Genomic DNA, 71,823 nt, shown 5'->3' on the forward strand with positions numbered 1-71,823 from the left:
ATTTTTTACTGTATTTTTCTATTACAACTTAGTCCCCTTATATCCTCCTCTCTTTAGCAGTCACCACATTGTTGTCCATGTTCATGAGTCCTTTTTCCTTTTTGCTCAGTTCCTCCACCTCCTAACCTCTCCGCTCACCTTAGCTGTCATCCTGCTCTACATCTATGAGTCTGTTTCTATTTTCCTTGTTAGTTCATTTTGTTCATTAGATTCCAAATATGAATGAAATCATAGGGTATTTGTCTTTCTCTGACTGGCTTTTTTCACTTAGCAAAATGTTCTCCAGGATCCTTTTTGCACTGTGGGTGGGAATGCAGATTGGTGCAGCCACTATGGAAAACAGTATGGCAATACCTCAAAACACTAAAAAATGGATCTGCCTTTTAACCCAGAGATCCAACTTTTGGCAATATGTCCGAAGGAACACAAAACACTCATGTGAAAGAGCATAGGAAAAATGACTTATGGTAATTGCTGGGGGAGAGCTGGATAAGGGGACTAAATGGTAATGGAGAAAAAATACAATGAAAACCAATTAGTAAAAATAAATGACAAAAATTAAAGAAAAACATAAGCACCCTTATCTTCATTGCAGTGTTATTTACAATCTCCAAGATTTGGAAGAAGGCCCAGTATCCAAGTGTAGATGGGTGGAACATTTATAAAATGGAATGCTAGTCAGCCATAAAAGGAAGAAAATGTTACTCCTAACATTGTCCTCTTTAAAAAGTCTCACAAAGAATCTCTTAACTTGAAATTTCTGTTTCTGTAGTATTGGCCAGGAGAGTGTGACAGCAACGCCTCCCTACAGGTGAGGCTGGCAATACAAGGTTTTAGATTGGCATATTGGCACCCTCACCACAATTAGATTTCTGTTAGTAAAGGAAGGAGGGGAGAAACAATAGCCTCTGCTTCTAATGGGAGAAAATTTGAGAATCACAATTCAAGTGAAATGTGAGGATTCTAAACAATAATATGTTACATAGAATAATTAATTATCTACTTCCTTACTTCCTAGGGTTATTGTGAGTATTAAATGAAGAACTACTCAAGAAATCTTAGTCATTTCTGTTGGTTATCATGAATACACTTAATTTAAATGAAGTCATGTCTGTAAAATGCTGTATAGAGCAAACGCTCATGAAATATTAGTTATGATTCTCTGCTGTTATGGAAATGTTTCATTTTCTGTGATTCTTCACATCTACTTCATAATGATATAATGACAATTCTATGCAGAGGTTTATATTTTCTGCATACCTAATTATCACAGGTTTAACCTTAAGGAAGGTGGCAGTGCCTTCTAATCGTGTAGCATAAAACATCATTTATGGAGAATGTTTTTGCGAAGCTGTAGCAGATGATAGCATTTATCTGCCTTACCGGAATGTTCTATTTTATAACAGGTTGATTCATGAAGGTTTGTTGGAGTTAAGATTGCTGTAGTGAACATCAATGTGTGTGAGACTATTTGAGAATATTTGGTTAATATTAACTGTTTTACATTGTGAACAACATAAAAAGAACAATGCATATAAAAGAATCATAATTTCAAAAGCTGCTGTAACTCAGAATTATAGAATCATTGCATTTTAGAGCTGGAGGGATTTAGAGCTAGAGGAGAAACTGAGGTTCAGAGTGTGTAGAATGAATAAGTAGTTTTCAGAAGCTCACAGATAGGTAATAGCATCTATTACATCTTGTTTCATGAAATCTCTTTGCAAGAGATAGTGCTCTGCTTGATTTTTCTAACATAATAGTCATGACAACAGTTTATTTGTAATCTCCACGGTAACAAAAATATGTAGTCTTCATTAGGTGAACTGATAAAAATAGTGATGTTATATCACTGCAGAGAACATAAGGGATGATTTTGTGTTTGTTGTCTCACTTCTGACTTTATGAGATTCTACTCCTTATTGTTCAGTTAAACCAACAGTAGAGTGTTTAATTCCTTTTGTTTCTTGGACTTATTATCTAGAGATAAGAATCCAAGACAGCCCTGGCTGGTGTAGCTTAGTGGATTGAGCGCGGGCCTGCGAACCAGACAATCGCAGTTTAATTCCCAATCAGGGCACATGCTTAGGTTGCAGGCCAGTTTCCAGCAGGGGCCAGTTCCCTGCAGGGGATGCACGAGAAGCAACCATACATTGATGTTTCTTTCCCCTCTCCTTCCCTTCCCCTCTAAAAAAGATAAATAAATAAAATATTTAAAAAAAAAGAATCCAAGACAAAGGTAAGACTAGAGAATAATTTCATGGTGAGGTCATCTTAGAATCAATGGCAATTCGCTAATGGGACCTTCCACATAATTTCACCATCCCAAACTGGTTTTGCTATATCTTTCCATGTGAATAAAAGTAGTATTTACCTCATTGTGTTCTTAAATGAGGTTTAAATGAGGTAATATGTTTAAATACATTACAGAACACATACATAGTGTGTGCATGCACTATTATTACTGTAAAGAGTAAAATTACGAGTATAATAACTAGTATTTGCCTGACACATGCAAGAAATCTTGTTGAGTTGAAAGGCAACAAATTTTTCACATAAGTCCTCATGTTCTGTAGTAGTGGCCAGTTTGTTATTATTATCTAATGTTTTAAAAAAATACTCTTGGGTTCAAGCCCAGCTGTTTTTGAATCTGTTTTTATGTGGGGATTCTCAATGTGTGAGTATTAGTAGAACACACTCTAATGGCATTCACAAGACCACAACATACAAAGGACCACCTTAGCCTGCAGATCACTGACAAAACAGCTGGAACTAACATCTGCGACTTACAAATCTTTCAAAGTCATGACAAAGCCAGTGTGGTTTCATAACCACAGTTTGAATTTCAACTCCTGTATAGGAAGATGCTGGAGAAACCTGATGACACTGGGCACATATGATGAAAGCCTTGTGCTTTCACTCTGCCTGGGAAGCACTGGTGAAGAGACAACAAAAGGAAATAAAGCGTGCCCTTGACAATTCTCCAAATAAATATGAATTTCTTCCTCCCAGGTTGATGTAATTTGGCAAATTTGTGCCTTTTAATGGTTCTCACCATTTTCAATTACAGGTGGGAGTGTGTCTGAAATGGGACAGTCTGACTTATAGTTATAAAGGTAACAGGATGACTCAGAGGACACAAAACAGGACTCTTTTTCTAAAATGCACTTTGACTCTTGTCCCTTTGGCCACCTATAACTGCTAATGAGTTCTTCTGCCAATTATATGTCACATGTCCTGTGACAGGCTTTTTTATATAATTTTCATTAAATGCTTTGAGATCCTGGGGCAGAAGAAAATTATGTAAATATAACTTTTTATTACTGTTCTGTTTTTATTACTTTTCTCCTCTGGTTTTTATTGCCTCATATAATACAGGTAAATATAGGGATCTCATGTTGAGATGGGGGGTTTTGTTCTAATGTCTCTGCTCACACGCTTTGCATTCAATCCGTGTTAATTTAATTATCCATGATTTCTTAGGCAAAGAGAAGAAAGTAGACTCCATGCTGTCTGCAACTACTTCAGTCATTCCTTTACTGCCCGTGACACCATGTGAGACCTGCAGATGCTAAACAATCTCTCCCTGCACCAGCTCAAACAAAAAAATGTTAACCATATGCAACTCCAACCTGTTTATCCTTAAGCAATGCAAAGCCATGCAGCGCTACAGACGGGCAGTGGGGGAGAGCACCGAGCTGGCACTTCACACAGCGCTGCTGTGTGAAAAAGCAGTGACAAGGTATCACAGAATCGTACACTTGAAACATATATCATTTTATGAACCAATGTCACTCGATACTTTAATTTTTAAAAAGGCAGAGCACGAAATCACAGAACGGAGGGTAGGGACAGTTGAGTTGGCTCCTTTCTTCCAATTTTTCTTACTAATAAAGATGAGGGTTCCTTTGAAATTTAATTCATATGAGTCGAATTGATGAACCGATACTTAAATATGAGTTCCCGGATTTCAGATTTGGAGTCTGAGGTACTTTTGGGTACTGAGGATACTGTATGCCTAAATACCCTGAGACGTGACCTATTAGCTACTGGTAAGAAGTGAGACATTCATCAGGAGAAAATAAGAAGTTTTAATTCATTTTAGCTTATATTTAATTTGAATGATAATTTTGTGTAAGGCATTGTTATATTCTGGTGTAGATAAATTATCTCTTCATCTTGACAGCTGAGGTTTCTGAGTGTTTTCTGAAGAAACCCCAGGATATTAATTATTAAATACAGAAAATTTAAAGGGCATAGAAATTTAGATTAAAAATAGAAAAAAGATTCAAATGATATTAGAATATAAAATTATGTTTCTTTTCCCTTTAAAATTGGCCTTTTTTAACTTAATATTTCTCCCCTTTTGAATTGCAAAATAATATGGTCATACTGAAGAGTATTTTGGGAAAAGAAAACAATGTTCCACCAGTCAAACATTATTTCCATTTATTTTTGAGACTATAGGAGTCTTGCATATTCTCCTTAAGACTTTGTTTCTCTGTGAACTTGTCCTTACCAATCTGGTAAGACAAACCTAGGAAAGTCTTTCTAAACATCTGGAACAAAGAATCACATAGATATTAAAGGCAATGAATAAGATATAATTTTGAATCTTAGTGAAAGAAATTGTATATTTTGTAATTAAATCCAGTGTGCTTTTGTGGTCTATTTTCAGCCATCTTTCCTGCTCTTATCCTTGTAGATTATGGCACGTGAGTGCCAAACTGAATCTTAATTGAACACACCTATACCTCTGTCCAAAAAGCAACTCAGTAAGTGCTGTTTATACATCTTTAGAGGCCTGAACCCTGAACATGACAGATAGATGGAAGTGAAAATACAAAGAGAAGGAAAGAAAGTACACAAGTACAGTTCTTGTTTACTTATGGAATATCGTGGTTAAAAGTTCAATTATGGAGTCAGGCTACTTGGTTTACAACACCACTATCTCTACTCACTAGTTCTGTGACATAACTTCTCTGAGAATCATGTTAATAATCTATAAAATTAGGATAATATTAAGATGTAATTCATTGGACTGGTGTGAGGACTAAATGAGCCAATGGATGTAAAAATGTCCAGGACAGAGTCAAGCAGGCTTATTATTGTTGTTGTTATATTTAGTGTTTCACATTAAGTCAGCACATTCCAAATAGTGTGCAGAGTACTTGATTATCACTAAAATTAAGCTAGCAGCCAACAGCATATAACAAAGATTTTACACTATTGCTAAATGAGGTTTATCCCAGGAATGCAAGGTTGGCTGAAAATGAATCAGTGTAGCACACTATATCATTAGAATAAAGAACAAAAATGACACAATTACATCAAGAAGTGTGTGTGTGGGGGGGGTGTGCAAAGACATTTGACAAAATCCAACACCCTTTCACGATAAACATTCAACCAACTAGCAACTATCAGGAACTTCACCAACCTGATAAAAGGAATTTAGAAAAAACCTCACAGCTGATATCATAGTTCTGATGAATGATAGGATGTTTTCCCCCTAAAAATCAAGAATAAGATAAGAATACCACCTGCTCTCAGCATTTCATTCAACATTGTACTTAATATCCCAGACAAGACAATAGAGCAAGAATAAAAATTAAAAGACATAAAAATTTTTCAAATCCTCACCTGAGGGTATGTTTTTATTGATTTTAGAGAGAGCAGAAGTGAGAGAGAGAGAGAGAGACAGAGAGAGAGAGAGAGAGGGAGATGAGATAGAAACATCAATTGGTTGCCTTCCATATACACCCTGACTGAGGATGAAGCCCACAACCTAGGAATGTGCCCTGACCTGGATCTGAAACTTTTGGTACATGGGATGATGCTCCAACCAAGTGAGCTACCCAGCCAGGGCAAAAGGCATACAGATTTTAGAGGAAGAAGTAAATTTATCTCTGCTCATAAATGACAAGAGCATATTGAGGAAATCCTGAGGAATCCACACCAAAAGTATTAGATCTAGTAAATGGATTCAGCAAAGTTGCAGAACAAAAAAAGACTACTACACAACATTAATTTTATTTTCATATAAGCAACAAACCACCTAAAAATAAAAATAATAAAACACTTCCACTTACAATGGTATTTTAAAGAATAATACTTGAGGATAAATTTAATAAAAGATATATGAGACTTGTAGCCTCAAAACGGAAAAATATTGTTTAATAAAATGAAATCAGTCTTGAATAAATAAAAAGACATCCCACATTCATGGATTAAAAAAAATTTTGTTAAGATAGCAATACTTCCTGGCTGGTGTAGCTCAGCGGATTGAGCGCGGGCCTGCGAACCACATGATCATGGTTCGATTCCCAGTCAGAGCACATGCCTGGGTTGCAGGCCAGTTCCCAGCAGGAAACTCACGAGAGGCAACCATACATTGATATTTCTCTCCTTCTCTCCTTCCCTTCCCCTCAAAAGATACATAAATAAAATATTTAAAAAAGATAGCAATACTTCCTAAATTGATCTATGTACTCAAAATAATCCCAATAAAAATAAACCTGCCTTTTGTGGTAGAATTTGCCAAGTGCATCTTAACATACATGAAAACATGAGGTACCCAAAATAACCAAAACAATTTTGAAAATAAGACCAAAGTTAGAGAGCTCATACTTCCTCATTTCAAAACTTACTATAAAGCAACAGAAGCCAAGATAGTGTGGTACTGGCATAATATTAAACATATAGATCAATGGAATAGGACTATGAGCCCAGAAATAAGCCCAATGTAAAAAGATTTTATAGACATTTCTTCAAAGAAGATATACAAATGGCCAAGAAACACATGAAGAGATGCTCAGCATTATTACCCATTAGTGCAATGCAAATAAAAAAAAATAAGATGCCACTTCACATCCACTAGGAGAGCTTAAATAAAGGCAATAAAAGTGTTAATGAGGATGTGGAGAAATTGGAGCCCTCATACACTGCTGGCATTATAAAAAATGCAGCCATTTTGGAAAGTTTGGCATTTTCTCAATAGTTTAATCCTTATGAACTGCCATTTTACTCCTCAGAATATGCCCCAGAGAAATGAAAATTTATGTCTATAAAAATCCTTGGAGACAAATATTTACAAAAGCATTATAGATAATAGCCAAAAAGTTGAAGTAATCCAAATTATCCTTGAAACTACTGAAGAGATAAAGAAAATGTGATATAACTATACAATAGAATGTTATTGACAACAGAAATAAAATATTGATCCATGCTACAACATGGATGAGCCTTGAAAGCATTATGCTAAGTGAAAAAAGCCAGACTCAAATGATCAAATATTATATGATTCCCTTTACATGAAATGTCTAGAATAAGCAAATACATAGTGACAAAAAGTGGATTAGTATTTGTCTGAGACTGGGAGTAAGGAAAAAAGAGAAAGGAGGATGACAGCTAAGGGGTATGGGGTTTCTTTTTGAGATGTTAAAAATGCCCTGAAAGTAGATAGTGATAACAACTGCACCCTCTAATACACTAAAATCCCTGTTTTGCAAACTTTAACGTGGTGTATTTTGTGTGAATTATATATCAATAAAGCTGTTATAAAACCCCCCAAAATGGTTTTAAGTTTTCCTTTATTTTTTGCTTTTGCCCTGATATTTTATTTTATTTTTCTAAGAGTTTTTGTTCAGTCTGCGGAGTCCTGGGGAAATCTCCAGTGACTACTCCTTAAGAGTAGTGTAACATCCTCCAGTGAATTTATTCCCGAGAGCCAACAGTTTCATTTGGCTTCTGAAATTTATCAAGGCATCTTGTCAAGTGTTATAGCTCATCCTGCTTAATCACAGATCTAAGGACATGCTGCAGTGTACCATATTAGTGTTTTTCTAAAGATTTTATTTATTTATTTTTAGAGAGACGGGAAGGGAAGGAGAAAGAAAGGGAGAAAAACTTCAGTGTGTGGTTGCCTCTTGTGTGCCCCCTACTAGGAAGCTGGCCCACAACCTAGGCATGTGCCCTGACTGAGAATCGAACCAGTGACCCTTTGGTTTGCAGGCCCATATTCAATCCACTGAGCTACACCAGCGAGGGCCTCCATATTAGTGTGTTTGTGTTTTAAACAGTCTACGATGAGTCAGAGAAAAAAATACAGAAGGAGATTTTTCTTTTGTTGGCAAGATCTTATCATGGATACTTGGTGCCCTGAATCTCAGTAAACCTAGGGTACACTGACCATAGCAGGAAATAGGGTCCCCAGGGGACCTGGTATTACACAGTATCATATAATCTGGTGGCAGCTAGCCCATACAGAGTCTTTCAGCCAGAAAACTTGAAGCAGTTCCCTATCAGAATGTTTGTTTAACTTATTTTAATATATATTTTAAACTAATGAGATTAATATTTATGAAGATAAAAAATTAACCAGAAGGTCCCATATCAGAAAAGGCTGTGTGACCCTATTATTGCCTTTCCCCCAGGTCACTTCTAAAAGTTTAACAAAGGGATAAAATAGCTCAGAGGAGCAAAGCTAGAAAGAAAGAAGAGAGCAGCTGATGAGAGATTTCAGCATATTTGGAAAATGGTATTTGATGGTCGTGATCATGGAGGAAGCTAAAACCTAAAGGTCTTGCAAGTGGTGAATAGTAAGAAGAAAATGAATTGGTTTGTATCTCAGAATCTCAAAAGGACTTGGAGTTCTCAGGCTTAGTGCGGGGCATAATTGAGGAAAATACCGAAAATCAAGAGTGGTTGAAATATATTAACAGTGTCCTATCCCAGGAGTACCCCCTTACCTGGCAGTCAGCTTCCTTTTCTTTGCCTTTGACCAGGTGGAGGTCTACGAGCTATTTTCTGAATAAACTGGATGGGAGAGCCTGGACTCAAGGACATTGCTTGCCAATCAACAATTTTGTTTAATGACATAATGTCCGGTTACACTTTACTATATGAATCTTAAGGATAAACAGAAGCCAAGATAAGTATTACACCCCATTCTTTATCAAAGTCTAAAAGGTAGAGAAATGTAGAAAATCAAACGAAATATAAAATTGAAAGAAATAGAGAGGGTGCTGGACGCAGAAGAAAATAATAAAAATCAGTCACTACCATCACCGCCACCAACCACAATGATCACACACACACAGACAGCTCAGCAATGAATAACCACAGACACAATGAGGAGGATAATGGAGTACAGGAAAATAATAAAATGAGAAAAATACGATCCTAATGGTCTAACCTCCTATCAAGAGGACTTCCAGAAGAAGATGGCAAAATAAAGTAGAACGGAGTAACTGATTAATGGGAATCCAATTTGTCCCCCTGAAGTGCATGAGATTTAAGGTGCAGAGCACAGCACAACAAATGGAAGTGAAATGGCCACACCTGGAAAAAAACTGGGAATAGTAGGGCGCCCGGAAAACAAAGACCTCAAAATCTTTGTATAAACCTAATTTTCAATCCAGAATTCTCTACCTAATCAAGCCATCAATCAAGAGCTTGAGTGTGGGATAAAGCCATTTCTAGTGCATCTCCTGTTTATCTTATTCAAATTAATTATTAGTTTGAAGCAAACAACTAGAGAATATGCTTTGGCAGAACCAAGAAATAAATGAAGAAAAGGAAGACACAGGGCCAAGGAACAAAGAATGTACTTTTAATTAAGACTGAGAAGAGAAGTCAGGCTGTCTATTATCACATGACTGAAGAGCATTCAGTCTTAGAATAAATAAAAACTCAGGGCTCTGGTAAGAAAATTCCAGAAAAAAAGATGGGGCAGGATGAAAAAAAAAGATTGCTAAAGTTTCAGCTATGTTTGAGCATTTGAAAAAATTAATCTAACCAGTTGTATATGTATAGTGGCTCCGAAGGAGCAGTTGAAAAAACTTACAAATTTAGTTCTAAAAATCTATTCAGGTAAAAGACAAAGGCAAAGATGCATTTCAGAAAAGGGAGATTGTATAAGCAAAAATATAATCATAATAATCATTTCACTCTGTTGTACATAGTAATGTAAACACTGATTTTTGATATAACTAATTTTTGTTTTAATTATATTGGAGAGAAGTGGTAGGAGTCAGACTGTCAAAAGCGATAGACAAAGATTATAGCAACCCAAGCAAATTATAAAGAGGTAAATGACAAGAGAAGTAGGAAAAAGAGACAATACATTTAAGGAGAACAGGGAAGGGGGAGAGCTTTTCCCCCCTGCTTTTTTATTATTAAAACTAATAATAAAATTTGCTGCTATTATTAGATTAACATTTATTACAATATCAACAAATTTTTGGACAATGCAAAAATGAAAGCTCATAAAAGTCTAAAAAAGATCAGGAAGAAAGATTTAATTTGCCAAGCTATATAGAATTATGGTAAAGAAAAAAAATGAACACGTGAGGTTGATTTTGTTTCGAGCTGATTATGTTCTTTTAATTTGATTGGCGGTAAACAGTCTTATTTTCCTGGCTGTACTTAACAGACTCAGGCGACACAAGAGACTGAGAAAAAAGGATATCAACAGAAGAAGAGCCATGATGAAAAGGCTTTTTTTTTTTCTAGCCTTACCTCTAAGAGGGTATTTTAAGCCAAGATCGTCTCAAAAGCTTTGAGGGGCCTCCCTGAAAGGCTATTCCTATTCCCCTCTAAAACTCATCTCCTTTGCTAATTCTTGAAAACACTGTGCACACTGTTGCCTCAGGGCCTTTGCATCTTGAGTCTCATTCTGCCTGCAACATTCTTTCTTTCTGTATCCACAGCGCTGCCACCTCACCTTCTTCAGGTCATGCCCTTAGTGCTGTTTTCCAAGACTGCTCTATTTAAAGTCACAACTCCCCTCTCCCCATCCTCTCATCCTGCTTTATTTCCTTAAAATCACTTATTTCACTACTTTTGCTTGTTAATTGTGTCTTCTTCAACCAGAATGTATGTTCCAGATAGACAGGTGTTCTTTTCTGTTTCATTTAGTGCTCTGTCCCTAGAGCAGTGCCTGTCACAACAAACAGGCACACCTCAGATATTTGGTGCAGGAATGATGGTACATTTCCCCTTTTCTTATCAAAGAGGACACAGCAAACACCCGCCCAAAGAAACATCCACCCAAAGTTTCTGTTTGGTGTTAATTCAATGTAATATTAAGACATTATTTGTGTTTCATTGTCTGAAGAAATTGAAGGGAAAGATATGGAATGTTGCCTGAATCTGTCCTTATAAAAGCTACCACGAAATGGCTTCAAATACAAATAAAATTGACAAGTGATTAGTCTACATAATGTTTTCTCAGTTTACATCAATTTCTTTCAACTTTGAGGAACATGTTGCAAACTGGTTTAGACCCTTCAGTTTAGATTTAGCAAATGCATCTAACAGTAATCATTACACAATAATTACTCTTTGCTTATTCTTATCCTTAAAATATATTGCTGCCAATTTTTACTATATTCTGATTTATGTAAACCAATTTTTGTAGTTTAAGATATGCATAAAATACTGTATCTAACTATAGTACTAATCTATCTAACCTAAAAGGTCCCCATTTACATTTATTTAATGTTTGACTATTTTCTTGTTATGGTTCTCATCTCTGATGTATAACATCTTGTACTACTTAATGTGATGGTTTAATAAATATTACATAAAAATTGGAAGACCCCTTGGTGAGGAATTAAAAAATGTTAAATTGATGATGTTAATACAGTTTTTCAAATAATCTGTGGGCATACAATTTCAGCTTTGGTAGTTCAACAGCACAGCATGACAAAAATATATGTCATGAGATGGTAAGGACACTTGCTGTGTCCCACACGCGCAAGTTCAGAGATTGGGATGAGCCCTCTGGGTAGGGTCAATGACATCATTAGAACATAAACTCCTTCCACCATTCTCAGCATAAAATAATTTTATCATTAAAATGATAGATTCAAATCTAGCACAAGTATATTAACTACCATCTCCCGTCAACCAGCGTAAGCAACTTCTGCTCCTCCATGTCATTTACTCCTGATTAGAGTTCTACCTGGAGAGGCAGCTCTTCCATGTGCTAGTGGTGAGCACCCCTAGGCAGGGTTCCCAACGACACAGCTTATCATAGAGGAGGATTTAGTCTGCAATGTTCAAATAATGGACCTACTACTCATTAACCATATTATCTTGAATAATTAATGTCTTTGTGTCTCAAGTTCCCTCTTTGTAAAGGAAGATAAGAGTACCTTGTTCAAATACATTTAAAGTATTTAAAACTATTCCTAGTATATGATAAGGGCTCAATAAGTGTGAGCTCTCATTATTATCTCCCAGTTATGACAGATCTCCCAAGTTCAACATCAAATCGAAAATTGCCTATTAACTGGATATTAGAGACAGTAGCTAAGGCTCAAATCAAACTTCTTCAATTACCTGGAGCTTTTAGGAATTAGGCATTCCATTTGTTTAATTTATCTGGGTCATACAATGCACCTTGTCACTGAGTTAGTGATGAGGTTAATGTTACAGTATAAATATTAATAGGTATCTGGTAGACAAATGAATAGGGGTCGTATATATAAGTGATATCTAATAAAACCATCAGGCTGTCAAACACTGTTCAATCCTAGTTCTAAGCTATGGTGTTTGTAGACCCTCCGGATGAATTATCTTAAGATGTTTTATATTATTTGGAATTTTGCCCAATACCTCACTAAATCTCTTGCATGTATACAAATATGTATGTATATGTTTGAATACTTATGTGCAAGTGGAAACAAGGAGAGAAAGTGAGAGTAATTGTAAGACAAAGAGTATCGTCATTATAAACTTTCTCAGTTCAAGACCTAGAGAGAACTACAGCAGGCTAAAATCTTTGTACAAACCTGTGGAGCCATGGATGTTGTTCAGAGGCAATCCTGATCACAGTAGCATTCTCTTGCTCATTTGGTTCTTTTAAAAATCCTATACTTGCTATTCTTGTCCCTTAGATACAGAAGTGGAGCTGATGTTACAGCTGTGTGTTACTCCTGTGTGTTTTGAAAACCACAGGAAAGTAAGTCAAATCCTCTGCAGTTGACAATAGAGCTTTCTTAAGAAAAACCCGCCTGCTTGTCTCTCAGATGGAGCGACTTTTCAAGCACTTTCTCTTCACTATAAAACTGAAAGACGGTGTTACCATTACACACAATTATCAGGCTATCTGTTCCCCTTTTCTAAAAGAGAAAAGAACAGGCTATTCATCTTGGAAGTACCATTTTGGCTCTCATAAAAAGAAAAGTTTCTTTCTTTTTAAACATTTTGGTTAGATACTTGACATACACAACCTTAAAATCACTCACTCACTGCTGCTGGGAAATCCCCCGAAACCTAGAGCAGTGTGAAAATGGGAAGAAGTCAGTATTTTTTTTTAAAGCAGGTGGTGGATTGTTTTGGCCACCTTTGTTCTGTGATGAGTAGATAATACTCCTTCCTTCCACCCCGTCTCTTCAAAGGAGTATAAAAAACAGTTTTGGGTCAGTTCTTGCAGGACAGCAGCTACTCAGCTCCTCTTCATTCTTATAAGGTGGATATTAGCAACATTCACTAATGTTTTTGCTTTTCTTCTGGGCAAAGGGGTGGGGGACAGTCACACATGCTCTGTGGATGTGGATGTGCATGTGCACAGTATCATGCAACCTCTGAGTGCATGCATGCACACGTGTGTGTGTGTGTGTGTGTGTGTGTGTGTGTGTGTGAGGGAGAGAGACTGAATGCAGAATTTGCCATGGCCTTTGTTAATAAGCAAATAAGATGTGCCCATTTGGACATGCAATCAGAATTCTGAATTTCTGGTTAAAAGTCTCTCTGCCTGAACATGCCTGTTGGAAATCACTGCCGTTGCAGTTGCCAGAGGTCATTAAATGTACAGGGAAAGAGGCCAGGCAGAGATGCTCTTCCTTGTCTTAAATGAGCAAGGGTTAGCACAGAACACTGGCGGATGAGCAAGTCATATACAAGCCCAGCCACTCCAGTCCCCCTCTTGGGGACTGCGAAATTCTGTGCCACTATAAAGTGGCTTAAAAATGAGCCAACAAAGAAGTCCATTGACGTTAACGTAAATATGCTCGAATCACACAGAGGACAAGCATAAATCACCTTACGAATGTTGTCTGGTGCAATTTTCTCTTCTCCTTGCAGTTTCCCCACGCCCACCCCCTTTGTTCTTTGTGGATGTTTTTGTTATCAGCTGCATCTTTGAGAAGTCGCATTTTGGGGATTTTTTTCTAAAGGTGACTAGCGTGTGAGCTAGGTGTTGCTGCAGTATGAATCTTTTAAAAGAAGCCTAAGAAATATTTAAGGCCCTGGTCTAGGAGGAACGGCTCTCCCAGGCATAATTTTTGGGGCTGGTTGCAGCAGGGAGCGTATGCTGGGAGGAAAGTATTATTTTTCTAAATGGAAGGTGTCAGATGGTCACGCAATGTGACTGCATGTTCGAGATCACTGCCTCCCATCTGCAATTTGTGACGTGTGAAAGATTCTGCCCAAATGTGCTCACCGACTGGAAATCCTCGGCACTTTTCTCCCTTATCAGGAGAGACCAAGATAACCAATGGTTTACAGATCAGGGATCCTATCAAATTAATATCACTGTAGGATAAAATCTGTTTTAAATACAACTCCTAAACTCCAGCAAAGTTAACTAGTACAAACAAGTTCATTCATCTGCTGAGGAATGGCTGCCCAGGAAATAATAAAATGAAATCTGCTTATTACTCGTGCTTCAAAAACAGGCCAGATATAAAAAGATGATCTATATATTTTTCCATACTAATTAATCCTAAGCATCCCCAGGACTGAAGTAAGGCATTTTTTAATCAGGGTTGGTTCTTCCTTGTCTCATGCTCCCCATGGGTCTCTTTCCCATTAAATGCAGCTGAACTCAGAGAGGAGGGACAATTTAGCCTTTGACTAAACCGGGGTTCTGTGTTTTGAACTGAACTCCAACCTTTGAGTTCTGTTTATTCTTGGCTAGGCAAAATTCCCAGCTTCTCAGATAAAAGGGTCGTGAAAAGGCTCATAAGGTGCTTCAGACATCAAACAGCTTATACAAAACAATATCCTGGTGAATTAAGTACAAATGAATCAGAAACATAACGGGCTAAAATTCCCTTGCTATGCACAGGGGTGGACAGCTCACGGAGAATGCTTGGCTGTGCAAAACCCACCTTCTGGGTTTCATTCCCCCAAAACTGCGGGAAGAGAGCTTCTCCCTTTCCCCCAAGAGGTGGGTTTCTTTTGTTTGGCCTGCCTCTGACCTGATCGAGTACCAAAAAGTGCAGGTCTTCCTCACTTTTTCAATTTCTCATCCATATCAAATGGGGAAGGAGAAAGGGTTAGAAGGAAAGAAAACTCAGGTGAGTGTGAAAGCTGTAGTTATTCCCAAATCACTTTCTGTTGTATATTTTTGCATCACAAAGCTCTTCACAATCAGTAACAAAGTACAGAGGGATTACAAGTTCAAGAAGTGGATCGCTATCACTATTTTTTGAAGTAGCACTCCACCACCGCTGAGATGACACCGGGAATCCAGAAGAGCTGGCATCCTCTGTGCTAAGGCACCCATCAGTCTGGAGGAAAGAAGGCGTGGGCATCACACCTTCTCCCAAAGAAGCGCCCCAAGTAGCCCTTCAGGATCAAAGAAAAACAGGATTTGATTGCTCCCCACGCAAGTGCTGCCACAGAGGCCTGTCTGGCTTTCTTCCAGGGTGACCCCAGTGGCGAAGTTAGGAAAACAACAAACAAAACCCAGGGATGTGGAAAAGAATACCACAAAATATCTCTAATTTAGTTGAATGGAGAAAACATATGGCATTGTAATAAAACATGAAATATCAGAACAAAATTTGACAGAGAAAAACAGGCCTTTTATTCAACAATAGCCTTTTGCATTAATGCTTAGGATTTCTTGGTCAGTACAACCCTTTTCTCTTTCTTTAAATTAATCCAAATCCTGTCCATTCTTTGAAACTAAGAGAAAATCCATCTTTCTTTGCAAATTCTCCCTCATTGTTAGGGACCCCAACTGTATAATATGTTGTGTTCTTCCTCTGAACTCACTGTCCAAGTTTTGTCTCTGCAAATATTTTGGCAATTGATCATCATCTTGTATTGTCTTAAAATGATAGCCAATAATTTTTTCAAAGTTTTTTTACAGATTTTATTTATTTATTTTTAGAGAAAGGTGAAAGGAAGGAGGAGAGGGAGAGAAATGTGTGGCTGTGTCTCGTGCGCCCCCTACTGGCGTCCTAGCCTGCAACCCAGGCATGTGCCCTAGACTGGGAATCAAACCAGCGACCCTTTGATTTGCAAAGCCAGGCTCAATCCACTGAGCTACACCAGTCAGGGCAACAATTTTTTTAAGTGGGTTTCAGCATTTCATAAATTTTTGTCTTAATTTTCTACTTAAACTGAAGGTTTGTTAAGGAAAGAGCTTGGCCTTATTTTTTATTTTGCTATTGGAGTAGAGACAGAATGACGACTTTGTGCCAAGCACTTGCCTCCTTCCCNTAGCCTGCAACCCAGGCATGTGCCCTAGACTGGGAATCAAACCAGCGACCCTTTGATTTGCAAAGCCAGGCTCAATCCACTGAGCTACACCAGTCAGGGCAACAATTTTTTTAAGTGGGTTTCAGCATTTTATAAATTTTTGTCTTAATTTTCTACTTAAACTGAAGGTTTGTTAAGGAAAGAGCTTGGCCTTATTTTTTATTTTGCTATTGGAGTAGAGACAGAATGACAACTTTGTGCCAAGCACTTGCCTCTTTCCCTGCATTGCCTGTAGGTAGGAATCCCTGTGTCTTCTTCAGCGGCCATGAAATTGACTCTGAGACAGTGTCTCGTGACCAGGCCAGGTGGGTAAGGGGGGGGAGCCAAGATCTGAATCCTCACTGATGACAAAGCCCTTCATTAAGTGATGAGATGACAGATAGGAACTGAATAATTTATTTCTAATTTGACTATGAAAAAAATCCCAAAACATTCTCATGAATGCCTTCATTCTTTTGCTGCAGAGTGAGAGAATTTCTTTAACAGGTCCCCCCTCCAAGAAGCCCTGTCTTTGCTTTCCCCAGAAGGAGAGATGGCATAGGTCATTGCCACTCACGTTCTGATAGGAGTCTCGGGTTGTGGAAGTTTGGAATTTGCTTTCAGATGAGGGATGTGGCAGCCAGCGTTTGTAGCTGCTGTCAAAATACAAATGAGTCTGCCCCTGAGTTGAACCTCACTCATCAGCAATTGTACCAAACAGAATTTATTCTTGAGGTTTTTAACCCTGGCTGCAAGTTAAAATCACCCTGGGGGAATTTTAGAAAAACAGAATTGTTGGACCTGAGTCCCAGGGATTCTGATTCAGTCAGTCTGCAGTGGGATGCAGGCCTCTGTTTTTTGTTTGTTTTGTTGTTGGTTTTATTTATTTATTTTTCTGAGCTCCCTAGTTGCTTCAAGACCATGCTGGAGAGCTAGCAGATGTAGTAGGTGAATTAAGAGAATTGCAAGAAAATTTAGCGCCGACCAAAGAAACCCTGGTGACAGCCACCGACTTCTCTCACCCAGAGCGGCCGGCCTCCCACTCCACCCGGCGATCGTGTTAGTCCTGGTCTGGAGAGAGCACATGGGTGGAGTGAGAGCCTAGAAGTTTGTTTTCCCCCTTTAAATTGTGATGCTTTGGGGGGCCTGTTGTTGATGGGAATGTGACTTGTAGCTGGACCTATAACGAAACAGCAGAGCAACACAGGAGATGGGAATCTAGGCCATGGACTGAATCTGATATCAGATTTTCGGAGTCCACTGAAACATGGGGAACCGTTGAGTCTCCCCACGTATTGCCTCAGAGACCTCAGCCTGGCAGTGCCTACCATCTCTTACGCCTCCTGGGCCCAAGACACTCCAAGCGACATAGCTAAACATCTAGCAACTCAACATAGAGAACAATGAGATGATATTTCACACGTGCTGAAGTCACCTCTGTGAGCTTAATGCCCCGCTGCACGTGGCAGTCTTATCTATATCAGATAGTCCTGCATAAGGAAGAGGAAGGCCCAGCACCACCCCAGAGGGGGGGATTTTGACTTGACTCCTCCCCTTTCCTTTTGGTAGATTTTGATGGTTGCTCAACAGGGGAAAGTGTTGAGGTGAGGCGGGGAGGCAGGACAAGGACAGGCTTCTCAATCACTTACCCTGTCAATTGTTGCAGACTGTCCACCTGGGCATTTACTTTTCTGCTCCCTTTCTATGTCCTTGGACATGTCAGTTACTCTCTCAATGGAGTGTTGGTGACAGCATTTATTAGGGGTAACATACAACAGAATCAGTGGTTCCTTAACGGTCAAAGAAAGACTGAGGACTTAAATCCAAATCCCAGCGTGGAGACAAGAGAAGGAAAAGAAAGGGTAAAAATGGGGGTTAGTAGAAGAAAAATTGGTTTCACATTTTCTATGTCCCTCTGGTATCTCCAAAACGTTGTTAGACTTTAAAATACTGGTATTCCTCTGTCCCTAGGCCTTGTGTCTTTTCGTTTTACATACCCTTTCTGACAGATTTCATCTACTCTCATTGTTTCAATTCTTGTTTCCCTCCTTCATGATTTTCAAATATATACCTTTTAATTTACAATCCCTTTTCTGAACTGCAGACCGATATGTTAACCTGACAACTGACAGTCCCACTTGGATTTCTCATAGGCTTCTCAAAATTAGTATGTCAAAAATTGGCTTCATTATTCTCCTCCTTTCCCCCGACCCTGCCTCTCTGCACATTCTCTCTCAGAAAGTGGCACCACTCCTCTCAACTGGTCAAGTTAAAAACCAGGGCGCTGTGTTGGACTTCCCTCTCTCTTACTCCGTTTGTACAACCAGCCAATCCCCGAATCATAATTCCACTCCTTGACTATTTCTCAGATCTGCCTCCTTCTCCCAAGTCATTTTTGGCTGGACATTTTAAAGGACTTGTGGTACAAGATGAAAAATACCCACCTACAACATTGTTCACATCCTAATCCCAAGAACCTGTGAACACCTTACGTGGCAAAAGGGACTTTGCAGGTGTGATTACGTCAGGGATTCTGAGATACAGAGATTGTCCTGGATTACCCAGGCAGGCCCAATTGAATCACATGTCTTTATAAGAGGGAAGCAGGAGGCGCAGAGGGAGAAGGTGTGACCACAGAAGCAGAGGCAAGAGTGATGTGAGGCCTTGAACCAGGGACAGTGGGAGCCTCTAGAAGCTGCAGAAGGCAAAGAAATAGATTCTCCCCTGGAACCGCCAGAAGGACTGCAGCCCTGCTGACCTGTGTTAGATTTCTGAACTTTGGAAATATAAGTGAATAAATTAATGTTAAGTCTCTAAGTTTGTGGTAATTTGTTGCAGTAGTCACAACAACAACAAAACCTAATACAGGCATCAACTATTTTCCTTCTCTCTAGTTATACCCCCCCCCCCGAGACTACCCACCCCCACGCAGTGGCCTGAGGAAGTGTTCCAAAGCACAACTCTGATCATGGCCATTCTAAACGCTAGAATCCTGTGCTACAATAAATCTTTTTTTCTTAGTTTCAGCTCCTCCTCATCCAAGTTCTGGGGCATGTCCTGTTCCAAAATGCAAGTGCATAGGATGTTTTCCCTCGGTCATAACCATCTTCTTAAGGCAGGACACGTCTATTCCCTTTTGGGGTGAACCTATACCAATGACCAGACAGCTCCTGCACTAAAGCAACTGTAGCAAAGGAGCAGAGGAACTGGTGGCCTGACAGCTCTCGGGGAGAGGCTGTGACAGGTTTGGGGCTCCCACCTTGTGTGAGGTCGGCTCTGTAAAGACTGCTTTCTTCTCTTCTCCTCTTTTCATCCACGAAGTGGAAGAGAGGCATGAAGGAACCTGGGAGCCCCAGGGAACTGAGAGTTGATGTCCACACAGGGGTAAGTCCAGGCGGTTAGTCACTGGGAGGATGGTGACTGTAGAACTGAGGAGCAGGTGGGGAAGATAAATGGATGTCAGGGGCTAAGACGGACTCAGTACAGACCGCCATTAAGTAGTAGAGCCTAAAACAAAGCATTTGCCTGAACATTTCTCTGATATCCTGCATGCAACTGGTAGTGGTCAGATGTTGTAGTGATGGATTATTTTGGTCCCGTTCTTTTCCCTTTTAATGATGTTGAGAGAGTATTAAGGAGAATCTTGCCCCCTTGTGCATCCTACCACCCCCACCCCACACCCAAATTAACCTTGTAAAGTCAGCACACAGGCTTTTTTCAAAATCCGGCTCCTGCTTATTGTTCTCAGATATTCTCACCTCTCCTCCATTACTAGTTCTTGGAAGTCTATCAGCTGTTCAGTTCTGTCTATTCTACAGTGTCAGATTGCATATCATGTTTTCTAATGCCCAAGTTTGGCTTATATACTGTTTATCTGTCATACTGCAGTTTAATCATCTTTTTCTTTTCCATCATTCTCACTAGACTTTAAGCACTGTAGACTTTAAAGACTGTGACTTTCCCATTAAAGTATCAAGCAGAGAGAGCCCTATTACACAGGGGATGATCACTAAATATTTGTAGAATGAATGCATGAGTAAATGAATGGAGGTGGGCCAGGTATGGTGGGGAACTAGAGCAGGACTCCAGCCTTCAAAACAGTGAGATGATATACCTCACAGTTTATATTCACAGAATTCCTATAGTTCTTTGCTCATTTTTAGAAATAGTGGCAAAACATGTGTGTAGTCATTAGGAATCTTCTTCAGTTAAAATGAAATAGTCTTTACATATTTTTTCTGGTGCCCCAAACTTCAAGATTTTCAAGGATTTAAAATCCTTTTCATGTCAGTGCTATAATATTTACTGACTCTAGTGCTTCATACTGTTGAGTACTTAAATATATTAAACATTCCTGGTTTGATTGTATTTTATGTAGATTGAGAGCTCTGACAAATTATATAAAAATGAATAATAGCAAGGTTCTCCTTCCTAGGTATCATTTACAAGAGAAGTTAGAGGGGATAAAAAAATGTGGGTTTTATTTCTTGTTAGATGTAATACTATCAGGTGAGAAGGAACATCGTGGTTGGAAGGACTCGGTCCTAGAGGCACTGAGTTCTAGAACAGTTTCTACCACCCTCCAGCTGTGCAACTTTAGGATAACTAATAATTCATTTCTCTTAAATTCTGTTTTTTCACTAATAAGATGAGAGTCCTGACCCTCTTCCAATGCTAACAATTTATGATGAAGATAATAATAACTCAGTATATGTAAAGCTTGTCCTATATAGTAAAAAAAAGGTCAGAAAACTCCTGCATTATGTTGCTATGCCCAGTGATGCCCTCGGAATACATGGTCCTAGAGAGTAAAATATAAGAGCTCTATAGCAATACTGGGACTCTTAACACACTCATGATAAAATTTGGAGGTATAATCCAAATAAGTTCCTGTAAATAGGAAAGGAGCATCTAGTCAGACAAAAAAAGGAAGTAATTTTTTTAGAACTACTTCTTTTTTTAAAAACGATTTTATTTATCTTTAGAGGGGAAGGGAAGGAGAGAAGGAGAGAAATATCAATGTATGGTTGCCTCTCGTGAGTCCCCTGCTGGGAACTGGCCTGCAACCCAGGCATGTGCCCTGACTGGGAATCGAACTGAGATCATGTGGTTCGCAGGCCCGCACTCAATCCACTGACCTACACTAGTCAGGGCGAACTACTTCTTGCAAGAATAGAATACTCTGAACTCAGTTTGCTGTTGAGAATAGACTTTAAATCAGAACAATGGATTCACAATTGAATCAATGCACAACTTCTGACTTTATGTGAACATTTCAGGGGCCACAATACACTGGTCTCCTCCTAGGACCCCGACTCTCCTAAACATTATTTAGTAGCTGCACATTGGTAATTTTATAATAATCTTGAACCTAAATCTGCCATGATTCTCTTGCACCTAATATTTCGGCATTGTGCATTGTCGTTGATCACAAAGGAAAAGACTGTTACATCTGTACCTCAAGGTAGCCATTGAGGGAGCCGTCCAACCTTCAGGGCAGTTGGTGAGATGTCACAGTGAAGTCAGTTCAACATCCACCTAGGTTTGATGCCACTGAAGCTCTATAAGAGCCATCAGGAAGATAAGGGTGCTTGAAAACTGCTCAGTGAGAAAGAAAACGTCAATACACATCGAAAAGAGCATTTCAAGGTCTTCGGTGGAAATTATTTTATCAGTGGGAGTGTTTTCAACTCCATCCCACAACTCTCAATCAGCGGCAATCTCAAAATCCCTCCAACTCTTTATGAGGTGAGAAAAGCCATCAAGCAGATGAAAAACAACACGGCATCTGGAGCTGATGGAATCCCTGCTGAAATCCTCAAACCGGCTGAGGAAAAAGCACACTATGGCTCCTCGCACTCATCTTGAAGCTTGAGAACGAGGAAGAAATTCCAGATGACATCAGTGACGCTGCTGTTGTGACCACTTTAAGGCAAGGACACAAGGATAATGGAAAAAAGAGCACCCTCTCTCTTCCCTGGCAGCAAAGTTCTCGCTGAGGGTGTCTGTGCCACTTTTTGAATAGCAATTGATACAACAGAAGTGTTTATTATTCTAACTTCAGTTGTTTGGTAAGACACTCTCTTTTCTGTTTGTTTGCCACTGACGATGAACAGTGCAAGCCACTGCATCGTTATTCTATTGTTTTCATGTGTGTCTCATCACCCCTAGAAATCTTTTAAGTCAGTGATGCCCTTATTCATTTTTCTGTCTGCATAGAAACTGCACATAGTAGGGGCTTGATGTATTTAGAATAGATGAATGAATTACTTGGATGTTAATAAGAGTAAGATTAGTAGCATGCATATGACATACAACCTATAAATGAGGAGACTGAAGGGGGCCATACTGCCTCCGGCTCCTCTGGCCACCATAGCAGAATGGCTGAGAGAAGATGATGGAGTCCGGCTGCACACAGACATTCACGACCACTTGCCTTCATCACCCACATGAGCGAGGGAAGGTGGTAGAGAAGCCTGCAGAGACAGGGAGCTTGAGGTTGGTAAAGGACAGGAAAACCGGGCTCAGGAAGCTTGAACATCAACTTTTGCTTTGATTGCTGCTGACCTAGTTTCCAATCAGAACTGAGCTGCGAGCTTCTTCACAGTTGTAATGCACAGTGCTAACATTCCCATCCTGCAGAGACATGAGCTGAGATGCAGAGGTTAATTGACTGGCCATTCCCAAAATCAGAGCCAAGCTCTGGTTTGGCTATAAAGTTTGCATTTCTCTGTCCTTCACTGGGGCCAGAAAATAATGAAGGCCAAACCGAACTCTCCCACAAAAGCCATATGGGGGCTGGAGTGGGGACAATGTGGGTCTTCTCTCTGCTCCACAGACACAGAGATAATGCAATGCACTATGTTAATTAACACTTAAAGCTGATACAGACGAAAACAAACAAATGCGCACCCATTCTGGTTCCACTTCTAAGACCTCATCCTGAGACCGTAACACAGTTTGTTTTACAGCTTCCCCCAGTCACGTGAGAGCCAGCATAATGAAACCTCTCTAATCTCTATTTTTCTAAAGTCTGTGTAGATACAGATGGCTCTGTTTTGGTCTCTGGGTTTTATTCTTATTTTGCCACAATTTTAACCTTTTATGTATCTCTTTCCGTGAGATATTCTCACTGTTTCCTCACTGCCTAGAGGCTCTGAGAGGCCTTTCATTTTCATTTTCCAACCTTTGTATCATATTGTGCTTCAGAATATTGGCGATTTTTTAAATTATAGAAGATGCATTGCCATTGTTACTGGAGGATTCTGATACATAGGATGCCATTCTCCAATTCACGAGGAAGTTCGTATCAGCTCCATTTCTTAACAGGAGAACTTGAAGAATAGATGCCTTATTTTCAAAGTATCTATAACCAGTTGTGCCTGGAAGGCTGCAAACAGCAGGGGAAAGACTCTGAGGGATATCACCTCTAGTATGAGTTTTATGTTTGCGGGAAGAAAGAGAATAGGAAGGAAGGGAGTCACAAAATTAAGAGAGCTGGATCGGATACAGGTTCTGAAAGAGAAAAAAATCAGGACCATGCTGCCTCACACGCAGAGTCAAATTCAGAAAAAAAAACCCAACCCCACAACCCAGCAATGGGCAACATACAAACAGCCTGCAAAACAGGGGACTCAGTCCCAACAATTTGCCCTGTTCTGGGTTCCAGCTTCCAGTTGCAATAAGAAAACAGAAAAATAGAAAAATGGCCAGAGCATCACCAATATGTTTACAAAAGTAAGGTAAGCAGCTGAGCAGAGGGATTTGAAAGAAGATTCTGCATTGTTCTTGGAGTCACTCAAGCGTAGTAAGGGTGGAATTCCATCTGTTCAGTTCAGTTTGGTTCAGTGAACTGGGTCACTTTTAATGGTTCACTAATTTCTGACTATCTAAAAATTACAGTTAATGTGTTTTAAAAATCTTGAGCTGCATGACAAGAACACCTTATTACTTGTTCTTCCTTGCCCTTGGGTTGATCACTTCTGAGAATGGGTAGACTGGAGTGCCTTTCCTGAGTTGGGGAATTGGGTCATTGTCTTTCACGCCAGGTGCTACCGCTGGTTCTCCACTAAAAACCAGATACAGAATCCATTTTATATCCCTCACCTGGTCCCCTTGCTGCTTGGAGTTTGGAGGCTGGGGTGACTATTTTTCATGTATGTGCAATCAATCTGGGAACATTCTCTCTGAAGGAGAGGAAAGAGACAAGCATAGAGCTAGAAAGCAGAAAACTATTATAGAAAAATAATTACGCGAGGGAAAAATCATAATTCATGTTTCAGCAGTAAGTTTGAAAGTCTCAAAGCATGGGATGCTCCAGGGAAGTATTCCTGGCTTTGGACTTCTTGAGGAGGTGGTTTCTATACAATTTCATACGATGCAAGCATTTCCAGGCTTCTAAGGAACTGTGCTGCTTCTGTAGGTAAATCTAAGGAAATAAGAGAACTGTGTCTCTTGGATTTGTGGTAAGTGTTTTGGTTGTTCTCTGCATAACCAAATAAGCCTCTTAACACAAAATGAAGATACTTTTTATCATTATTATTATTATGATAATGATTAATAATGACCATAATAATGAATCATTATTACGGGGAGGAAAAGATTGAGTTTGAAGTAAAACCTTTATAGACAAGATGAAAAGTTAGGAATTAGAATGAGAAAAAGGGAATGAGTTTTGTTTTACCATTGGATTTAGATGGCTTTGTTTTATTCTCAATGTCATGTTTACATGTTAAGAGTGTACATTCCCCTCCCTGGCTACTGGTCTAGGTGGCCTCGGTTTCGAGGTCCTGCTAGATATGGCAGTAAGACAAATCATCAGTGATGGCGAAGAGCAGTGAGAGGTGAAAGCAACACCTGAAGTTCTGAAATAGGAAACGACACAAAACCAGACCAAGGACAGCTGCAGGCCTAAAATCACCCCTTCTTCCAAATGCAGCTTTGAAGAAAATACATATATTAGAAATAAATATATTGGGACCGTAGCTACTGAATAGTGGTAAAGATGATCAATGAAATCTTTAATACTGATGGTATGTTTATTTTCCACTCAAACATTGCTAGCCTAGAATTATTTATTCAACCTGCAATTTAATTTTCAGAGGGCTAGAGGAAATTATCCTCTGATTCTTCCTGGCACAGTTGTCTTTCTGAAGCCAGACCAGTTGAATTCCTTTTTCACCCTACAAATGACAAACACGTAGGGAGCTGCAGGCGAGGACACTTCCTCAGACTTGTACTGACACAGGGTGGAGGCACACAGCGATTTGAGGATGTAAGCTCAATCTTTCCAGAAAGGGACTGCCCCCACCTCTGGTCCTCCTTTGCACAGTTTTCACACCTGTCAGCTTGTGAGGGCCCACACGCCCCCAGCAATGGTCCATCAACTTCTGAGCAAGCACTATGCATGACTGTGGTTTCTTTTCCAGCCGGCTTCCTTCCATAACCCCCACTGTAGAGAACATGGCAGAAAGGCCTTTTTCCTTTGACCCCATCCCTTCTTAACTAGTCTCCCTCGCTCTGTCCCTGACTGGTCTACCCTGTGCTCCTCACTTCTATCATTGTGGGGTGTCTTTAATGTGATGGAATTCTTCCTCTGCTTACACATCTCTGTATCTCCTCATTGTCCATAGAATAAAGTATAATTTCCTTAACAGATGTGTATCTCTTCATTATAATATGATTCTACATTTCTTTCCAGACTTATAAGTATTTCTATGTGTTATTTTTTTTTGTTTATCTTTCAAAGCTCAGCTTAAGCATCTCCTGCTTTCAGAGATTTTCCTGATTATTCTTCCATCCTCTTCCATTCCACATTAGAGCAGTTGTCCTGGGAAGTTGTAAAGATGTGACCATCTTTCTTGTTTTCTCATCTAGGCTGTTTGCAATCAAAAACAAGAGCACACTCATTCTTAGCACAGTGTTAAATGCTTGTTGAAATGGGAACTTCTATAACTTTAAATGTGACTTTTCTCAATATTTTCTACTCCATCTAACCAATTTAATAGAGTCCCAACATATCATTCCAATTTCTTTTATTACTATTTATGTTCCTTTCTTTCATAATAAGTTTATTTGAACATAGATTTATTTATTGATTTTCTCTATCCTTAAAATATGGTTCTATAAAGCAAGGACTTCATCTTTTTGTTTATACTATATCTCCCATTCTAGGCTTTGTGCTGGTTCTATAAGTATTTGTCGAATAAAAGAATGAATGAATTAATTCTCCAGAAGAGGCTATTGAGGTTACAAATGCCTTACTTTCAATCCTATAGATGATAAGATGTATTTCTTACCCCCTTATTTACTTCTTGATTTTGATAATTCTTTCCTACAGGTTTCCAACTGTTTACAAATAAAAAAATCTGGCAGCAAGGAAAGAAAATAAAATGAGTAGGAAATTTATAAAGAACCCCTTTTACATGTTGACTATGGAATCCTTTTGCGAATGGCTGACTTCCCTCAGTTCACGCACCGGTGATTACCCCTTCTCCTTCCTCTCGCTTCTTCTTTTTCCTACTCACAATTCTGCCCAAAGCTGCTGGCTAAGCCGCTGCAAATACAAAGGGGAGTTAATATTGTAGGCCACTTAGAATTCAGTGCCTACTCTGCTGTAATATTTTAGAAAATCAAGACAGGGTTTTAACCCTGATGGTAAGTGGAAATCTTAATACGTTTGGACTTACACTTACCATGGTCAGGGCTTATTTTATGGGTTATTACCTAATACTGCTGTGAAAACTGAAACTCTAGAGCAAGAAGAGGGCCTGAGTTTTGCCTTCTACTTGAACCCTACATTATAATGCTCAACTTATGTTGAGAGAGGGAGTCAGTGTCCAGTGCTGAGGGAAGTGTTGTGTGTGTGTGTGTGTAACTCCATGTATGTGCAGGATGCCCCTGAGTCAGAACAGTTGTCTAATTCAAAACCTGAAGCAACCCCAAACCAGGAGCTATAAAGGCAAAATACATCCCATTTCAAGGTGATCCAAGACACGTTATTTAACCGTTGTGAGCTTGGTTTTCTCACTAAAATTAGCTGTACAGTCCCATGGGTTGTGACTACTGCATGGGTTGTTGGGAGGATTAAGTAATGAGTAAGGACTTTGGATTCATAACTGGCACATTACAAGTAAAGTGCAGTGGATATTATCACTGTTATTATCTGGCCTGTGGTTAGAGTAAACCTGGGTTGTCTTTTTCTCTTCTTCTCATGTTGTATCCTTAAATCTTGCCATTTGTGACAGCATGAATGGATAGAGTATTGTGCTAAGTGAAATAAATCAGATACAGAAGTGCCATATGATTTTACTTATATATGGAATCTAAAGAGCAAAATAAATGAATAAAACTGATGCAGATCCATAGATACAGAAAACAAACTGGTTAGGCAGGAGGGGAGTTGGAAGCTGGGTAAAAAAGGTAAAAGGATTAAGAAGTAAAAAATTGGTAGTTACAGAATAATCCTAAGGATGCAAAATACAGCATAGGAAATATAGTCAATAACATTGTAATCACTATTTCTGGTGGTAAGTGGGTACTTGGCATTTCAGGTGACCACTCTATAAAGTATATGATTGTCTAACCACTATCCTGTTCACCTGAAACTAAGATAAAATAACATTAAGTATAAACTATAACTGACAAATAAAATTTTAAAAAGTAAAAATAACAAACAAACGTTAGATACTGGAATTCCAAGCCACTCCCTAGCAACTGTGAGCACAGATTCTGGACCCAGGCTCCTTAATTCATTGGGTGGGTAACGTCAGCCACATTATTCAGCCTTTTTGTGCTTCAGTCTCCTCGTGTGCAAACTGAAGACCAAGATGGCACCTATTTACTTGGTATGTGGTAAGAATTCACTTATTTAAAGATCTTGGAATAGAATACATGTTAAACATGTAATACTTAATAGCCATCATTAATATTACTTTTGTTAACACCGAAATAACCCTTCAGGGGTGTGAGGGGGGTTGCATTGCATAAACTCATACAACTTCCTCAAAAAGTTCCCAAACTGTAAAGCGCAAGGCAGCCAGCTGCCCTTTGGTTCTCCGAAAGATTCCTCACCCCACTCCCAGGCAGAGTCTTCTTCCCTTTCAACCCTTCTTTTTCCAGGCTACTCACTTTTGCACGTGTAGAGTAGCCTGATCCTGGTTGCCTTCTCCTCCCTGTTAAGGAGCAGAGCAACTTCGGCAAGCAAAAAATAAACGATTCCTTCTAAGAGAGGGCCACAGTGGTAAATCCTTCACACGTCAGTAGTCTCTCCAGATCACGTGGTTACATTTAATGACTTATCTGAATAGAAATGACCTTATCTGAATACTACAAGGCTGTAGTTTGGCTCTTCTGCTCCTATCTCCCGAGCAAAACACCTTTAAGTTTCTGGTTCAGTCATGTCTGGCTTGAATCCACATTGCTCACCTCTAGTCCTATGGCTGGTTAAACATTTGATCTTTACAGGATTTATTTCCTGATTTTTTCACTGTCTGTGGACCCTATGATTAGCCCTTCTGGTTCTGGACTTTATTTCAGTTCTGCAGCAGAGCTCTGTCCTTGCTCCTTCTCCTTCAGGAAAGAGAGCGATCTTCCTGTCTGAACTCAAAGGATCCTCTTCTCTGCTTCATGCTATCAGTGCGGCGGGGAATGGAAGGCAGCTAAAATGTATTTGAAAACTCACGTGCTGGAAGCTCCATATTCGTTTGAATTTCACAGTAACCATGCAAAATAGGTTTTATTATATTTTCTGAGACATGAAAAGTAGGTCTCAGAGATGCTGAGTCATTTTTGTAAAGTCACACAATATGTAACTCCACAATAAATTGTGGAGATAGTATTAAAACTTGAGTTTGTTTAACTCTCAAAAACTACTTTTTTCTATCAGTGTATCAGGTAGCTTTACTATTTTTTAAAAATGGCACTAATTATTAAAAATATCAATTTGAGGATACTGTTTTAATTTTACATAACTTATATACAAGTCTCCTAAAGGTGAGACTATGACTGTGAAGAGATAATAATACCATGTACAGAATGTTTTCTTTGTCTGATATGTGTGTCTTTCTCTCACGCTATCTATGTATGTACACATATGTATATATATTATTAGAGACTGTATAATACTAATTAAGAACTTAGTTCATGAGAAACTGGTGAAAACTTCATCTTTTCCTTTTTCATTACAACAAAAACTTAGAAGCTCTATCCTTGCTTTGCGGTAGTCAGTGACCCAGATGGAGCTGGACTACTATTTGGCAAAGCCTCTCATCTACGCTGGCATTTTGGACAAGCCCTGGAGCCTGGGCTGGCCCTGCAGTTGGGCACCGTCTCCCTGAGAGCTGTCTACCATAGCTGGTGTTTCTGCAAGGGTTCGTCATGGAAGGTCACCTCTGTAGTCAGCAAGACGAACTCCCTGGTGAGTCTCTCCGGATTCCTATTTCAGATGGAGAGACGATTCTAATCTCAACTGATTTGCAGAACTGAGATGAACTGATGAGTACCAAAACTCTTCCCTCATGAAGTCAGTTATTGCTGCCCGTTTTTGCATTGGCTAAATTTGAAAAGATGCCTATTCAAGGACCTAGGTAGCCAAGGGACTCAGTCAGACATCTGCCAAGGTAGCCTCCCCTCTTTTGGAATCACTTATCTTAGATTCTCTTAAGAGAAAAAGTATCACTTTAATCAACTAAGATAAGTGATTCCAATAGAGGGGAATATACATGATATGAATATACATAATATTATATGTATTTAATATTAATATATAAGACCCATTTTAATATTGATACATTAAATATTAATATTAAAACACACAGTGTATTTTGATATAAATATAAAATACATTAATATATTGATGTAATCTATATTAGTATGTTACCTGGGAGGATTGTACATGAATACACAATATCAGAGGCAGAATGAAAACCCAGGAAAAACACTGGGTCTTTGACAGCAACCTCCAGTCCTGATTAGGGAAGTTAATCTTACGTTTGGAAACAGGCAATTAGTTGGGAGTCCCTCTCCCCACCGTATCTTCTTCCAAACTGTAAATATCCAAAAAACTAGAATGAACATGTAACTCTACCATGTAATCAGTCTCAGAATAATGACAAAAATGTGTGAATGTGAGTGGATGCATATATAAGGATAATTTCAAAAGTGGAATGTCCATGATTGATTGTAGTTGCCTTGAATAAATACACTCACTGGCTGCCCTACACACACTTTTTTGAAAATAGGAAAGCCCGTGAGAAGAGTATCACAATATAATCAGCAGCAAAGACAAGCAGGGCCTCAGCAGTATTTGGCCTTTCTCGTTAGTAAATCGCCCCTTCTTTTGTCCCTCTTATCCATGAGTTGTCTAGCCAGATGGGGAAAATGAGGAGGGGATATAAAGGAGGCTAGTAAAGAAAAGGGTCAAGCAAGACTGGCCATGGAAAGCAGGCGAGTGGTGATGGAGTGGATGGTGGAGGGTGAGCAAGGGTGGGGAGCTGTAGGCAGAAGAAACTCAGGATATAAAGAGATGCTCGTGTTGGAATAGGATCAATCTAACAGTATTTAGTAAATCTGCCGAGAGCAACCCTTCATGTCAAGGGTTTTGAAAAACAGAAATATTTTATAAAATTGCAAGTGGGGAAGCAAGGTAATTAGAGCAAGTCTCCAGCAAAGGAAATGGAAATTGGGGAAAGGGAGAGGTATGATTCGACAGATGCTTCATCTTTTAGTTCAAGGTCCACTTTGTGGGTGCATTTGGTTGCATATTTAAAAAGCGTAAATTAGTTTTAATATAATTTGCTGAGTATTAGCTTTGGGATCAAAAAGCATTTATATCTATAGTTATTACTATTGTCAAAGGCCCTAGGACATTCTTAACTGAATCAGAATCTTCTATTTTTCTTTCTAAGAGTGTTATTTGTTAACAATAACATACATCTCACAGGGGTGTCAAACACATTTTCACCAGGGGCCACATCAGCCTCATGGCTGCCTTCAAATGGCAAAATGTAATTTTAGGACTGTATACATGTAACTACTCCTTAACAGTTAAGCGAGAGCTCTGTGCTGCCGCTGGGCAGAAACAAAGTGCCGGTCTGGATAAAACAAGGCCAGATTCAGCCCACAGGCCTTGTGTTTGCCACCTGTACACAGAGGCGAGCAGCTTGACCCCTCTGTGACAGGTATCCCCACCTCCATACCAAAGCCAGGCCACTCGTTCAAAGTCATGCAAGGAGCAAAGTAATAAAAGGCAGATGTGTCATACCTGGAAGAAGAGACAAACGAATTTCCTTGTCTGTCTCTTTAAATATTTTGAAAGAGAAAGACGATCAGGTTTGTATGTTTTTTGAAATTTGTTTTCCACAGATTTTACTCTTTGTCCTTGACAAAGAGAGGAAGCTGTAGGCTTATCCTTCTTTCTGCACCTGCAAATGTGACCTCCCTAGGAAAAGCCAAAAGGATAATTTTTTCATGATTAGGAAGTAGGAATTTGACAGCTCCCGAAAACAAATGCCTGTATTCAATTTTCTAGCAGGCTGTTGTGGTTCGTGTTCTGTCTGGGAACTGGATAAAAACATCAGCAAATACTCCAAAGGTCAGAATTTCAGAACTGCTGCCACAACTGTATCGTCACCAAGTATTAATGACTCTCTCACACGTTCTCTTTTTTTAAGAGGCCTGGTCATGTCCGGGGGAATGCCAGATACATTTTTCTTAATGTATGAGCACAAGTTACATATAACAACCTAACAACACAATGCTGCCTCTTTAATGCTAATCTATTCCTTGCAATCTACTAGATACATGTAGAGTCACTGGTGTGTATCAAGAGAGCAAAATCAGATTCTGAAAATATCTGAAAGGATGCACTAGAGTGTACATAATAATGTATTTTAATCTGCCAGGCCTTAAAATTAATCATGAATTCCCACAGAGATTTTAATAATTTTGAGATGATGGTGGGTTTTTTTTTATAGAGTAATATTCTTGGACAGAGTTTTATAAATGCTGCATGGGGAAAAAAGTAAGTGAAGGAGGGGGAAATGGGGCAATTTCTCACTTGCCATGGTATAGGAGATATGTTTACTCGGGGGATATGTTTTTTTTTTTTTTTTTTGCCTAACTGAAAAGCAAGGTAGGTGTTTTGAAGTAAGGCATTATCACACCATAAAGCTGGCAAAGTTTATTAGGGGTGATAATGTGCATTTGGGGTTATCATTAGGGGGTGATAACTGTGATTAAGCACAGTCCCGAAGGGAAGAGGTCCACTCTGTTGAGGGAGGAGTGGACCCCCCAACATTAGGGGGCTTGGCTGTCAGTAGTTTTCAGAATTGCATGGGGGGAAAACTTTGGTCATTAAACTGCACTAGTGTCATGAGCAAAGGAGCATCCCTGAAGGGGTCACTCACATGTGTTAGTGTCTTTTCACAATTACAGGTTTATTATTAAGGGAGATCTCCCCGATAAGCCAATAGAGGCACATGGGAGTTACACACAGCGCGGGGAGCTTACACAATAGAAGTGAGCGGAGCAAACGTTTTGTGTGAAGTCCCAATCACTGATCACTGGCAGCATCTGTAAGTGGAGGGGCAGGCGTCGGGCCCAAGCCAGGCGGCTGCAGTGGCGCACCGTGTCTGTTGCAGTGGAAGTCTGGCCCACCAGCGAGGCGACCGGCGGTACAGCCAAGCCTGAGTGTTGGGTGGTCAGAGCTCTGAGCTCTTACATGGATGGAGGTCTCACTCATTTCAGTGTCCAGATGGAGTCTTTAACTTAGGGTCCAGACTCGTGGTTTTGGGTGTTCATGGCCCCTCCTAAGGGTGTTCCCATTGCACTCCATGACCTCAGTCTTGACAAAGCATATGACACAACTGTCATGGCAGACAGTGACTCCATCTGGGATTGTCAAAGGTGTCCAGAAAGTCCACTGTGCTCTTGCTCTATGCAACTAGAGCCTCAAAAAAGGTGATCATATTAGTTATTGTTCAAACTGAAATTTTTGAGAGGGACAATAAAAGTCATTAATCACATCGGAATGTACGCTTTCCTGACAGTGAGGGCCCATAGCAGTGGCATAGAGAACCAGGTTTCTGATTTAGCCCATTCTTGCCCTTCCAAGAGGGCCCATCCAGTTTGCTCCCCGAATCTCACCAAGATGCTGTGACCATAACCCCATGCAGGCTCTTCTAACTGTACCCCACAGAGATCCATGTAAACATGATACAGAGCATTTTTTTCTGAACAATAGACAACCAAACTTATTATGCTCTACACTGATGATTTTTCAGGGATTTTCAGGAAGCTAGAAAGAAATAAGCTTCTAGAGGATATTTCAGGCTTTCTATATCTTATCAGCTCTCCATGAAATACCCCTCTACGGTGTCCTACTACAGGGAAAAGTGGACTGCTCTTGTGGTTGAAAAAGCGCTTGGTGATTCTTTCAGAAATGCTGTTATTGCAACATATCCGAGGTCTTTTTCTTCCTATCCATTAAAAAGCAGTTTTTAACAAGCCTGCACTTATCTTCCTGTTCCCATCTGAAAATTTTTCTAAGGACTGAAACAGTAGGTGCGCTGCTGGGTTTGACCTCATTATTTTGGGCAGACCAACTCATTTTTCTTGGTCAGCGTATGTGTGAAGTGTGCTTGGAGGTTTCTGTAATAGAAACTGTACATATGAGAAGGAAGTAAAGATAGGAGAAGATTTAGGGAACACACGTGTGATTCTAAAGACAGGAAAAGAGATTTTTACCTGAACCACTTTACCTTCAAATAATTTGCAGGCTAGTGGAATCAGAAACTTCACTAGTGTGTGCTTCTGGAAGAAACTATCACTGTTTGGGTGGGTGGTGGAATAAGAACTGAAGATATTAACTCTGGTTTACTAAGTTCACTTTCCTAACAAATTTCTCACCTTTCTCTCATTGAATCAGTCACATTTATTGCCTCAAGGGATGCTTATTGAAGAGAGTACAATAGCCCAACAGGACACAAGGAGACAAAGGAACAGTGCAGTGAGCAAACAAGTAAAAAACCTGGGTTTTCAGGCTCCTAGGGGGTAGGGAAAATACTTATCAAGTTGAGAATTGTTTCTTTTTAGACTAGCTTTCTCTCTACCGAGAGCACTCAGATAAATCCTTATGAAAGGGCCCTTTGGTTGTTGGGGGGCTGGTTGTGAGATAGGAGAGCAGAGAGGGCAGGGACAAGAGTTCGACCCAGGCCGAACCTCCGGGGGAAGTCCTCTGTGGTTCCAGGCAGCAGTAGAGGAAACAAAGAAATGGCTGCCGGGGACCCTGCAGATGTCTTAAACCAGCATTTTTCAGCCTCCCAGGAGTGCTCAGGGAGGAATGGGGAGTGTGGAAGTTTTTGTGCTTCCTGAGTGTGGACCACGACCCCGAGGGCTGGAGAAAGCCAAGGAGCCCTGGGAATGAGATGCGGGGCTGCACCCTCTGAGGAGGAGTAGCTACGTGGGGCCCAAAACATCTCCAAGGAGCACAGAGAGAACAAAATGACCCAACAAGGTAGAAGAGGGGCTTTCCATTGGGAACTTGCAGGGAATGGAGGAGGCCTGGATTCTCATAAATCCTCTGGGAATTTCGTGTCACTCCGGGGAGAAAGGAGTATTGGTAGCCTGTCAATTGACTGAGCAGGCCCTAAAGAAAGTGACAATTCTGAAGTGTCTGAAACTAAGCCTCAAGCGGACCTGAACTGAACAAAAACAAATTTCCTTAATAAATGGAAATGTGGGTTTTTAGTGGGGATTTGATGGACACATATAAAATGTAAAAAGGAAAAACCACCATATTTTCCAGACTTGGGTATTTGCTTGAGACATGCAGAGGCCACTACACTGAACTTCTCAACAGTTAGCACTCTGCTCACTGTTCAGTAGACACCTTGTACATATCCTTTTGTTGTGTAAACGGAATGAAAACAACCCAGTCTTTCAAAATCAAACTAACAAAACACAACACAACAAAGAAAATCCTCAGTAACGAGTCCATGACTGTCAAGTTGAATGCTTGTTCTTACCGATTTAAAAAGCATTCCTTGGAGGTTTATTATCCAATACCAACTCTCACTGGCAATAGGAAAATAGAAAAAGAGTTTGAAGCCTGGCACAAACTGAGCTTGTCCTAAAAGTGCAAGTCCTACTGTGACCAGAAGAGAGTGAGACTGGAATTTCTGGAGACCCTTAAAAATGGAACAGACAAGAAGCTATCTGAAAATCCCTGATACAGGTAGTCCTGCTTAGAAATAGGGGAATGGTGGTTTCTTGATTTCTTTTTCTCAAGAAACATAGCTTCAGCTCTAGGGTATGATATAAAATCTACTCGGAGGTCAGTGTATCATCACTGTAGTGGCCCTTGCTATTAATACAATCATAATGGATATTTGAGAACCAGAGCTTCAGTTTCCACTGAACATTTTATTTGAATATTTGACCAATATTGTGTGTTTGATAACAGATCTAGCATATAAAGCTAAAAGTGCCACAGGCCCTGTAGGGAGCCCTTTATTTCTAGTGACATATATTGGAGTTATTCTTCTTTGTTCGTATGATTTACCTTCAAAAATCTATTGAATGTGCCCCCGGAGAAGCGCAGGTAGCTGTTTTAATAATCGTTTTGGTATTCAGGTGGAATGGAGTGGGATGGAACTGAAAGAACTTCACAGGGAATATTGTCCCTGGGATCCCTGGTTCTTCCAGCATGCAAATATTTAACGTGCAATAGCACAGGTAGGGTTTGTGGAATAAAGTTAGCAATTCCATTCTTGTAAACACTGACCTTTTGCCCCCCTCCTGTGCTTTGAGAGCCCTTATTAGATGATACCACAAGTGGCACAATACGCTGCGAGGTCAACAGATGGCAGGGTTACACTGTCTCTGTCTCTCCCACCAGGGCAACAGGAATTCACACAGACCTTTTTTGTCTGTCTGGTGTCCAGTGTTGGCCTGACCAGGACAGGTACTCAGATCTCCAAGTTCTGCATCCGACCCCGGGTTTTCTGTGCTGTCTGAAATCGTGGGGGAACTGAGATAGCCCTTTGGCCTCAGCCTCACTGGCAGCGTAGCGTATCTGCTATGGTAAGCCCACAGAAGCAATGGAAAACTTAATTCTTTAGCCATAGCATGTGAATGTAAAGTGGCAGAGTAATAGTCCATCTTAGTGTCTTTTGCTTGTGAGATTCTTCCCAGAATATCCATATCCCTCATGATGATGATCTGGGTCCTATATTGCACTTGTAGGTTATACATATATACACATATGTGCACATATACATATATGTGATTGTATTTAATTCTTAACACAACGTGCTATGCAGCAGATATGCTCATTGTACAGATGAGAAAATGCACCTGGAACGGTGAAATAACTTGCTCCACATCCTGCAGACAGTAAAGAGCAGGGTGGAGATTTGAAGTCAGCTATGTTTATCCCAAAGTCCATCTTTTCGTTCTGTGCGCGAGGCTTTCCCAGCGTAGGAGCTGCGCATTGATATTTGCCAGTTCACAGAAGAGTGGCGGAGTTTAGTTGTGGCCTGATTAAACTGATAGCCAACTCTGTGATGTAGCACCTGGCAGCCGTGCCTGGCGTACTTGCACCGAGATCTCCTAGTTCTGGTGGGCAGCAGGGAGCCTCGCTCCACAGAGGCACAGAACTTGTCTGCCGCACAGCAAGGCTGGGTGGGGCTGGAGTCTCTTGGTCACGACACCATCTNTATTTGCCAGTTCACAGAAGAGTGGCGGAGTTTAGTTGTGGCCTGATTAAACTGATAGCCAACTCTGTGATGTAGCACCTGGCAGCCGTGCCTGGCGTACTTGCACCGAGATCTCCTAGTTCTGGTGGGCAGCAGGGAGCCTCGCTCCACAGAGGCACAGAACTTGTCTGCCGCACAGCAAGGCTGGGTGGGGCTGGAGTCTCCTGGTCACAACACCATCTCCCATTTATTATGGCCGAAAGGTAGTTCCCTTAAATTGACCTCTGTTAGCCTAGGTCATTGTGTGGGAGCAATGAATTTTCCCCAGTGCACCTCAGCGTTTTTCAGCCACCTTCAAAAGCCAACCTTGAAATATTTTAATGGAACCGTGTCACTTGTGTTTCTAACATGGATATGGATTTTACACAGCTGTTTACACTAATATGTGCTAAAATGCCTAATTACTGCAGCGATCGCCGCCTGGCTCAACCGTCTTGCCAGCTCTTAAATATATAGTCGTGTCTTAATCCAACACAAACATCAATGAGCATCCTAAACTCCTGCAATTTGTAAACTGGATTAAGGGCAATAAATTCGACCCTTCAAACAAGAACACGGCATTTTGCATATTTCATGCTACTGTGCTCGTCTGTTTGTTTTGTTATTGTTTCCCAGATTTTCAACAATGCTTGTTGATAAAATGAGGTCAGAATGTGGGATGAGGTGGGTGTTTCTAGGAGGATTGAGAGAAGGCCTTACTGAATACTATGCTTAGGATAGCATTTTTCATGGGTCACTTTAATTTGTAAACTTGCACTAAACTGTTAGTTGATGATTCTTTAGTCAATTGGGTAAGCTTGTTACTACTTGTTTTTCAGCAGGCACTTGAGCACGTACACGGGAGCTCTGATGAGAGCTGGCTACTGCAGTACAACGTCAGACGAGTCGGAGGGCCTGTGTGTTCCTCTGGGAGCATGGAGGAGGGAATGGGTGTCTGCACTGGAGAAATGGAGGGTTTTCCAGGAGGGCAAGAAAGGGAAAGACAGATGGGAAACAGAACAAAGCAGTCATAGTAGAAGAGATGAATGGATTCTCTCCCTGGAAGAGATCGTGGCAATTTCTGGCGACTAGGGTAGCTCAATGCGGTTCAGGAGGAGAGCGCTGTTTCAGGAAACCTCAGGGATGCGACAGCAACGACATCGTCGTGAACCCTGCACAGGCGTCTGACCTTTCGGCATCTCTGGGCCACACTGGAAGAAGAGTTGTCTTGGGCCACACGTTAAATACACAAACACTAATGAAAACTGATGAGCAAAAAAAGGTTTGAAGCAAATTTATGATTTTGTGTTTGGCCACATTTATAGCTATTCTGGGCTGCATGCGGCCTGCAGGCCACGGGTGGGAGACTTCTGCCGAATGACGGCAGGTGTCACCATAGGTACAGAGAGGGTGTGTCAGTGGTACTGTGTCAAGAGAGTTGATTGGAGAGCTGCCAGTTGACACTTGGGAGTATGTCAGTGGTCACCCAAATCATCTAACATACACCCCAAACATATAACCAGCTGTAGAGAGACAAAGCCTATGGCAATTCACAGACACAGCAGGGAATCATTAGGTTTATCTCTCTTTTCATGGGCTGACTTATCGACTGAGTCATGTATTCATCATTGCCTCAATTTAATAAATGTCTACTCAGCCCCCACAATTTGTCCTAGTCACTGAGGAAATGAGAGTGGTGCTCTCTCCTTTCTGAGGAGAAGAGATTATAGGGTAAGAGCATCAGGAATTTGGTAAAGAATGAAAGTGATTACATCACCCTCACTTATTTAGTCAACAGAAACATGCCACTATCCTGATTTTACAGATTCTTTCATTTTACCTTCTACTCACCTCATTTAAGAGAATATATATATTTTTACAATGAACTGCCATTTATAATATATGAAATTTAGATACATGGGAGAAGAAAATAACTGGAATTTTAAAAAGGGCTTCATTGTTGTATGGGGGAAAATGGTGAGAAATTGGGGATTTAATTAAAACTGAAACTTAAAAAGGATAACCTAGAATTACTATAGCCGTTTATGTTTTATATCATCATCATTTATTATCACACAATAACTACATGTTTAAAACAGAGATCACAAAGATGCATCAAGTGTACTTCAAAATCAACCAAGGTTAGATTATGAATGACATGTAACTGTTGGAGAACACATGTGACCATGTGCGCATACATACAGCTCCGTAACCTCCATAAGGGCAGCAATCATGTCTTGTTTACAGCTGGATCCCCAGTGTCTAGCAGGTCATGTACTTGGTAAGTAAGTTGTTGGATGCATCATCCTTTAGGATAAGTACAGTTGTGGAAGATAATAAAGTTGTTCCCAACTCTTCCCTTCTCCCTCTACCCACACACTTTGCCATGTGTCCTTGCGGTCGCTCCCAATCCAGTGATGTGCTGTTGGCTGCATGGTTTGCTTGGCCAATGGAAAGTGTTGGGGCGTGACAGTGCTGAGCTGGATTCTTAGGAGGCATTACTGCTTTGATTCGGCTTTACGCACCCGCGCCCTGGACACGAGGTGTCCTCTGCCAGTCCTGTCATTGGCAACTTCTAACCATTTGACCACGGGACTGCCTCAATTCGCCCTGCAGCTCTTTCTTTTTAACTACAAATGTAACCGGTACACGAAGCATAGGGGCTTACATTCTAGCAGTGAAGACAAAGGTTACCCTTAAGAAGATTCTGAGTCAAGGATTCGGATGCAGGTAGCTTACTGGGAGGTGATACAGGGAATCCATGCTGACAGTGCAGGGAGGAAACTGGAAAGTACGAAATAATATTCAAGCACTAGTCATTGATTCTTGCTGTGGGCAGCTAGGTCTTCGTCACGCTAGGGACTGATGAAGAAATGGATAGAGGGTGTTCCTTAGAATTGTCCCTCCAAAACATGGGATGATGGGGCATTTACCCACTGATGCCTGGGTCTCACTCTTTAAGGTTCTACCCTGCCCCAGGGATAACTTTCCCCCACCGAATTCCCACACTTTATAGATGTGACCATGTTGTGTGGCTTTAGAGAAAGTCCTGGAGCAGAAAAGGGCAGAGTTGTTATTTGGACTCAAGGAGAGATAGTGGCAGAGTAAATGCATGTTACTTACTACGTTGAAGTGCCCACTGCAGCTCCTCTGAAGTCAGAGGTGAGCCAGCTGGACGTGATGTGGGTCCCCACAGTGACCGCTGTGAGATAATGATCATGCAAAGGGCTTTGTGGATCATCAAATTCTAAACAAATGCTATTGGCTATTAATAGTGAAAAAATTCAAATGTTCTTACCTTAAAAAATTTTATCAAATAATATGACTCACCCTAATTAATAATTTCTGTGATGCTGTTGTACAGGTTATATCAGTCATTTGTTTGCGAGAGGTCAGAAATGAGATGGACCTTCATAACCCATTGCTACTTCCTTGTCCTGTTTTTCATCTTTCTCAGAATTGCTATGGAGGTACCAATGTAGTTAACACACATGCATGCACGCTCACACATGTGTGCATACCAGTACTCTTTGCACCTTCTCATTGCTCCCAGATAGCTTTATTCCAGAAAGCATGTCAAAAACCCAGATGAGAACAGAGAAAGGGAAATGAGAATATTTAGTTATTCCTTCTGCCCTTCCTTAAGGTTAAAAGGTGGGAGGTTATGACTGAGAGATGAATCAAACATCAAACACACTTTTTGCAGAATTGCTCTCTCAAGAGAATGGCCAGGCATCCCACCCACTCGCTAGACTCTGCTACTGACTCACAAACATGTCCAGGCCATAATTAAGCTGTGTTGCCATAATTCAGAATCTAGGCCTACCACACTCAAACACGTATGATTATATATAATCATGAAGAGTTATCCAGGAATTGCTCATAGAGCTCTGCATGAGTTCTCTTATTCCAAAGAAAGTAGAATTACATATAAAAAACTCCAGGTGGCATAGCCCATCCGGAAGAGTGACCCTTATGGAATTAATCCAACATGCACACCTCTTTGAAGAAAGACATCGCTTAGCTTTGAAAGATCACCATGACCCCTACTTTACATTCCATCCAAACACTGTTAAGTCCATCAGCCTAGTTACCCTTTAGCTTTGTGTGGGCATTGACTCAGAGTTACTGGAAGATCAGAGTGAATATTATTTCCAGACTGCCATTCCCTTACAATGAAAAATCTTGCAAGCCATTGGCAAAAATAAATAAAGAAAGAAAGAACAAAAGGCCCTGCTGCTTTTAAGGTAAACAAGTCTTGTTAGGTTGGCCTGCTGTTCTAATAAATAGCTGTACAATATAAATGCCTTGGTATAATGTAAGGTTACTTCTTACCCGCGTCAACCCATTTGATCTGGAGGGTCAGTCAGTTGCTCATCTCTGTAGTCATCTAGGAACCCAGGGCTTCTCATCACGAGATGCACCTTCGCCTGGTCCTCAGAGTGTTTTCTCACTTCACCGTATGGATGAAAAGAAACAGGGCCCTTCAGGGGAAGGGGCTCAGGTCACTTCCACTTCTATCCTTTTTGTGAGAACTTAGCCATATCATCATACTGGACTGGAGGCGAGGCTGGAAATTGTAGCCTCACTGAATACGCAGAAAGGAGAGAAGAACTCAGAGGCGGGTGAGGTCTGCTGAATAAAGAATAGAAAGGTGGGGCCCACCGAAGTAATGACAGGAGGCTTCACTTTCTATATGAATCTTTATATTGAGTGTTCTCATCTCCAGACACAAGGGTTTAAGTTTCATCTATTATGTAAGGTGCTTTGCTCTGGGTATGTAGACAATTTCCTCTCATGAGAGGATATCTTGTATTTTTGGTATTGTCCTGTTGCATCTGGTCCTGCTTTGGTATTGTGGATGGATTAAAGAGGACGACAACTCTGTGGTTCCACACAGCTGAGGCTTGTGGTTGGCTTTCTGATAATCAGGGCATTGCGTGGAAAATCACCACTGAGGTGGTTTGATGTGCTACGCGCCGAGCAGTTTGGTGGTGAATGAGCCAGAGTATGAAGGAGTCCGAGAACAATGGTGTTCATGTTTTAGAATCATTTAAGAGCATTTTCAATGTATTCATGCTGGTCCCAGGGTGAATCAGCATCCGATGTACATTTCTGAGAGAAGAAAAGAAAGCAGTGGGTTTTGCAGATGCCCCCCTTGTCCCAGCCATCCTTCACCCTGCTGGAAACCATTACTTGTGACTTGTAGTTGCTCTCTCTGTGATTGCCCATCTTTCCAAGTGCTGTTTTCATAGTACCTCCTCTTTGATGAAGAGCACGTTTCCTACTTGGTCATCATGGAAGCTCAGTGCATTAGTTTGCTACGGTTACCATGACAAGTTACTGCCGACTGAGATAGCTCAAATAACTGAAATGTATTCTCACTGTTCTGGAGGCCGAAACCCAATGTCAAGGTGCCAGCAGGTTTGGTTTATTCTGAGGTCTCTTTCTGTGACTCACAGATGACCATCTTTTTGTTTTGTTCTCACATGACTTTATGTCTGTGTGCACCAATCCCTGGTGTCTCTCCATCTTCTTATAAGATCAGTGGCCATATCGGATTAAGGTCCCATCTTATGACCTCATTTAAGTTTAATTGCCTCTCTAAAGTCCCCACCTCCAAATACATTTACATTGGTGGGGGGGGTGTTAATGATTCCACATATGAGTATGAAGAGGACATAATTCAGTCCATAATATTTGGAATATAAAAAGGTTTCATGTAACACATAATACTGCTGGCTTCTTCTGACCCTGAAGTTTCAAATTTCCTTCAATCTTCTCACACATAGACATATACACATATACAAACAAGCAAACAAACAAACAAAACAGTGGCAATTGTGTTTAGGATTCCAGTTAGAAAGTAGGGTTAGTAAACTGCAATTCACTCGGTAAAATTTAGGCAAAAATTTAGTTTCAGTATACTGAAATGTGTCCAGTCTACCTCAAGGTACCATGGTTAGAACACTTCAAGGTAATTTGGATGAGTCCTGCCAGTTTTCCCCGTTCTTCCTACTCCCTAAAGTCTATTCTTAAAGCAACTCCTGTCCTCTTTTCAACGTCTTTCTCATGAATGTGCTGTTCCCACTGAGGCTACAAGATTCTTTATCTATTAGCCCCATCCAAACATCTGTGTCCTCTGTTTCCTTCTTTTAGGTCCCTGCTCTGGGAAAACGGCAACTAACTAATGTGATAAACAATTCAGATAAATGTCAAAGTGAGAGATGAGTATTTTTCAGGTAGAGCCCTCCTTGTATTTGCATGAATGATAACCTAAGGCCTTTATCCAGAGGGATTGGGCTCTTCAGTAGCAGGAACTTCCTTGTTCATGAACCTGCATCATCTTAGGTCAGTGAGGGAAGAAGCCCCTCGGAGTGCGTGCTCCAGCCAGTCCCTACTCGGATTGTAGGAAACCGGTGTTGCGCTTTCCCTCCAAAGAGCTGACCCATGCAGCTATGTTCTCAGGAATAGGCCATCCATTTCAAATGAGCACATTTCATGATGATCTACACGGCATGGATTTTCACAAATGTGTTTTTTTTAAAAAAAATCTCTGAGTCCCCCTTTTCTTAACTCTTTCATGGTCTACCTACAAATTATGAGATCCAAGAAAACTTGGAAATGTGTCCCATTCACCTTTCTGTCTTTAGTGAGTAACGTATTATTAATGCAGTTGATGCTCAGTAATTATTTGGCGAATACATTTATGCCTTAATATGATTTTTTTCTTTTTAGTTTTACTTTTTATTACCACAGCGTCGAAAATGTGCAACCTAAACAGGGAAGGGATGGAATCAAATTTTGGGAGCAGATGTGGGTTATGTAAACTGATTCTAGTGGCGTGTCTTTTCCCAACTCCACGTGTCTAAACCATTAGGGTTAAACTCATGCTATTTGAGCCAGCATCCCCTTTGAATGACATTATTATTGTTTATCATTGCCTCAGCTTTTACAACATGCTTGGTGCTGTGGAAGACATTAAAAAGACACAGTTCTTGCCTGGGGGCTCACACTCAGAGAGGCAAACAAACAAAATGTATTTAAGAAGAGGTAGAGGGATCTCGGGGATGCAATTTCCCAGGTGTTTGTATTTGTGCTTTGGGTTCGTTTGTCTTTTAACCAGCTGTGGGCTAAAGAAATCTCTAAATTTTCCTTCAGAACAAGGGCCTAAACGCCAACTGCTCAGAAGAAAACACGAGCCTTGCCGGGCAGAAGGCAGGGCCGAGTGTCCAGATGACTTCATCTGGGGGGTCTCTGTGTCCTTGAATTGTTCTCTCCTCTTCTCTCTCTCAACCATTTGAGCTGCCTGTGGCTTCCACACTGGAAACCAAATCATTAATTTAAAAATGGATCACCGAACTTTATGGCCCGTTTTCAAGCACTGGGCCAGGTCTTTCCTCTCAAACAGCGTTTAAAAAATTGACTAGTTCTCCTTCCAGACCAGGACTTTCATTTGCACAAAATTTGGAAGACATTTCATCCCAAGGTGATGTTGCCCTCAAGTTTTAATTTTTGAAAATCCAATTTATCAGCTGAAATGAACACAAATGTGCTTCATGATTTTTACAGTTTTGTGAGTTAAAAGATTCTCTCATGCAGTTATACGGCAGGAAAAAAAGTGCCTATTTTGTAGAACATCTTCCGTAATTGTAGAAAATATCTGTACGTGGATGCGTATGTCAAAATCATCTTCGCCTTGGAAATCTGAATGTAAGTTTGTTATCACATGAGATCAAATACCTGTTTCTGGGAGGAAGCCAGAGCAAAACTTCGTTTCCCATGTCAAGTACAGGGGGAGCATGACCTGCATGCTTGGCAAAGTGGCAGAGATGGCCAGATCCAGACTGCAGGGGGCGGGGGGCGATAATCTTCCCTGCGCAGGGGAGAGTCGGGGTCCATTTCACAACTGGTTAGCACCATCTCTGGGAGACCAGAGTGGTTTTCCCACCAGAGTGTTGATCTGTGAAGAAGATGTAAGCACCCAGAGCCATGAATATTTAGACCTTGGTTTCCGAAGTTCCTGTTTAATTCCACTTTCTCATCACATGCGGGAGTGTGGTGTGCCCCTCCAGATGGCCCACACAAATGCTTTGTCGTACTTCACTCACTCTTTGCATGTCAAGCATCTCTGGGACTACATACATCACCAATTAGCATCTTACATTCATTTGAAAGAAATGGTTCTGCAACATTTTATACAGATTTCTTTGATTTGCATGATGTGATGTGCTTCTCTTATAAAAATCAAGGATGTGATTGTAAAATGTTCCTCCTATCTCCTCCCTCCCTTCAGACACTTTCCCCCATGCAGCCCATTTGATCTGTACTTTAGGGGAAATATCTTTGGGTTGACATTTCTGGAACACGGTGAGACCATTTCAGCGTGTTTACCAAAGCATACTGTGTGCATTTACCGCATCATATTTCTCCAGGTGGCTTTGTTCCTGTTGGTCCACTCTCATTTCTCAGATTCTAGATCATGAGACCTTGTCATTGATCTATGGATTTGGCACTGCCATCCTTCCAGCCTTTTTAAAATTTTTTTGGCAAAAGTCTCCCAACTAGACATTTCTTATTCTGAGAGCATTTAATACAGTAAAATTTGTGTGCTGGCCCTGATACTAAGGAGCAACCTTGACATATCAAAATTACATTTAGCCAACACATAAAAATGATGCTATGCACCAACAGGATCATTGTCCCCTAGCAAATGGTGGCTGTTACTTTTAAGTTTTCCAGTGTGATCAGTGTTGACACATTGGTGAATAGGTAAGGGGACNAAAGAAATGGTTCTGCAACATTTTATACAGATTTCTTTGATTTGCATGATGTGATGTGCTTCTCTTATAAAAATCAAGGATGTGATTGTAAAATGTTCCTCCTATCTCCTCCCTCCCTTCAGACACTTTCCCCCATGCAGCCCATTTGATCTGTACTTTAGGGGAAATATCTTTGGGTTGACATTTCTGGAACACGGTGAGACCATTTCAGCGTGTTTACCAAAGCATACTGTGTGCATTTACCGCATCATATTTCTCCAGGTGGCTTTGTTCCTGTTGGTCCACTCTCATTTCTCAGATTCTAGATCATGAGACCTTGTCATTGATCTATGGATTTGGCACTGCCATCCTTCCAGCCTTTTAAAAATTTTTTTGGCAAAAGTCTCCCAACTAGACATTTCTTATTCTGAGAGCATTTAATACAGCAAAATTTGTGTGCTGGCCCTGATACTAAGGAGCAACCTTGACATATCAAAATTACATTTAGCCAACACATAAAAATGATGCTATGCACCAACAGGATCATTTTCCCCTAGCAAATGGTGGCTGTTACTTTTAAGTTTTCCAGTGTGATCAGTGTTGCCACATTGGTGAATAGTAAGGGGACCACACAGAACCCTATTGGGCAGCACCTTCTTCACAGTTGTACCTGGACTGCATGTTTGCATAGGCATTTCAAACTTTATATGCCCATGGTCATTATCCCCCAAACCCACCCCTCCTTAGTCTCCCGCATCTTAGTCAATGACATGCCCAATACGCTGTGACTCAGTCAGAAACCTGGAGTCATCAGCAATTCTCTCATTTCTTTCATCCTCTCATTCCCCTTCCCCACTCCCCAAATTCTGTCATTAAGTTCCTTTGATTCTACCTTCACATACCTTGAATTAATTCGATCTTCGCCATGCCCATGCCACCTCCTGCCCTCCCCAGTTCACACCCTACTTTCTGCAAAGCTGCTGGAACCTCCCAACTGGCCTCCATGCTACCAGCCCGACTTCCCTATATTCCCTTTTCCAGTGAAACTTCAGCATTCTTATATGAGAAGTTGGAACAGGTCTCTCTGATGGTTAAAACCCTGCATTTGTTTTCCTGCCATGCTCAGAACCTGACCTGACCCTTTCCTAACCCCTCAGGCCTGCAAGACCCTGCATGTTCTGGTTCTTGACTCCTGGTCTCCAGCAGCTTCACTAGGCTGTAGCTGCTGTGTGAAACTATGTTGGGTCCTTGAAACATCTTCAGTCCTTTCTCATATTCAAGGATTTCGCCATCACTGTGCATCCAGTCTAAAAAAGTTTTTCCAGCCCTAGCCAGGTAGCTCAGTTGGTTAGAGCATTATCCTGGTACGTCAAGGTTGTGGGTTCAATTCCTGACCAGGGAACCCTAAAGAAAAAATAATAAAATACATAAAATAAAATAAAAAGTTTTTCCCACTGGTTTGTCATTTGCTTAGCTACTCCTCATTCTCTGGGCCTTTTCTTACATAGTTTGTTTCTCAGAAAGTGCTCTGTGTTCATATCAGTGGGGTAAATCTCCCTGTTACTTTTTGGGATAGCATCATTTTAAAAAAATTTTTTTACACTTATTTAATTATTTTTCAAGTACAGTTTTCTGTCTATTACTCCCATCCCATCCCACCCCCCATGCTCATTTTTATTTCTTTTAAAACATTAATCACAGTCTGAAAGTATTTTGGTTATCTATTCACTTTTTTGATTCCTAGCTATCCTCTGTTGTCTAGGATAAACTCAGTGTTCTTAAGGTCAAGAATTTTCTCGTTTAGTTTATGTCCCTGGTACTTAGCTCAGCACCTGGCACATAAAAGCACTCAACACGTACTTGTTGAGTGAATGTCTCTAAAGAGGTTTGATGAGGAGTTGATTATGTTTGCATGCATGTGTTGTAATGGCTAAGTTAAAGAAAGTCTTTTTGGCTGGATGTTTGAGTTTTGCCCGGATGTATTATGTTGACACTGAATCCCCAATGTAATGATATTAGGAGGTGGGGCCTTTCAGGGCAATTAGGTCATGGGGTGGAGCCCTCATGAATGGCATTGGGGCTCTCACAAAAGAGGCCCCAGAGAGCTCCTTCTCCCTTTCTGCCCCGTGAAAACACAACGAGCAGGCACTGTATCTGAACTAGAAAGTGGGTTCCCATCAGTGTCCCAATCTGCCACTACCTTGATTTTGAAACTCTGGCCTCCAGAACCATGAGAAATGAATGTTGTTTGTGAGCCCTCCAGTCTATGGTATTCTGCTATAGCAGCCCAAATGAAGTAAGGCAGGAAGGAAGCATATTCTAACTGGCAGGCAGAGATGGGAAGGTTTGGTGTTAGCATTGCAGGAAGTCGGATCAGCCGGCGGGGGGGGGGGGGTCCCCACACAGGACTGATGATACAAGAATCCCAGATTGACGGCAGAGAGCAGAGGCCTTGGCTCACAACCTTGGCCATTTGCCAGAGACCATTCAAGTGTGCACTGATTGGTGCCCAGGAAAACAGCACAGTGTACTTATTCACATAGGAAAAAAAAAAAGAGAGAGAGAGACCACGGCTCCAGGGTAAAACAGCGCAAATCTTCAAAGCATCCATGTGACATAGCTGAGGCCACATCATAGTCATTAAAGGGAGCCACCTTCCACTTTATATGTAAACACATATGTGAATGCTTTGGATTATATCCACCACTCTCATCAGCTGCAATTTAATTTTACAAAGAAGAGAAACAGTGGGCTAAGGAACACGTTTACCAGGTCAGAATAGATAGTGGGATGAAGTGACACGGGTGAGAACTTCACAGGATCACTTTGAGGTACACTACTCAAACCAGGGGAAAGAAGCCCATTCACCAGCAGGAAGGAACGAGCTGCCCTGGTCAAAACCCTGCCCTTCCAGGCACACAGGTGAAGTGGGCTCTGTGAAGAACAACAATCCTACTGCCAGGTGGCATTTCATGAGCACCTGCTGTATGCCAGGTGCTGCATTAAACTTCTTCCATGCACAACCTCACTGCAAGAAATAAACCTTTCAGGTAGGTATGAATATTGCTCTATTTCACAGCACAAAAATTTGAAGTTAAGAGAAGTTCAGCAACTGTGGGAGGTGAGTTTTAAACTCTTACCTACTTACCTTTAGAGTTCGAGCTCCATTATCCTCTATTGATTTGCACAGAAACCTAATCTGTGGGTATGGGGCCTGCTCCTGCCAAGGAAATGTAAACATGTATACTGGTGTCCCTGATCCTACTGATTCCCAGGAAATATCTACCCTCTTATTATACACCATAGCTCATTTAATTTACATAGTGTCTTTCTTTCTTGCCCTTTAGATTACAACCAAGTTGGTCTCCTCATCCCTAGTACTTAGCACAGTTTCTGCAACTAGGCTGAAGCCTGAGGTTTGGCTCTTGTCCTAAAACCCTGAGCACTGGAATTTGATTTTTATTTGATTATTTCACTCTTCCATTTAGGTGAACTAGTGTAATAAAACCAGCTGTAGTCATTCAAGAGAAAATTTTTAAGAAGCACTTGCATTGTAGTTCTTAAATATTATCTGCGAATAAACCTGATAGAGAATGTCACTAGTGAAGAATAGCTGAATCAGAAGAATCATACGCTTAAAATTCCAAAGAGAATAATGCTAATTTTACTTTGTTTTATTTTTAGAAAGAGAGGAAGGGGAAGAGAAAAAGAGGAGAGAGAGACAGAGAGACAGAGAGAGAGAGAGAGAGAGAGAGAGGACAGAGAGAAAGGCATCAATGGGAGAGACATATATCCATCAGTTGCCTCCTACAGGATAGAACCCACAACCTAGGTATGTGCCTGGATTGGGAACGCAACCTGTTTGGTGGACAGGACAACACTCCACCACTGAGCCACACTGGCTAGGGTGAGAATAATGTTAATTTTAAACATCATTTAATTTTAAGTTGTTGCCAATAAAACAAAGATATCCCCAGAAACCGAGAAAAAAAAGACAAAAGAAAAGCAAAAGAAGAGAGAGAAATTGATTCAATTCTGGAACTACCATATGGAGGGAATTTCAAAACAGAATATAAAGTTTAAAAAATTGATCATTTTCATTATTCCCATTTTCAGGTAAAAATGCAAACCAGATGCAAGCAGTTTTTTAAAACACTGTATTGCTTGTCTCATAGGCCGGAACTACTGAAGCAAATCAGATCTCTCATTTTAATATGCATTTACACATTTAAAAATTTATATTTTTGACCATGTTGAATGCCGTGACTTCTGGAGAACCATTATGCCTCACAGGATAGCATTTTATTTGGCATTGCATCAATTTGAAGCACAGAATGTCATGATCTTAATGCAGATAGCAGATATGCATGTGTAAAGTGGTGTGGAGAGAAAGGTAAGGTGCACATGCAATAGGCAATTTTCAAATGTCATCATTTCAGCCCTTAAAAAAAAAGGAAACCACACATTGAAGAAAATGTTTTGCTCCCTGGTCTGTGTGAGGCACTTCCGTTTGCAAGCAGGCACTTCTCCCTCTCGCTGTCCCCCCACCCCCACCACGCTGCAGAGCATGGAAGACCGTTTGCCTCTTAAATATCACATATAGCTAATTTGCATTATAGAGTCTGGGCCCAAGAGGGAAAATGCTTAATTATATTAATAGAAGAATTTTAAATCTCTCTATAGGAGACCACCAAACACCCCAAAGGGCTAATCTATGTTATGGAGAGATGCCAAATCGAAGAAGCCCAGTGCGTTTTGTTCCCCTTAGAATTTGTTTCGAGTGAAAGGCACCACTAGGCCGATTGGCTCTGAGGATCCGCTGCTGGAACACCGGAACTGTTCACACCTGACGTACAAATGCCTAAGCCCCTGAGATTTACAATAGGAATGCTAACGCGTGGCGTAAGCCCCACTGAAACAAACAGAGCTGGGATAATAATTTTGTAACCTCATGTTGACATAACCCACCAGCTTGCTGAAGAGCCCCTTCACGTAGAAGAAACAGAGAAACCATAATGATTTTCAGATACAGTTGACAAGAGACCATTTAGTAAACTTTTATTTTTTTTAACTAACAGTAGGCAGGGATGGTGTATTCTAGGCTGCTACTAATAATCTCATCAGAATGCAAAAGCAGCAACTGTGTTATAAAACCAATGATCTGTTATATTCTGCAAGAATTTACAAAAGCCTAATGTCATTTACTACACCATGAGAACCATACTTGGATAAAAAAAAAATAAAGCACAACAGAATCCAAAAACTGATTACAGCTGATGAAAAAAAAAAGAAAGTGTTTGCTAGTGCAATGCTTTAAAGGTAAAACATGCCCCAGTGAAAGGCGAGGAGTCCAGTGATGCCTTCAAAAGGGGTTCCGGAACATGGGAATGTGGTTTGTCATTTCGGGCCGTGTTGGAAGCAGCGCATTCATTCAAGCCCAGGGGGCTCTCACTGCTGAATACGTGTTGCCGGCTCACGTATTCAGGGAACTTGAGGTCTCGGAACAGCTTTCTTTTCCTTTTTCTTTCTCAACAGCTTGTTTGACAAAAGCATATCCCTAGCAGTCTTAAATATAAAATGTGAATGATTTTAAAAGGAAAGCTCTTTCTTTGGGGACATTTGGAATAAAGTCAGCTGAGAACTCCGGGGTAGGGACCTGAGAGGACCTGTGTGCAGTAGGGATTCTGACTTACTGCCCGTCCTCTCGCAGTGGGTGACCCATGATAGGTGGCAGGGCGGAGGCAGGCTTCCCTCAGACTGGCTGCTGGGGAGGTTTTATGGGTTCAAATCTGGCAGTCTGTGACATTGTAATTTTATAAGAAAATAAATGTGTTTAAAAATTCATTCCTTTGATTCCCAAACCAAAGCGATCTGCATTTTATTCAGGGATGAAAAAAATTTTTCAGCTTTCTGAAGGATGGTGTCTACCTTTCTTTTTCTATTGATATCACTATAGAATTATCCATTTATTTATATACCTATCATCTATCCATCTACCCATCCATCATGGAGACAGACACATAGAGAGAGACAGGAAAGATAGGAGAGAAGAGGAAGAGGAGGAAGAGGAGGAGGAAGAGGAGAAGGTAAAGAGAAAGAGAGAGAAAGAGCAACTTGAAGTTCTTGGAATTTCTCTAATCTTTGGAAAAGTGCACTCATAGGCTCCTTTTCAAACATTTCTTATCTCTAGGGTAGAAGTGGCAGAATGTGAGGAGCACAGGGTCCTTACTATTAAAAGGCATTTTTATAGTATTGCTAACCAGCTGCTGGCAAGTTCCTTTCAGAAAATGTTCTTGAAGATAAACTTGGTCTTGGACACTCATAGGGAGTCAGTCATTTTAAAGCGTTGACTTGGGTGCCTGTAAGACATCCGATAATAATGAAGACGGAGCTTCGAATGCTTTGGGAGTTCATGAATGAGTTACGGTACAGTCACCAATGAATCATTTAAGTCCATCTCCACAGGAGGAGGCCGTCCATGTTCTCTGGCGGCTGGGCCATTGCACATATTGACAGTCGTCTGAACAGAGACCTGCTATGAACTGCCTTCGGATCAACTAGTCTGCGAACCAGATAAACAGGTGCTGTAGGTCAGAGGGTCTTGCTCTCTGAGGATACATAGAGGTGGTTCCTACAATAGGCAGGTCTGTTTGTTAAGAAGCCTGAATCACACAGGACAATAGTGAAATGTGCGAACCATCCCCTTGCCCTCACGCACGCTGTTTTTCCTCCTTCGGAGGGACTGGGGGAAGTCACCATCTGCCTGGCAAACTTCCATTCGTCCTTGAGAGCAGCCCCTGATGCCGCCCCTTCTTTGCGATGCTTCCTAGTCTTCACAGGTAAAGTTAATTAATTCTCCTGTATATACCGATAACTCTATACTCCCAGTTATCTTAGATCTCTTATTAAGTGTGTAAGCTCCTCAGTAGATGCTATTTTTCTATTCACAGCACATAGCGGAGGTCCTGGCTGAGTAATAGATGTCTAATAAATGTTCAGTAAATCAATCACTACAAAGGGTTTAAGTAAAATCAGACTTCTAGGAAAAAGTTAGAAGTGATGTCTACAATGAATAAATACAGGCTGACTATCCATCATTTAAGAAGATTGAGAGGGCTCCAAAACAATAAATGTTTAAATTAAAAAAAAATTTAAAAACAAACATATTTTTCTTTTTCCTAAATGTTCCGGTATTAGACCCGAGGGACAGAATCCTTTCAATTAGAAAATGAGGCAGTGGAAGTAAAGGTTTCCTCTGCTCTTCTTAAGAGAATATCCATATACAAATAAGTTACTGGTCCTTTTTAAGAACTGAGCAAGTGTTTGAAAAAAGGGATCTAAATAGTCTTAGTCATTTTGTTATTCAACAAATTTGTACAAAGCCCCTGGTAGGTGCCCAGCTCTATGCAGGTCTGGTACCAGGACCAACCAAACTTGCCGGATCCTGCCCTCCTGGCCACAGAATACAGGAAGTGCGGCGGACTTCAGAGGACTTCCTAAAGGTCATATTACCACAGCTGAACAATACCCTGAGAAATTGAGGTACTTTGATAGCCTGTAAGTGGAGAATCTGACCTAGAAAGGAGACTTCTTCACTGAAGAGGTGACAATGAAGCAGAATCTAGAAAAATGGTGAGGATGGGAGGACAAGAAGCTTCAGGGGATCCTAATGAAAAGAAGGTGCTGTAGGCAGAGGGCATTTGAAGAAGGCAAGGGTGGGGTAGGCAGTAGGGCGGCAAGGCAGTGACCGAGGAGGAGTAAGGCAGGGGCAGAGAGAGAAAGTTAGGCCAAGATCCAAGCTTTTAAGGGATCCAAGGCCCTGCTGGGGTGTGACAATGGCTGAGGCCTCTAACATGCATCTGATGCAAACGCATCGACCAGAGAAGTCCCTAACTGCCTTCTTTCAACCAGATAGCAGTATTTACCCTTTGGTATGTAAAAAAATCCAGAGGTGCTATTCATTTGGTGATTTATCCTAGAAGAAATTGGAATTCATGGGAGAGTCTTAAGAAGAGAAATAACATTCAAATTTGAGTTTGAGGAGAACAGAGTGGAGAGGGTAAAGGTCAGGGCACAGAGAAAGAGAAGGGGCTAAAAATGGCTCACAATGAAGTCAGGGGCAGTTAGAGTAAGTAGAGGGGAATCAATGAATTAGAGGTCTATTTTACAGCTAGATCAGGAGCGGAACCACAGAAATGGAGATCACATGGAGAGTTAGCAACAGGGGAGTGGGAGGAGGAGAAGGAGGGAGAACGTGCAGAGAATAAGTAGCCTAGGCGGTGTGTAGAAAATAGACAGGGGGCAGGGCAAGAATAGTATGGGAAATATAGAATCTAAAGAACTTGTGACACATGGACATAAACTAAAGGGGGAATGATGGGAGAGGGATGTGCAGAGTGGAGGGGAATAAAGGGGGGAATGGGACAACTGTAATGGCATAATCAATTATATATATATGTATATAATATATATACATATATATATAAACAGTAAAAGAATAATCAAGAAGTAAGCAGTGTGAGGGGAAAGCAGTTAAGGATGATTTCAAGGTTGCTGTCATGAGCCTGTGAGTGGATGTTTGGCCAATTATTTAAGTAGAAACACTTGAGAAATAATTTGGGAAGAAAACATGCTTCAGAATCCAGGGCATTTTGAGGTGCCTGTGAAAGATCCAAGTTGATGTATTAAGAGAAGCTAGCTAACAAGGTATAAGAATCAAAGTAGAAATTGGCATGAAAGCAAAAATTTAGGGCTCTTGGGGTTAGAGAGGAAACCTGTTGATAAAACAGGCTATTGATAAAAATTAGGATAACACAGGCCTCCTTCTGGGGATCATGGTGCACAGTAGATCACAGGGGAGAAAAAGGAGCAAGACAGGATGTTCACTAGGAAATGATAAAATACATTTTCTTTGCTTATATACATTACCACAAATATATCACTGATTTTTTGCGATAACATATTTTGGCTTTTCACTATCTATTGTTGGCTATATTTTAAGGATAGTTACCATATGTTCTGCTTTTACTAGTACCGTATTAGCAAGTATGAGACTTTCCCCAGTACTCCGGAGATCACACGATACAGAAGTTATTAGAAAATTATCAAATGCTTTCTTATACTGTTGAGCACATATAATCAGTAAACTAGCCACTCAGAGAACTCAGAGAAAGGGTCAGATCTCGACATACATAGAAAACACCTATCTCTATAGTTGTGAATATAGAGACCCTTACACACGCACATGCACACAGACATTTGTGTTACCCAAATCATGTCACTGTTTCATTGATATTGCTAATGGAATTCAGAGAAGCTGAGCAATGTCACACTCAGTGTGGCTCTGTGTGAGTTAACAAGCGGCTGAAAGCAGACGTGAAGTCTGCACACGGAAGAGTTCTTTCCGGCCTACCACTCCCCACTGTAATTCCCAATCTTAACAAGTCCCCGTGCGCTTCACTAAAGCACTTCCATCCTTCTTATAACTCCGAGGATGAAAGACCCACATGGCAGAGGAAACCGTACATAAAGGGAAGCTTTCTGACTCCTACTTACATCCCACACTCTAGGAATATCCTGAGCTTGTGCCGAGGTAGCCTTGGACTTGCAAAGAAACCACGCAAGATAAACACAGAATTGATGAGTTAGGGAGTGCCCTTCACAAGGTCCATTGTGATGGCAATAGAAACACAATCAGTGGAATCTACCCCCAAATGATTGGTATGGAATGCCTCAGAATGACACGCACCTTCTCAGGGCTCAATGTTTTGATGTTACTTGCCTAAGTGAAACTCATCCCACTTCTTCCCTGGGAAGGGCCCGATGAATGAGGTTGTTCATTAAAAGGTTTAAGGTACCTCTGAGAAAAGAAGAGAGGCCAGAGGGACAAGAAATAAACACTATTCAAGCTTCAGGAAGGTTTAAGGTAGGGCAGAAAGAACAGTAACAATGATAATATTGGTGCTGAGGATGATGAGAGACAAAGGAAGAGGGGGAGCCAAGTACGTTCACAGACATGTTTCTTTTGGAAACCATCTGCTAGTATTTTACCTAAAACCTTCCTGCTGATAGGTGAGAGGTCGTTAAGGCATCAGCTTCGGGTGTCTACAATGTACCTGGCTGGCCCCGCGTGGTTGTGGGTGTCAGACTCACCAGGGTGAGAACAGGGCCGTGGGTCCCCCCATGCTCTCTTCCCCACAGGGAAGCAGGTCTCGGAAAGCATATTCCTCCCAGAATGAGTTCATTTTGGCTGTCAGCCGTAGAGTGTCTAAGAATCTCTGTATGCAAACACCACTGCCAGACGGGTGCCCACCCACCTCCACCGGGGATAAGAATCCCCAGTGGGGGAAAGAGGCGGCTTCCAAGTGAGTGAAGCAGCTGTTGTTTCGCACAGAAATGTCAAAAGCACAAGCAAATTTCTCATCACCAATTGGCGGGGTCATGGCCAGTGGAGATACTTTGTGTGCGTGTGTTTTTTAATGTGGTTTGGGGAAAAGCAACTGGTTCTGTGAGTTTTAAGTTATAGGTATAAAACATATCTGGAAGGGAAACCTTTAGTTAGAATTCATTTTATTGCTGCTGATAGAATTTGAATCTGAGATGTGGAAGGTGGGTTTAAATTTTTGCTACATGTCTTTGAAATTTAAAAAGTTATTCTATCTTTTAATTATCTTTTTCTTAATAGTTTGATGAGTCTGAATATGCTAAATATGAAAATGTACAGAATTGTGTCATATATTTCTATCACCTAAGTTATTGTCATTTCCCCAAATAAGTTTTTGATGAAGAAAATGAAAACTTATCCAAATGAAAAGAAACATAAACTATGTGCCATTGTATTTACATTGACCTTCCTTTTATCCGTGTGTTTATTTCTCCACCCATCTGCAACCTCTTCATTCATCTACACTCCTGCCTGTCATCTAACAGCTATTGGATAAGGACCCTCATAGCCATATACTGCATTAGATATCATAGAATACTGAGAGTAGCATGCCTCCTTTTTCTTGTCTTCTAGAAGCATCAAATTATTTTGACCATTAATTTACAGCCAAGAAGAAGAAGAGTGAGCTACCTTATTCCAGCAGCCACCTTTAACAATAAGGAAAATGAAACCTAATGAGATACAGATGGATAAAAAGTCTCACCATGAACGTGGGCAACCTTTAATTCTCTTTTAAGACAAGCCCTGTTTATGCATCTGATAAATGACAAAAACTATATATGAATTTGAGAGTATATAAAGACTAAGTTAAATGTGATTCAGAGTCAGAGAAAATAAATGGGAGTTCGGTATAAAGCAATACAATCTAATGTCACATAATATCTTTATGAACCACGTTATAAATATCTCCGGCATTTGCCTTGATGTGTGTGATTATTTGACTGAAGTAACAAAGTAACTCAGTGGTTAACACAAGTCCATTTGGGCTGCAATAACACAACTACCATAGTTGGGATGGATAGAACAATAAACACTCATTTCTCACGGTTCTGGAGGGTGGGAAGTTCAAGATTAGGCTCCAGTAGGTTCGGTGTCTGGTGAGAGCCCCCGTCCTGGTTCATAAAAAAAAATGCCCCTCTTTTCCTGTGTCTTCACAGGGCAGAAGAGGAGGGAGAGCTCTCTGCAGCCTCCTATTCGAGCACTAATCCCATGACCCAATTATCTCCTGAAGGCTCCGCCTCCAAATGCCACCACAGTGGGGGTTAGTTTCCAACTTAAAATTTGGGAAGACACAGACATTCAGTCGATAACAGTAGCTAACACGTGTCACTACACTAAGTTACTAAAAACTCTTCTTGAAATTATACCTGGATCTGAGCTATTTGAACTGGAAGCTCCTTCAGTGATCATCTACTTCAACACCCATTTTGTAGATCAGGAAACAGAGGCCAAACAGACCAAAGAACTTGCTGGAAGAGGACCCCCAAGTCCTCTAACTCTAGGTCAGAGTTCTCTCCACCTCCTCGCACAGGGACTTTTTTTTTATGCCGCCAGATCGTTCCCTGCCCACAGCCAATCATAGGACCAATTTTAGCCTGAGGTGAGGCATAAGAATCTTATTTTAAAAGCCACCCTTTTACATTTTTTTAACTTCCTCTAGAGGGGGGGGNCCCCCCCCCCCCCCCCCCCGTCAACTCCCATCCAGTTCCCCTTTGCTCCCCACCTCTTGTTTCCCTAATGGGACATTAGCTCCGTATCAATTTGCATCGCAAACTCCCCAACCCCCCATCACCCCGCCCCCTGCCCCGCTCCCCCTGCATTTAACTGTCCCATCCACATGGTTCCCAAAATAACAGTTTTGATAGGATTCTTAGATTACCTTGGTATAAAGCAACAGCAAGGTTTGGCTTAAAGGAGGGCGAATCTTTGCCCTTTGTCTTACTCTACCGATAACAAGTATAAATGGCTGTTCATTTTACTTAGTCTACAGCAGGCCTTGAACTCTGAGAACCTGCGCCGTTGAGACCAAGGATAGATATCCTGTTGGATCTGCCAGAGTTCTGGGGCAACGCTTCGACCCTTTGGTCACACAAACCCACTTTCTAGACACTGCACTTTCTAGACACTGAACACACACACACACACACACACACACACACACACACACACACACAAGGGAGCTGAGACTCTTCCCTTTTTGTTCTCACACCCCCCTGACATGGTTCTGGCGCTCACAGGGGTGCCTGTCTTGCGTTCTGTCCATTCCACCCAAGAACCCCATCAACACGAAGATATTTTCCCAAGGGAAGTCTCATAAAGATGCCGTAAGGTCTCCCCACCGTACAAGCTCCGAGTGTTTTCCTTTCTTTAATAAAAAGGCGGCCATTAAATAGCTCATTTAAGTTTATTTTCCCTATATTCTTAATTGTATTAAATACTTATATATTCCTTCCCTGAGTGTTCATTTAGAAAGAAGTTTTTGTAATAGTCACATTTAATTTATCAGGGTGCAATAATTTGTGTTTCCCAATCATCTTGCTGACTTTGGCTCATTATACTATTGTTTCACATGAGGAAGTTTGCAGAGTTGGGATTGATTGACTCTAATTAACTAAAACTGGTTCCAGGCTGTGCATCTATTGCCATGGTAGCTGGCCACAGAGCCCTAAACTGCGCGGTTATGGCGATATAAGGTAATATTGATTTGAAAACTACAGATGATATGTAACCTTGGGCTTATCACTGTTTGGGAAACAAACTTTAAAAAAAGAATGGGAAAGGAGTGAGAGGTATTAAGATAAATGTTTAAGGACACCGGGGAGTATAAGCTGAAGTTACCAGTGGGTTCACGTCTTCTTTGTTTCTCCCATTCTGAGATAATCGCAGATGTGTTGAACTACAAACGAAGTTCAGCAGCCAGAAGACTAAGGATTTCATGGTTTTGAATCTGTAAAGATATAAAACACACTTGCTAAAAAGAAGTCCAACATCTACCCCCAAATCATGAGTGAGACCCCCATTTTGGTAGAGAAAAGTCTTTCTATATATAAAAAGCAGGATTGTTGAATTTAATTTTTTGTCTGTGGTTGATTTTTTATAGTCAGTAATGATCTTTGCCTGAGAAATAAAATGGTTCCTGGGCAGTAGGAACAACTGGACAAATGATCGAATCCACAGCCTATCAGCATGAACAAATATCACTGTTGCTTTCAGGGCTGGACAGAAATCAAGTTGAAAAATTGTAGAGCAGAATGCCATAGAGAGACTCATCGATGAATTTCCAGCTTTCTCATGCAAGATGCTGCAACTTCTGTTGCTTACCTTAAAGTGCCAGTTAGGAGAGCCTTACGTTTGATTGCAGTTCCCCACTGTTTTCAGTTTCATAGTCGTCACAATAAGAGCTCCAGGGCCCCTGTCTCCGTCTTTCATTTCTCACCAGGTTCAACAGAACAGCCTCCATGTCCAGACAGACAGAGGTAGTGAAAGTTTAACTCATGTACTACAGGGCTTTGCTTGAGAAGTTTTCAGTGAAGAAAACACTGGAAGCATTTCCGGTACCTAGCAGCGTCATTTGCACTGTGTTGAAGTCTCTTTGGAAATGGAAGGACAGGCAACTTTTATGTTGGCCCCTCGTCTATTGGATTGTTTGAGTTTCGTTTAATGGTTTGCAGCCATTGTGGTCATGTGAGAAAGGATCAACTTCCACATGTCATAGTGGAAGGAGCCTGTATTAGGATTTTCCAGAGAAACAGAATCAAGTGTGTGTGTGTGTGTGTGTGTGTGTGTGTGTGTGTGTGAATAGAAATAGAGATAGAGAGATGGAGCAAGAGCAGGAGGGGCTGAAATAGGTATTTTAAGGAACTGGCTCAGGGGATTATGGAGGCTGGCAAGTTCATAAAGACAACGGTTTCTTAATGAGGTTAAGGAGCCAGAGGAGAGGGGGGTAGGGAAAGAGGCAACTGTGTTTTTGAAAGGAGAAAAAGGAAAGCATATGGCTACTTATTCCTTGTAGGTTTTGAAGCATTTGAAATGACTGCCACACAGAGATGTCCTATACAACACACAGCTGTCTTTCATCTTCAGTAGCTGAGTAATGAGTGTCCTCACGCTATTTTCTTGGTGAGTGCGGGTAGGAATCATGGCCGTTCTGAAGGGGAGGGAAGCCAGGGGCAACTCCGTGAACTGAGGGTTGGTGAAGGTCCTGCACGTACTCTTTCCTCCAACTCCCTGTAATGGGTAAGCAGGTGGCTGCAGGTGTCTATCCCAAAGACTGTCTGCCCCTCCTTCCTTTTAGAATGCAAAACAAAAGGCCAAAGGTGGCTGCCATGTTTGTAACATCCCACCCCATTAGTACCTGTTCCAACAGACTCGGTTCTTACTAAACAGAAAGCGGGTTGACCATCTCTTGCTGGTAAAATATTTGCTGTAACATCTTCAATAATAAACCAGCAAGCATTCTTTAAGTCCCTAATAAATTCCCAGCACTGAGGAGAAAGCAAAGGAGGACTAGAACATAGTCCCTGCCTGTACGAGTTTACAATTTAGGGGGAAAATAAGTCTAATACAAAGCAAGTAAATAGAATACACAGGGGTGGACAAAGTAGGTTTAGGGTTTTGAGTATGCAAAACCCAGTTTATTTTTGTATTATTATTTATTAATTGTTGTGTTACTTATACAAGACATTGTAGACCTGTTTTTGCCTACCCCTGTGTATTAAATAATTAGCAGGAATCTTCAGACAAGAAATTCTGTCAGAGTTCATAGCTGGTAGATGAAACTATGAGATGGAATGGCCACCTTTCTATGCTGCTATATATGAAAATATGTTCCAGAAATTTAGGGATCCAGAAGTTTAGATGGATATGTCAAGAACTAGCTAATTCTTATTCAAATTACTCCATTTTCTCTCAATGATGGTATGTTTTCCTACCATCCTTTTTGCAATTTATTCCATTTAGTAGTCAGATTTTCAGAACTATACAGAAACATCCTAAGGATGGAGTTCTGACAGAGGGAGTTATTTGGAGCTCTTACCTGTAGGAGGGGAGGCATCTCTACACTTGTAAACTCTCAGTTTACCTTCTCAGGAAGCATCTCATTTTTTCCTGAAGGTAGAAACTATCATCAGCAGATATATCTCTACTCTCAGTTTTACCAGTATTCTTCTCTAGCTTTTACCTACAGAAGAGAAATAGACAATGTTTGGAAATATATTGAATAAACTCTGCCTTTCTAGTGATTTCTGGATCACATGAAATGGCAAATTGATATCAGTGGCCTGTATTTGTCTACTCTCCACCCAGAACAGGAAGAACCTGGTGGCAGAAACAGTGTTAGGAAGACCGGCTTGAGTTGAAGGGCAAGAATGTTTACTGCAGAACTTGAGTCCTCACCGTGGGTAAGGTTAAAGAGGAAGACACCAAGACCATAGCTCAAATACTCCAAGGTTGAACTTGGGAAAAAGCACTAACTGTGCAATCTGAACAAAATCAGCCTGGGACAAAGACAGCATGTGGAGGACTTCAGCAGGATGGGATTAGGTGTGGGAGAAGGCCAACGAGAGTGGCTCAGAGCTGAGATGTTGAGTGGGGACTGTGCACTGGAGCATTCTTTCCACAGGGTCTGCAGTTTATATTAAAGGCACGGGCAAAACACTTTCATGTATTTCATCAGGGTGCAGTAGCAAGGTGGAATGCAAGGCCAAACTCCATTTTGGTGACAGATATATGACAAGAAAATCTCTTTTAGTTTAGTTTGTTTGTCTGTCTGAAAGACAAGACATTATATTTGAGATGACACAAGCTACGTCTGTTGATTCCCACTGAAATCAGACAATGTTGGAGAGGCCGTAACCTTAAACTTTTGCTAATCAAAGTGTGGCCTACAGACCAGCAGCATCTGAATCACTTGGGAGCTTGTCGGAAATGACAAATCGCGGGCTCCAGCCAAGACCTACTATGTTAGGATCTGCAACCTAACAGGGTCTCCAGGGTGCACTGAATTAAGGAACACAGACGATCTCCCTTCTGTAACAGTGCTCATGGAGTACTCCAGTGTCTGGTCACAAACCCACCCGTGATATGAAGCTCTCAATGTTAAAAACCATTGTGTTGCTAATAAATTCTCCTTTATCTTTCAGAGATTGTACAATAAAAGAACAATTATACTTGATCATAAATATTATATGGATGAATACACCCCTTGAATTGAAAAAATATGTATATATACTGATGGGCTAGGTAGGGGATAAATCAATCTGATTTCCATAGCCAGCCCTAAAATTAAATAAAAGAAACTTTTTGTTTTATATAGGCCTCTGTTTTCTAGGCCAATATGTCCAGTTCCTCAAACTATTTCTCACATGTCAGCATGTGTAAGCTCCTCACCATCCTCGCTGTCATCCTCTTCCTGCCACACGTTGCTTTTCAAGTGTCCCTCACAGTACGTGTGCTCTAAAAATAACCTGTCCCCAGAGGTGCTCAGGGCAGCACGCAGTACAAAGGACACAAGTTGATGACATCTCGCTGCTTCTGCTCTGGGCTTTTCTAGTGCAGTAAATTGGCTGTCACATCACTAAAAATAGGAACTTTGAACTCTTGGGCTCCCCCTTTTTTTGTCTGAGGTTATTTCACTTACCACAAACGAAGGCCACAGAAACTAAATATATGTCTACTTGAATGATGACTTTATAGCAATAAAATGAGCCCACAGGGGCTAATGACTCTGTAATCAGCTTTTTTCAACCACTTTTTATATTGGGCATAATTTTCTCTCTCTCTGAGAAATTCTACATCATTTATCACTAGACTAACATGAGCAAAGGGGAAAGGCATGAGCCGAGAGATTAGAGGCCACTGCCTGTCTGCAGTTAAATCATAGTAGTGACTTTGCCTGGAGGAGGCCATGCAATTTTGGATACTAGTACGGCAGAGGTTTGAGGTCCATGTCATTTTTTTTCCATTCAGAATTCTTATTTTGGCACTGGTTTAAGAAGCTAGGTTTTAAGAGGAATTCATTTTGTTTCTAGTTTAAAAATGATTGGTCAGTAGTACACCAACTCAGATCCATGTTTTAAGTTCCTTTTATTGTTCTCTACCACCTCCTGGTTGTCATTAAGGGAAGGGTATTAGATCCCTTTTGTTGACCAGCTTGAAAATTGGTCTCTGATAAATTTGAAGTCAGATGCTTTTTTGGAGGGGCATTATTAACATTTTAGTGTACCAGTGCTCCAGACAACACCATTGGAAAACCACTTCCTCTCCTGCCTTTTATAGTAATTGGACTCTCTTTCTACAGCTTGCAGCTAAACCTGCTCCACTGGCAACTATTCCTTTTCCAGAGTTCAATGCTCTAGGGCCAGGTTCACAGCCCATTTGTATTTAATATCCTCCTCTTATTCCTCCAAATCCACTCCCCACCCTTCTCTCTTTTCTGCCTTGGGAGGCTGATCTGCACACATTATGTCAGTAGGCCTCCATCCTCCACGCCCCCTCCCTTCCCTTATCCTTTAGATGAGAGGAGGCAACAGCTTCACTTCTGTTAGCCCAGGGTTTGGGCGCCATCCCTTATGGTCTCTGTCATCAGTGCTGTGTATATGAACCCTCCTTGGATTATCCTCATTTGATGGTACCATCTGTTTCTTCATCCCTTTATCCTGGATGATTTCAGCACCGACTGGTTCATTTCTCATGTATTTAGTTTTATAAATATACTTAGTCACTTATTCATTTATGTAACAAACACATATTATCTACTATTTACCAATCATTCAGAAAAATGTCTTTCTCTGCCATACCATTCAAGCTTTAGATAAAGATTACTTATGAATTCCTTATTTTAGTTGCATCATGTCTTGTTGGGACAGAGTCTTGTAAACGGGAGGTAGGTGCTGCCAGTCGTCTTGAGTTATGTTTGCTACTCTGAATATATTTGCTACCCTTTCATATCAAGGCAGTCTGTTTAAATTCACTTAAGGCCAAAGAAAACGAAACAACTATTATCATTTTAAATTAAAAGATTAATACAACAGGAGATACAATTTGTACTGTTGGTGCCAATAACTACAGTTATCCCATTACCCCTAGATTCAATTTTCTTTTTCTTTGATTCCTGGATCTGGTGTTTGGCCAGTAACCTGACTTCTAAGGCTACTTATAAAGGAAACCTTGGAGTATATCCCAATGAAAGACTTTCTTTACATATGTTTGGTGTACTCACCAGCCAAAGGACAAGAGATTTTACTCCCTCAATCTGCCCTGTGTCTCTGGTTTAAGAAGAGGAATCCTTGTTTATTTGGGTAAGGACAGAGGAAAGCTTACTCTCAGGGGTAAACAAGCTTTTTTTTTTTTTTAGGCTTTTGGATTTTAGGGCTTCCTTGGCTTTGGTTTTGACACAATAACATGGCTCTATGGCAGAGGTGGTGAAGAAATGTTTAGTTTGTATTGAAGCCATCTTTGGCTCCACTAATAAAAGTTCGGGACGAGACAGAGGCTGTGCAAGGCCTGCTGCTCAACAGAGTGGGAAGGAAGTGTTGTTAGGGCTGCGTTCTTTCCAGAGCCCACTTTCAAGAAAGACAGTGAAAGTTGATCACAGAGGAAGAGCATAGAGTGTCGGTGCTGAAAAGCAGATCTTATGGGAACCACATGAAAGAAAAAAAGATGGCAAAAAAAAAAACAAGTCTGTTTTTAAATACGGAGAACTTGTTTTTTAGCTCTTAAAATCCGAATACTCTATCGGTGTCTGTATGTCTGTATTTTCCTCTGAAATGAAGACATTACTTCCCACCTCATTTCATGAGGCCAGAATTAGGCGGTACCAATCCTGAGAAAGACATCACAAGAAAAGAAAACCACAGACCAGTATTTTTATGAGCATAGACACAAAACTTCTAAGTAACATTTTGAACAAATCAAGTCCAATGTATATATAAAGTAAAATACACCGCGACCAAGCAGGGTTGATCACAGGAATGCAAAGTTGGTTTAACAGTTGAACATCCACCCTGAAAAATGCTTATAATCAATTGCCTCACTAGAAAAAGCATTTGATAAAATCCAACAATTGTTACTGATTAAAAAAAAAACAAAGAAATTCTTAGGAAACTATAATATGAGAGGAACTTATCGAGTCCTATAAAAGCATGTATGGAAAAACCATAGCTAACACCACACTTAGTGATCAAAGACTAAACGCTTTGTTCCTAAAGCTAGGAACAAGACAACATTTGCGTGATGGATCTGTTCATCATGTTAACTGCGATCCTGGTGTCACGCGTATGTACATAAGATGGAAAATGCAATCGTACGCTTTAAATATGTGTTTTTAGGTTAATTCTATGTTATTAAAGTGGGGCACGGGGGAGTGAGGGAGGGGGGAGAAAGAAAGGCTATGCCCTAGATTAGTTACATGATTCAGTTAGAGGCTGACTGAAGTTCTGAGGCTGAAACACAATGTCTCTTTGTACCTGTAAAATTGTCCTGAGCTGTGAGCGGCTTCCATACTTCCCTCCCTCATTCTTTCCCTTCTCTCCTTCCCTCCTGTCTTCCTCCCTTCTTTCCTTCCTTCTTTCCATTGTGAGATTAAATATTTTATTTTATCCTAAGACTTTAAATTCGGAAAACAATTCTCTAAGTCTCTTAGGATTGCAGGTGGTACCTTAGCACCTGGAACAGTAGGAGAAAAGGAAATGAAATAGCTCAACTGTTCTGCCTTAGAAATGAACAAACACTCAGGAATGCGGAGAACAGAGACCAGACAAGAGGGAACTAATGACAGGGAACCGCAGCACGGTTGTTAAAGGACCCTTTAGCTCAGGGATATCTAACACTCAGCTCTACCTGTTCGTGTTGGTCTGGCTGTGATATAAAGCCTCTCGGTGGAAAGGCGAGTTGGGTCAACCTCAGGGCAGAGGTCAAGGAGCACCTGCTCCATGCTGGGCACCGAAGTGGTTCAAGCATTTTTAAGAATTGTAGCCGGAGGCCTTTCTGGCAATATTGGGAAAAGCATTGAATTTTCTGCTGGAAATTAAATTAGCACCCAGGCACTATCTGGATAACACTTTTTTTCTTTATTTTTTTTATCACTATGTGCCAGTAAGTATACCAAAGAATGGGACTCACGGGAAAATGAGAAAAATCCACAACATGATGTGGTAAGTATGACGGCAGTGGTGATACCTGGGGACAGAGGGTTTCTTGTTCCAGAGTTTCCACATAGCAGTGGCCCAGTGGTTGCCATGTGGCTGCAAGGGGTGAGGCCTTGAAGGTCTGTCTATCTATCTATCTATCTATCTATCTATCTATCTATCTATAATCTATCATCTAGCATGTGTAGCACCTTACACAAAAGTCGCATAAACATAATAAAAATAAAATTAAAAACTAAAGCAAAACATACGTAATCCACATCAAACAATGTCAGACAGTACAGCCCAGGCTGCCCACACACACCTGGTACCTCAGTGCCTGGCATGGGAGAGACACTTTCCAGGACAAGTCCCTGAATTTCCTGTTCAGTAGGTGATGTTGGAGGACGTGTGGGAGCTCATGAGGCAGACAGCTTTGGGTAGGGGGTCTTGTATGGAGTCCAGCACAAAGGTAAAAGTCTGTCAGTGAGAGAGGTCCTGTTTGAGAGTTTCTGCTTGGAAACCAGTATTCATAGACATGATGACAAGAACCAGGCGGTCGTTGTTATTTCTCCCTGGCTGTGGCGGAACAGAGGAAAGCATAATATCTTTGGACACGGATGCAAATTTCACCTTTGCCCCATCAATACAGCCTTGGGCCTTCGAACTTCCAGATAGGGCTGTTATTGAAATATTTTTTAGAAGAAAAATATATGGATTCATGCAGCTCTACCCCAGGGATTTGGCAGGATGCGCCAAAGATTGCAGATGAATCTAAGAAGTCCATAAATTGGAAAAGACCCAGGTAACATACTTGAAGCAACTAGACAACAGTATCACATAATAAATTACTGACGTGCACTGCTTAGGCAAGAGATGTCCCAGGACCCTGATGTAATTAGTATCCTGTCGTCTTTCTTTGGTCTACATGCAGAATGGTACAAGCAATTCAATGGAACATGCAAAGCACTGAGTGGTCCCCTAGTGGCCAGAAAGAGTTAATACTTCGTATACCCTGAGTGAAACAAGGAAAAACATTTCTTACTCTCAGTTTGCCTCTCAGGGTATCTTTATCTGAGCCGACAAGAGTTTCTGGTTCTAAATCAAGTCATTCTTTAGTTATTACTATTGTTAATTATACCGACTTACCCTGCTCCCCAGTGCACTTCTAAACTTACATTTCTCCTGGCTTACTGATTTAAACAGATTGTGTACTTATTTGATGGGCTTCCTGTACTAAGAAATGAACTTTTTGAAGGAAGCCACTGGGCTAATGTTATCTACAGAGATCATGCACCCTAGTTTTCCCAGGGAAGTTCTGGCTAATGCTTGTGTTCCAGTGTAATTATTAGTATCACCTTTTTAAATGATCATACTTGTCCATCTTCATAATGAACCAGTATGATCATTGATGATCAGGGTATGGTTACCTTGTTTCTAGCTCTTGCTCCTTCCTACTCTTTTTGCCCTGTTGGCCACTGCAGAAGTGTTGAGATAACTCAGCCAAAACGAGGCCAATCTGGATGTGAGCTGAGTCACCCCAGCAGCACCAGGGTTTATTTGGCTGGTCTTGTTGGCTAGCAAGCCACCCTTTCCTCTTCAGTACTTCCCCAGGCGCTCAGTCAATAAAGAGGACCACTGTTGATAGTTGGTGAGTGTGTGCCACTGAGCGCCCTTGTCTGGGTTTCCTCACAGTTTCATAAAGTCACTCTAGGCCAGGCCGAATGCTTTGACATGTTGGTTGGGCACAGTGTGTGGAGCTTGGGTGAGTATGTCTGGCAAACATGCCACCTACGAAATACACTACTTTGAAAGCTATAATGGTAAAACGAATGTGTTAGTAGTGAGAGAACATGATCAACACCAAACTGAAAAACTCAACACCAACACCAAAACTGAAAGAGAACAAAAGGAAATTGTGAACACTTTCAAGATACAGCATAAGCCTCTCCACGATGCCCAGATGTCACTTTTTGTCACAGTCAGAACAATGTAGACACCTGTGTAACTTAGCTGAGTGAGACTTCCAAACTCAAATTTATGCTTCATAAGTCAGAACTAAATTGGTACATTTGTAGACCAGTTGTGTGAGGGCAACATAGTAGAATTGTTTGGGAATCCGGCAATAGGCTTGTGAATGCATTGTTAAAACAAAATACACTTGTCTCGCAAAGAACAGATTTCCTAGGAAGCATGCCTATCTCCTTACATAATTTGTTTCAAATAATTTAATAAATTCAGCCACTAAAGTAAGATCTGAATGGGTGATTCAATTCAAAATGCCAGAATAAAATTATTGCAAATAAAGAGACATATATTACACTCATATTCAAAAACTGTTTTGTGATTTTGATGAAGACTCAGAAACAAAATATTACTCTTAATGGCTTAACCAGTGCATTTCTTTTATTTCTCTTTTTCTTCTCACTATCTCTGGCCTGTTTCCCCTTCTTGTATGCTGCTACTCACATCTTTGCCATACATGTTTGAGTGAAATTATGAACTTATGCTTTTAGGAGATAAAGACACACATATTATAAATGGTATTACACTATTTATTTACACATTGTAATTTTATATTTATAAATAATAAACCTTAAAAATAAAGATCTGCCCAATAGGTACTATAATATATAAGAAAATGCATTAAAATTTGTAAATAGAAGAATAAGATTTGGGGAATTTAAATACCAAGCAGTTACTTGTAAAATACCAATGAAATAACTCTGGGTTAACTGGCATAATACTGGACACAACAAACACCATATTTAGTAAACTAACAGGGAAGACTTGCACAGGCCCTGGTGGGAAGTGTTGTGAGTTGGTTACCAACACAAATAGGTGAAAGTCAAAGGTCTTCAGTGTGACTGTTATTTTATTTAGTGTTATTTTATTATTGTAAGATTTTGACCTGAAATGGGCATCATTCTTTTATGCAATGAATATTTAAGCTTTTCCTCCTTACCAGGGATAATGTTTTCCTAATACTGGGATCAGAGTTGAACATGAAACTTAATTAGCTGAGTGTTCAATGACATGAAGTGTGGTGCATTCCTCTAAATAGTCACGTCTAGGATTGCAAACTTGGAATAATCAAGCCAGTGCAAGGACTGTCTCCGTTGGTTACTAGAACGCTCAGAGGCTGCATTCAGTGATGACTTGCAAATACATGAGACATCATGATGCAGTTTGTACTGACTTGACTCTTCGTCCATTTGTTTTCTTCTGCCTAATGTTTAACCTATTCTAATTTATGTTAATTTATGTTTTCTGTGGCATATTAATCTTTGTAAGTCATGCATAGAGATATAATCCTTTCTAAGGGTTCCCCAACATATGTATGTTCTATAAATGCTGCATCATATCGCTGACATTAGTAATCTCAAATTTAATCCCTAGAGTGGATGGGAAACGCTAAGGAGTATCTAATAGTGTAAATCCAGACTCAATGATTTCTACAGCGTGATAAGTTTTGCCTTACATTTTACAAGTTGTCTTCCTGCCAAAGTGTCAGAATATTCTACATAATCCACAGTACCACTTACGTATAAAGTAGAGCAATAAGAAAGTTGCCCTTTTTAAGGTATTGTCTGACCCAGATCTGTGCAGAAGCAAATTAAGGTGATCTCAGTTGTGCAAATACAGTTGAAAGACAGTCTGCCTGTGGTAGGCAGTTCCTAAGGCACTAAGTCCTCAGCAATGATTGACAAAAATTATGGAAGGATCCATTCTGGTTCTCTTGTGAATGGCTAAGAATCCGGAAGCTCAAAAAGAAGAGGCTCCAGGCACATGGGAGCCGAGATACTGTCCGACACTTCCGTTGGTGTGGGAGAACCAGAGCTCAAATCCACAGTCGTCATCTCTCATTTGTTTCATGATGTCAGTCAGTCATTCTTAACTAACCCTTTCTCTTGTAATTATTAAATCACCATCCCTGGCAAGCACTTGCTGTCAAGACTCTCCAGTTCAGAGCAAGGAGGCAACTTCCTTTGAGAATTATTTTTTCTACTAGCTACGTTTAAAGTTGCTTCTCAGCTTCCTCTGTAGTTTTATTTGTGACAGCTCCGAGAATGTAAAGTGATTCTGCTCCAGCGCATCCTGCTCTCTTCCTCTTTTTTTCTCCTTTCCTTCCTCTTATCTCCCGCTCTTCCACAGGGGGTGGGAAGTGTACTGATTTACATCTCTCAAGTTTCCTCCTATAATCAGAAGTTTGTGGTGTGACTGACCTTTTAGGTCAGGTAGTATTAGCACTGTTAGAAAGCTGTGTCTGTGGCCCAGGGTTTTGGTATGCGGTGTGTGATGTGCTGCGCAGAACAATCAATTACATAAATAACCCCATAGGTAGGGCACAGAATCTTCCCTTATGGTTCCACTGAAGAAGAAGCTAAATCAGAAAGACTAATACTAGTCTCAAATGCTTACAGGGATAAAGAGGCTGGGCAAAGGCCAAAACTGCTGTACACTTGATGATCTAATTTCACATTGAAGAACAATTTGATTGACTGTTATAGGCAAGAACGCTTCTGCCCCATTCAAGTTGAATCTTTAATTCGTAGAAAAACTCTCCATTTGATATGCTCTAAGAAAACAATCTGAATGGCTTCAATGTGATCTGTCTGTGTTTACCAGCACAAAGAGATTGCTGGGTCACAAATCTGCTGCCACCTGGGCATGGGTATCACTTCACACCTGACAGCTCTTACCCAAATCTCTGCTTCTCACTCTTGCTCTGTCACGAGAGATGTTGCTGAAATGACTTCACTGAGTTGAAAGACAAATGTGGAGTCGGGCTACTGATTTTCTACCATCTATTTTCCTTAGTACCTGATGGGAAATCCCAAGATAACCAATATATTAAAGTCTTAAATTTTTTCATGTTGTAAAACATTGAAATGTCACTTTATGATAATTCTGCATTTTATGTCTTTTTAATGACAAAGTCATCTAGTATGTATTTTCCCCTGGAAATACTCTAGACATATAGATTTTCACTTTAGCATGCAGAGTTACAAAAAATTTTAAATGTTTATAAAAGAAATCATTCAAGAACTAAAAGAGAATTTGATAAAATACATTTTCTGCAAAAGCCATCGTATGAGAGATCTAATACAGTAATGATTGAGTTTTTAAAGTCATTAATGGGGAGAGATTTTTGTCCAGATAAATTTGAGAAGGCAATAATGTTTTAGATTACTTGAATGTGACAGGAGAGACATTTTTCTCCTTCTAAAAATGAAACAGGAAACCAAGGAGAGAGCTCCTATAAAGTAGACACTTTTAGG

General features: G+C 40.7%; 1 long non-coding RNA gene across 1 annotated transcript; it reads right to left on the reverse strand.

Annotated features, from left to right (window-relative positions):
• Positions 1 to 44,960: 44,960 nt before the first annotated feature.
• LOC118980350 (uncharacterized) lies at positions 44,961 to 59,831 on the reverse strand. Its single transcript, XR_005065082.1, has 3 exons — positions 59,739 to 59,831; positions 59,256 to 59,364; positions 44,961 to 45,174 (listed from the first exon to the last, which is right to left on the reverse strand). It is a non-coding gene; the product is annotated as an uncharacterized LOC118980350 (long non-coding RNA).
• Between the last annotated feature and the right edge of the window lie 11,992 nt (positions 59,832 to 71,823).

Source organism: Sturnira hondurensis, unplaced genomic scaffold (genome assembly GCF_014824575.4).
Source record: "Sturnira hondurensis isolate 20B ecotype Veracruz unplaced genomic scaffold, ASM1482457v3 Scaffold0001872, whole genome shotgun sequence".
Lineage (NCBI taxonomy): Eukaryota > Metazoa > Chordata > Mammalia > Chiroptera > Phyllostomidae > Sturnira > Sturnira hondurensis.